The sequence below is a fragment of the Cornus florida genome, unplaced genomic scaffold (genome assembly GCF_030987335.1).
Source record: "Cornus florida cultivar Cherokee Brave unplaced genomic scaffold, ASM3098733v1 CherokeeBrave_3.0.0_Hap2_Chr10, whole genome shotgun sequence".
Taxonomy (NCBI): domain Eukaryota; kingdom Viridiplantae; phylum Streptophyta; class Magnoliopsida; order Cornales; family Cornaceae; genus Cornus; species Cornus florida.
In genome coordinates, this window is record NW_026775580.1 from 108714472 (window position 1) to 108784200 (window position 69729).

Here is a 69729-nt window from a genome sequence, read left to right on the forward strand (position 1 = left end):
TCTTCATAGCTGGAGGGATCTTGCTTTTCTGGGATCATCTCGTAAGACTTTCCTAAGAGTATTAACTTATCAGGTGGCCTGATAACCCTTCCACTACGCCGAGGTTCCAGTATAGTAAGAGGTTTTGGATCTGTGGTATCCGGTGTCTCATTAGGCATAACTGTTATGTCCATTCTTTGATTGATTGGTGTATCTATCAACTCCTCTAAAACAACTCTACTTTGAGAATGGTGATTCATTATATAATCCTCCTCGAGAAAAACAGCATTCGTGCTAACGAATCCTTTTTGCTCCTTAGGATCATAAAATGAATAACCCTTTGTACCCTTTGGGTAGCCCACAAAAAGACAAACATCTGATCTTGGTCCGATCTTTTCAAGCTTTACTCTCCGCACATGTGCATGACACCCCTATATATGTAAATGTTGTAAACTGGGCTTACGCTCAGTCCACAATTCCCTAGGAGTGTTAGGAACTACTTTAGATGGAGCTAAGTTCATAATATAAATTGCTGTTTCTAGAGCATATCCCCAAAAGAATACTAGTAGACTTGAATAACTGATCATCAATCTTACCATATCAAGTAAGGTTCTATTCCTTCTTTCAACAACACCATTTTGTTGTGGTGTGCCTGGTGCAGATGTTTGGGATATAATCCCATTTTCTCGTAAATGATCCTCAAATCCACTAGAGAGGTATTCCTCTCCTCGATCTAATCAAAGAGTTTTTAGGCTTTTACCCATCTGCCTTTCACTTTCTGCCTGAAACTCTTTGAATTTATCAAAAGCCTCAGACTTGCGATGCATAAGGTAAACATAGCCATATCTAGAGTACTCATCTGTGAAAGTGATGAAATACTCATATCCTCCTCTAACCCTGATATTCATAGGACCACATACATCTGTATGCACTAACTCTAGTACCTCTTTAGTTCTATGCCCCTTGGCCGTAAATGGTCTTTTGGCCATTTTACCCTCCAAGAAGGAATCACAAACTGGAAATGGTTCAACCACTAAAAAGCCCAAAGGCCCATCCTTAACCAGTCTTTGGATCCTATTTAGATTAATATGACCTAACCGCAAATGTCAAAGATATGTAAAGTTACTTGAAGGAATCTTCATTTTTTTGTGATAAAACACTTGATGTATTAATCATTTCAGTATCATACAAGGAGTGAGGTGTAGGAGTAATTAGATATAGACCGTCCACCAATGTACCATAGCAGACAAACTTTCCATTTTTCTTTTTCAAAACTTTTGAATCAAATAATACTGAAAAACCAGTTTTTGAAAGAGTCGAAATAGAAATCAAGTTTCTTCTACTTTCTGGTACGTAAAGGCAATCTTCCAATAATAAACTCCTACCATTTATTTTTAAAATAACCACTCCCACTGATACTGCTGCTACCTTTGCTTGTGAAGCAAGTTGAATATAAATCTCCCCAACACTTAGCTTTCTGCTTTCCTAGAACCCTTATAATGAATTACAAACATGGTTAGTGGCTCCAGAATCTACACACCAGGTATCTGTAGATTCTGCCACATAACATGTTTTAACAACAAGTGAATGAAAAATATCTTCAGAGTGCTTCTTAGCAAGATATACCAAACAATTCATTTTCTTGTGTCCCTCCTTGCCACAGTGGAAATAATTCCTTTTGGACTTATCCTGCTTATTGCCCATAACCTCGACAACCCCAGCACTAGAATCAATTTCTTTGTGCTCCTGGATGTCATTAGGGCTAAGCTCAGGAGGGCACTCTTGAGTGAGCACAGTCAGAAAATTTCTCTTCCAGTTAACATAGTTCGACCTGGTTAATTTATTGTCCATAAGTAAGGAAACAAGCAGATTGAAAATATTTGGCATCTGAAATATAAATATTCATGCATAAATAAAAGGGCACACATTCAGAAAGAAAAAAAATAAACTTTAGTTTTCATATAGTCTTTCAATAGGCCTCTCTAAACCATTGATGTAATGAAAACATCGGTAATCATAATCCATGTAGGTATTCACTCGTTTCTTTTAGGGGGCAATAAAAACATGCCACTACCAAGAGATCATGTCACTACCTTAATTAGACGGAAACAATTTCCACCATATCCTACTGTCTAGGCATCTCATGCTAAATGAAATATGGCAACCGATTTATCCTTGGCCTCTAAGTGAAAATACCCCCTGAGGTGGAGCGTACTCCCACTTAGTCAAGTGTATACCATTGTCTAGAGGTAGTGCAATTGAATGAGGTCCGTTTCCTACTGGTGATCGTCCCCATCCGCTGGTTCTATCATGCGAGATCTATAACTAGTAAGCAATGAAACAAATACCCTCCAGATGAGCACCCAAGATTGGTGGTGAGGTACTTGTTACACCCTACAATAGATCGACAATGGAAGGCTATGGAATTTAAAATTAAATCCGCTCCCACTTGATTGTTTTAAAAATAGAGAGTTTTCTTTAAATTTTATACATCTCATGTATAATAACATCATGTTAAATTATTAATTTTAATCTAAACAATATTGGAATCTATATATTTATATATTAGGCCCAATGAGCCTAAACCATTTGGGTCAAACTAGCTCAACTTCTTAAGCTTGATTATGGAATAATCCTACATTTTTCACAAAATTTAATTAAAAATAAAATTTTTTAATTTTCAGAAAATCATATTTTAAAATTATTTTGGAAAGTACTAATTTTCTTAAAACAACCCAAATAAAAAAAAAAAATCCAATTTTATTTAGTTTAAAATTAACGAAAACAAAACTAGAGCAATTTATCTCATGATCACCTTGTGCTTCCAAATTCCTCCATTAGAAGCCTTTGACTCTTATCTTGTTTGAATCATTTCTTGAACTCTTTAAGAACTTCAAACCTAAATTTAATAAATATAGTACAAGTCTTTGTCCTATACCCAATTTAGGACTTACAAAAATTCTAAACAAGATAAAATAAAATAAACTTATTCGGCTTGGGAAAACTAATCCTTATTAGATCAGCCATTTAAAACGCCGCCTCTAATTAATTAATTACATCACATATAATTAAATAATAAATTAAAAATTCAACCGGGCCATGAGAGAGATTAAATAATTAATCTGCACCTGCAATCAAACTTTAATATGCATTTCTATGTATATATTCAAAAAAAAAAAAATTATAATCAGATTGATTGCATTTGAGAAGCAACCATGGATGGTTGAGACGTACAAAATTGTAATACCCCTAATTTTAAAAGGATGGTCTCGGTATTTATTTATTTATTTTAATTGTATTGTTAATTATTTAATTGATAATTTGACTAATTGCTTATGTGTTTAATTGAATTAGGTATTACTTGATTATTTGATTATGTGTCTATATATTATTTGTATTTGTCTATGTGTTAATTATTTAATTGGATTATGTGCTTAAATGGTGTTTTGATTGATTATAAATTAAATGTTTTATTTTCTTTTATTTTTTTATTTTATTTTTCTTTTATGGTTATGGTTAGTAGTAATGGGTCAACCAATTGGGTTCTATGGACTACTTGGATAAAAGGTTGGATGTGTATAGATTATTACCCATGGATAATTGTGTATGTATATATATAGATATATATTATATACATATATAAAAAAAGAAAGTAATTTATTAATTACTTTTATGGTAACTTGGGTAGTAATATTTAATCTGATGTATATGTTTTATATTTAAATAATAAAAATATGCATAGATTTAATACGAGTTATGTTTTAAGTTACTTTATAATGTTATGGTAACTTAAATAATATTGGATAATCCATTAATAAATAATGGAATGTGTATAATTTATTTATTTAATAAACATATACATAAATTATATACGTAACATATTTTACTTACCTTTTTAATATATATAAAAGGGAAAGTAATTTATTAATTACTTTTATGGTAACTTGAGTAGTAATATTTAATCTGATATATATGTTTTATATTTAAATAATAAAAATATACATAGATTTGATACGTGTTATGTTTTAAGTTACTTTATAATATTATGGTAACTTAAGTATTATTGGATAATCCATTAATAAATAATGGAATGTGTATAATTTATTTATTTAATAAACATATACATAAATTATATACATAACATATTTTACTTACCTTTTTAATATATATAAAAGGGAAAATAATTTATTAATTACTTTTATGGTAACTTGGGTAGTAATATTTAATCTGATATATATGTTTTATATTTAAATAATAAAAATATACATAGATTTGATACGTGTTATGTTTTAAGTTATTTTATAACATTATGATAACTTAAGTATTATTGGATAATCCATTAATAAATAATGAGATGCGTATAATTTATTTATTTAATAAAGATATACATAAATTATATACATAACATATTTTACTTACCTTTTTAATATTTTAATATATATATACTTTTTAAGTTGACTTGAATTGGGAAAAGGATTAAGGTTATTTTATTTAGCCTATAAATATATAGTTATAGGTTGTAAAAGGGAGTTACAAATATTCACGTGATATATTCTAGAGAGTAAAAGGGGGTTACAAATATTCACGTGATATATTCTAGAGAGAGAGAGTTAGAGAGGGAAGGAGGAAAATGAAGGAAGTAGGAAAAAAACCCTGTAGAGAGAAGATCAATGAAGAAGAAGTTTAACTTTCGATCCAAAAGTTTAAAGCAAGTTTTTCTTCTATCTCTTTCCCTTTGATTCGTGTTTCTGTACATGCCTAGGAAATTCTAGGATTTATTAAACACATAAAATTAAATAATTATGCATATTTAATTGGGTTAGAACATAGGTTTTATGAAATTAGTTCATATCTGTTATTGTGTTATGAATTGATAAAATGCATGATTTTGATTTGATTTCTTGTGTGAATTTTTACATGTTTAAATTATGTATTTTTCATATCTGTGGAATGATGGAATGTAGAAACATGCCTAGGATTTCTGAACATTAAATAGGGACTAGGTTTGGGTTTTAATAAATTTAAATAGACTCAATCATAATGATACTTGCTATTTGAATGTTTTAAACAAACGAATGGATTTAATCTTTTAAAATGTTTTAACAATTGAGATAAAATGTGTAAGATGAATTGGATATGGAGAATACTTATTTAACGGTATAATAAAATATCATCATATATAAGATTCAGTTTGTGTAGGACATATGATATAGGAAGCTTAAATAAATAATAAGTCATTATAACTTGATATCATATTATCATAGTTATTTCTGGAATGTTTGATGTATTTCCTTAATTTTTACATCAATTGTTGGATTATGTGGTTTAATGCACCGGTATGGGACGGTGGCATTCTAGGGACGGATTAACTTATCAGTTAAGTCCTACCTATTTTATATAAGGGAATGAATTAACTAAAATGTTAAGTCCTACTTATATTGAAGTCAGGTCAGCTGAATAAGTTGAATGACTTATGGAGGATTAATTTATTATAGAAGGGAATGGATTAACTAAAATGTTAAGTCCTACTTATATTCAAGTCAAGTCAGCTGAACAAGTTTAATGACTTATGAAGGAGTAATTTATACTAGATAGGATGGTTACTGGATTATATATATATGTGTATGGTGCCATGATATGAGTTTGAGTCTCAAGATCAGTGGTTAGGGCGCGTATATCGCTAGGGATGTGTAGCTAGACATAGTGTAGTTGTGAACCCTGGTAGGTCTAGGTACTCATGCCCACTATATGTGCGTTTTGCATGTTGCTTACTATTCAGGTTGAGACAACCCTATAGTCTAGTGAGTTTCCTTTAGTGTGTGTGTATATATATATACGGACTACTAGTTACTGTTGGATTGACTAGGATGTATAAGTGTATCGGATCTCTGCTTGGACTGTAGTAGAGTAGAACTTGTTTGTGGGCCTGACCCACCATTATTTTTCAAGTGTTCATCAGGAGTAAAGGTTGTTCGTGCTGAGCGGAGATCAGTCTACTTTATTCTTCCGATGCTACATAGAAGTTCCTTTATGATTCAGTTTCCTGATTTAGATAGTTATTGCTGTCATTTGTTTAGTTTGGATTTTCTAGGGGTCCACATAGTATGGATTCCCGAGTTGTATTTTGGAGGATCAGTTATATCAGAAGAGTTTATTAATTAATGGAAATATATTCTGAGATTTATTATTAGATTATCATTTTAGTTTCTTGTCAGTATTTCATTTATTCTTCTTTATTCTTTTGTACTCTGTGTTCGTTTATTATCAATTTGTTTTGATATCCTCGAGTATTCGGGCGTGGGCCTGGCCAACCTGCATTCGGAAATCCAGGGGTATCACAAAAATAAAATACTAAATATATGTGAAACTAATTCCACTGGTTGTGTTCAAACTTCAAATAAATAGAATACTATCAATATAATATATTATATATATTAAAGGCATCAACACAAATTACAATGGTGTTAGTGGTAACTGGTAACAAGTACAACCACACACAAATATAGATGCTCATGTGATTTTAATCACCCACTCTCATGGGTGTTATCCACTGTGTTACTGGTGGTTGTCAATGAGATATATATATATATATATATATATATATATATATATATATATATATATGATCAATTTATTAAAATCCCTCTATATGAACAACTTGGACGTGATTTTAAAAGCAATTAAATAATTACCTTCTTTATCACGAGTCACTGTGTTCATCCAGTGCATAAAACATTAAGCCCATCACTGTGATCCGATTTTATTTATTATTTTATTTTTATTCACTGTGATCTGATTTCTATCTCATAGATTAACAGATCAAACAAATAAAATAACAATAATAAATAAAATACATATTCATAAAACAGACAAAAAATAATTCATGAATATAAATCTATATAATCATAGATAATAATCAGATATTCATATCATCATCATGGCTTGATGAAAAGCACGTGGGTTGCTCTGATACCAATTGAAGGCACAACGGAAACATTTAAAAATTTTCAGGAGCGTAACCACGTGATTTTTCAACAAATCAATAAATACTGTAAATGGATCTCATACCTTTGGACGATTAAATAATCGTCGTATTCGAAAACAATATTTACTTTCTTCTTTGGCCTTAAAAACTAATGAGTCTTCACCTCTATGACCCCAATATAGGTTTGTTGAACCCTAACTTTCTCTCTCACTCTCTGTATTCTGGATAGTGTACGATACAATCTTTCGTATCGTTATCTCACTTAATCGGTTAAAAAGTCTGGGCCTAGAGATGAGGATCCAAGAGGGCTTCCTTATCCTAGCTCCAATTGGATAGAGTTATCTCATAACTCTATCCTATCCAATTAATTACAATAAGCACCACAAATAGTATTGTAATTGCACTCTAGGATTTAGAAATTATGACAAGGCCCTGTGTACTAAATAATTACATATAAGCCCCTCTACCACCGAATATCCATAAGTAGCCCCAAGAAAATATATATTGTCCCACCTAAGGCTTACTTATATTTTATATTCCTTGAGTAACCAACTTAATCTTTATGATCACTAAATAAAATTCTTTTAGAAAGGATTTTTCAAAATAAATATTTTTCAAAATAAATAATAGAAAAATAATTTAGTAAATATTTTACTAAAATGTCCTGGCCAAGTTCCAGTGATCACATTTATTAAATTGCATCAAAGGGATATTCTAACTCTTATAAAGAGTGTGGATTCCATGTTGAGTATTTTGTATTCCCAGAGCTCCAACATTAGCCACCCAAGATACCGTGGTATTGACCTTAAAAAGATCTCACACATTGGTAAGTTAAAGTGACTAGTACTAAAACTTGAGTTCACTAAGTCACTCAGGATTTAGAGCTTATGAATTTAGTAGATAAGAAACACACTAGAATAATGACAGTACATTGTATGGTGTGATCTTAAGGTGATCCAATTCAATGTACTAACATACTACCTTAGAGTCAACTACCTCAACAGTCGAGACAAACTATCTTATCTTATAGAGGTCAAGTGTGTTACAGTCTTACAGATAAAAGTGCCCAACTTTTATCACTGACTGTGAACAATGCCAAGGTGCAAGAAACCAGTGAGCCCAAATCTCCTGCGTGTAAATCTCATTTACACACTTAAATCACCTATAATGCACCTTGAGGACTATAATGCATCTCATACAATTATATGTAAAGCTCAATGCATGAATATCATATTTATTAATAAAATATCGAATAAATAATAAATAATTAGCTTGTAGGGCATATGATCCCAGCAGGAACACGATAGGTGTGTGTATATATACATATATATATGTATGTATATATGTATGTATATTCAAGTATAACGTATCTTCGATGCCACTAATTACATTGGCTATTGTAATGATTAGGTGATAAGTGTAGTACACGCATATTAAACATAGTAAAATAATTAACTTCAAATTTATAATGTGTGATACGGATTTGAAAGGATTTAAGTATTATTCTACTGTCATTTTTGGTCTTCTTTTTTCTTTAAATAAAGAGTAGATCTACGCATCACGATGGAAAAAAATAAAATAATAAAATAAAATTTCTTAATGCGAATCTCGAACAATAAAATGGTGCCTAGGTCTCACCACATCCCTTTGTCATTTTGACCAAATTCCTCGTATCATTTTGAGGGAAAATTACTAGATGATTTTGATTTATTGACACTTGATGAATCAATGGATTGAAAAAAATGATCTAATAAAAATATATTAAATTATTAATATATTACAAAGAAATCTCAACATTTATTTTTATTGAATTAATCTGTTTTGACCCAAGGACATCCAAATAATAAATGGCTCAAAGAGAGTAAAAGAAGAGTCATAACATGGATAAAAATTATTACATGGTGTCAGGATCATGCGACTCAAGTCAATCACAGAAAACAAAAATTTTACGTTAATTCTATTTCACTTTTCACTTATTTATCAATAGGTGATTAAACATGATCTATCTATGGTCTCAAATCATGTAATAATTTTTCCAAATTATTTGCATTCTACAATGTGCATTTTTTTTTTTTTTCCCTTTAACAATTCACTTTACTTATTTTTGTTTGAGAGAAAATTACCACTTAGTCCTATTTTGAACCTTAAAAACAAATAAGTCATATTTTAATTAAGACAAAGAAGCCTTACTTTTAAATTTTATTTTTAACAAAGTTTTATGAAATATAAAAGGTTAAGTGCAAAAAAATGTCTCATAATATACAAAATGTGCAATTACTCCTATTGTTCGGAAAATCCCCCTACTTTTTTCAATTTGTGCAAATAAGGACAAATCATAATTTTGGTAATAAAATTACTAAATTAACCTTACTTTATCATTAGAAAAAAAAAAAATCCCCAGATTATATAATAACAAAATTAACCTTAAATTCATATGTTCCTTCTCATATCATAACAATACTCCATATATCCATAAAATAAATCCACTACTTAACTATGCACCCACCAGCCTTATCTTTTATTCCATATTTGTAAATAAACCCAACTATTTAGTAAGAAATGACATGTTGTATTTATGCTCAAAGTTAAAACTTGAAGAAAGAATGTGTAACTGTAAAAATTTACAGATCAAAACTAAACAAGTCTACACAAATGAAAATACTCATAAAATTGACCTAAACTTCCTAATATTGCTTTGACGTGACCTCATCTGAATACAAGAAGTAATTTTCTATCTAATTTTTCCTCTATTTTTTGTATATCCTTTTTTTATTTTTATTTTATTTTTTTATTAATGATTTCTGTCTATTTATACTGAAATTTGTAACTTGGTTCTTAATTTTTTTCTCCTTATCTTCTTCAAGAGATTGGAATTAGATTGCTTATTTTTTGGAACGGATCAAGCAATGTTTTCAGGTTGTGTTTTGTGGCTCTATGTTGTTACTATGAAATTTCCCGAGACTTGCTAATTCCAAGTGCTCTTTTTACTTAATATCAACAACACACAAATTTTAGAGAGATATATTATATTTTCTTATAGAAGGAGAGTTATAGGAATAGGAGCAAAATATATGGAAGTTGTAGAATTAGAAAAGAATATTTGAAAGAAAGATCATGTTTATATATATATTGAAATAAGTAATATTCTAAAAAAATTAAAATTAAAAATGACGTACAGATGCCAGAATCTCACTTGACATATCAAATAAAATAGAGTATCATAAAAATATATATATAAAAAAAAATGATATTTTCTTGGAAAAAAATTTGTTAAACGACAACATAGAAATATTTTAGAGAGAGAAAAAAAATATTAGAGAGAAGATTTTCTTGGAGAGGTCTTCAAGTATATCGAAATAAACCCATTCACTATTCAAATATATACAAAATTGGTAGTGACATTCTTGTTACACAAAAATGGTACTTTTGGATTTTCATAAAAAAATGACATCACCAACAGCTGTTTTTCATAAGATTTATTTAATATGAACAATTTGCTTAAAAGATAAATAATACATGGAGTTATATACACTTTTTTTTTTTTTTTAATATGAATATTTTTTACATATTTTTTACATAGCGATAGGGGTTTTTCGCACTTAACCCAAATATAAAAATACTTCTTTTACACTATTGAATGGGTTGTTTGGTTTATGGTATATATTTGTCTCACGCTTTTCTTTCTTTCTTTCTTCTTATACTTCTTCTTCTGTTTTTTTTTTTTTTTTTTTTGGCCCTTTTGGAAGATGATCAAGGACAGTGTGATGTACCCACTTTCGTTTTGAATTATTTCACCTTTACAGACAATATTATTTGAATTGTAATTTACTAATTAGCATACACACACACACATACATTCTTGGTTTTTTTTTTTTTTTCCTTTTCTTCTACTTCTTCTTCTTCTCACTATTTTTTTAAATTTTATTTTATTTCATCAAACTTATTGTGGTAAAGTATTAAAAAAAATAGTGCCGTTTAGGCTTTGCCAGGCGAAAAAAAAAAAAAAAAAAAAAAATGTATTAAAAAGGACAAGAAATTACAATACATTTACAAAACATATAATTCCCCCGAAGATTCTCCTTGTCACAAGTTCTTGTCTGCACTTGTGTTTTAATTTGTCCAAATCCGTTTTTTTTTTTTTTTTTTTTTGAATGTACAGTTTAAAAATGTAAATTTACATTTTTTTTTTCTTCCCCTGTGAGGCAAAACTACAGGGTGACTCTGTAACTGTTCCATTATTTTGACTCTGTAACCAGTGGCATAACCAGGAATTTGCTCTAGTGGGGACAATCTTTAATAGCAATAATATATATAGATATATATATATATATATATATATATATATATAATTTGAACCAAAATAATATATATAAAAATTAAAATATTGATTCATAATATTTTTATTAATAATATCATTGTTAACAGTACTAAATATGTCTTTCTCAATATACACAACCATCATATCATTCATCCATTGGTCTTCCATTCAATTGCGTTGTTGAATTTTCAAAATATTCATGACACAATAATCGTAAATTTAGATGATAAAAAAAATATATCAGATTACCTGTCTCCACACTGCGTATTTGTTTGGATTTTGTGAATTTTTGAAATGTTGAAGACTCATCGAAAGAAAAATGTTGAAGAATAGAAAAAACGCATTTGTTTGTGGTAGAGTCAAAAGTGTTATATCTTATATTTTTGGAGAAAGTGGGAAAGAATATAATATTTTGAGAAAGTGAAAAAAAATATTATATTTTTTGGAAAGATTATATTCCCTTTTTTTTTTTTTTTTTTTAATAATGGTCATTTGGTTATATATATAACATATATATGTGCACTGGGGGCAATTATACAAATATAAAATATTTCCATATAAAATTTAAAAAAATCAAAAGCTCAGTGGGGGCAGCTGCCCCACTGGTCCCTTGAAGCTAAGCCACTGTGTGTAACTGTGTGTGTATAGTATATATAAGTGTTTTTCTTAGTTTCTTTAACTAACAAAATTCAAATCAGTCGATGCATAACTATTTCATTGTTTCACTCCAAATTAGTTTTGCTTGTGCAATAGTTTCATAAATTTGACAATTGTTTTATATATGTGATATTTGTTTTATATATTAAAAAAAATAAAATAAAATAATAATGGAAAGAATGAATGAGTTTCATACACGATTGCTCTAAGTAATAATAACAATATTGGGAAAAAAAAAATCATATTTGAAAATAGATCTCAAAAGTTGGAATTCTTTATCCTACTAAATTTGTATAGGACTCAATTATTTTTAATGTGTGCATTATTTAGTAGCCTAATTAGTAGTACGCTCAACTTTTCAAGCAGGGTATGCATGTTCAAATCTCCTCCCTAATATGGTTAGTAATTTTTAATGTGCAAAAATAGAACTAGGTTGTAACCATCCCTAATTTGCTTAGTAAATTTTCTTCTAATTTACTTCATTTGTTATTATTTTTCTATATATTCAAATATTCAATGCTACTCTGAGAAATTGTCTGCGTTTTAGAGTAGATATAGTTGGGCTTTGTGTGAGAAAGATGTTGTTTACTATTAAGACTCCTTATTGGGCCTAAATTGGCTGGATGTATCACGGGTCAGTCATTTTGGGCTATTCCTACATAGCAATGTCCAAATAATGAGTCATTGCTCTGGAAATTGGAATCGATCTAATTCACAGTGGTGTCAGGCCTCATCGTTGGGTAATATAATTATTTTTTAAATATATATATATATATATATATATATATATATATCCTTCAATGCTCCCACTGCTACGTGTGACCTTGTGCTTGCATGCATGTGACAGCGGTGTTACATTTGATTTTGTACATTGATAAAAATAAAAATAATAGGCAACTCAAAATCAAAAGAAAAATAAGATAAGGGTAAGAGATTTATCTTATCCAAAATCTCTATGGAATCATAAAAAAATATCTGGTTACCATATGTAACCAAAGTTACCATTCTTGTAAGAAAGGAACGATATCATCTTGAATCAGGGAGAATCTCGCTTCTATAAAAGAAATGATCATTCAACCTAAAAAGGTACGCCGTAAATTTCATATGTAATCCTTATCGGATATTTAATCGTCCAGTACTAACTTCTCTTGTCTTACGAGATTCGTCACGGGCTCCGGAGCGTGGAGATTTTTGGCATCAACATCCATGACACGTGTATCCTAAGAAAACCTCACACAATCTCTGTACATGTGTGTGTGTATATATATAGGTTGATGTTGATGACAGAGAAACAGGAGAGAGAGGATGGAAGCAAACAAAGAAACAAAGGAGGAGGTGAGAAAAGAAGAAGAGATGGAGAAGAAAGAGCATTATGCAGCTGATCCGATCCCCAAGGCTAGGGAGGTGATTCGTGAAGCTATAAAAAAAATGGTCTACGACGACGGTGGGGTGAAACACCCTGATGATGTTCTTGCTTTCTCTCGATCTGTCAATAACATCGACTCCTCGCTTGAGTGACCCCACTCAATTCATGTGTGTGTTTGTGTGTGTGTGTTCTTATGAATTCATACTAGTTTTAACTTTGAACTGTTGTTACTGGGTTAATTAGTGTCCAGAGACGATAATAAAAGTCTCATTTATCATTTTATTTACTTCTATTTTTTATTCAATTTGGAGCATATATGACGAAACTATTGGAAAAGTATCAAAAACCCTACTTTCGGTTAGACAAGGCCTCAGTGGGTCGGCCTTGTCCCACGGTCCCACCAACCCCAAAGGGCCACAACCCTTGCATACAAAATTTTTTTGTGATTTTTTTTTTTGAAAGAATATTAATTTTACAGATTAATTAAAGTTTGATCAAGATTCATTTTATTTAAATAAAATGGGATTCAATTATCATTATCCAGCTGTTCAATGTCATCATTGAAATTCGAGCAATCACGTGAATGGGTCATAACATGCACAAAGTGTGATAAAGATGAGTCCCGGTATAAAAGATATAATATTCCATCAAATTCAATATTTTAGGATTTGATTTGTTCTTTATTCGATAGGACCCCGAAAAGAAAACGGAAAAATAAGAAGGAAAACTTTTCCATTCCTTTCCTTTGCTAGGAGTGGCGGGATCCTTGTTTGATCTTTATCTTTATCTTCCCCCTTCTTAGATTAGTACGGGGCACATATATCAAAAGCTCAGTGTGCAATTTGAATGAAATAGATTTTTCAAATTCAAATTAGTAATTGAAGTTACACAAAATTGGGGCCAGAAATATAAAATACAACCCTAATCTAATAGGTCTCCTTTCAGTTCATATATTTCATGTAGTAAAATGAAATTATAAAGTGTAGATCCATTAAGTAATAAATATCATGGTTGATGTTCATCATGAAATTAAAAGATACCATTTTAAAGTAGCTTGCCCAATTAGTTTGTTTTTTTTGTTTTTTGTTTTTTTGCATGCAGTTATTGTTGTTGTATGATTTTCCATTAAAAATGGACTCAAAATGCTTCTCCTCTTCCAAAAAGTGTCTAGTTTTTCTTTTTAACTATTTTAAAATAATTGTCCCAATTTATAATTTAATGTACTATTGTTTAAATTTTCTTAAATTATCTTTATTGACTTGAAATTATAAAAGGATATATTTAAAAATTCATTTTTAAAAAGTTAGGATCTGTTTCATTTGTCATTCAAAAAATAATTTTAAATTTTTCAGAGAATTGAAATTCAAAAAATTTACAAAAATTATGTTCAATTCAATTTAGTTATAAATAATTTATTTTACCAGAATTATTTTTTATAATTTTTTAAAAATATTTTTTTGTATTTTAAATTCTTAAAAATTAGTTTTTCAGTAATTGTATTATGAATTATTTCGAGAATGATTTTTCAAGAACAAATCAAGGGAACTCCAATAAATCTTTCAAATTAAAAGGGATATATATTTATTATTGGAGGAGGAGGTAGTAACATTTATGACTGGTGTTGACTTAAAAGTATTTATTTATGTACAAGAATTTAATTATGAGTCAATTTATTTAATTTGTTCCAAAAAAATTGGAAAAGCTAGTGGGCATTGTTATAGTTAATGTGTTACCATGTGTATATTAAAGGGGGAAAGTGCGAAAAGTTCTCCTGAGCTATTGAAAAATTAACAATTAACTCTCTAAATTACAAAAATTACAACTAAGAACTATACATTTTTGTTGCAGATAGCCCATCTAGCAATACTCCGGTCAGTGAATTGAACATGTGATAATCACGTGACACAATATAATTTTAAAGATCATAACGCCCTTATGAGCATAAAAGACACAAATGCCCCTGACCATTACACGGTTACACCCAAATCCTCAACACCCAAACACACAGCCTTGTGACTTGTTTATCATCAATACACACAGATATATATATATATATATATATATATAATCATTATTCATCTTCTTCTCTATGTTCTTTCTGTTACGTGTTCATCCCATAGGAAAAATCACGCATTGATGAAAGCAAAAAAGAAATATTAACCTAAAATCCCCAAACATTCGGTATGAATCTCAGGAAATGCATCAACGACTGAGTCCGTTCTTCATCGGTAGCGTCGGTGTAGTGTATGTTGTAGGAGAACACTCTACAACGAATTCTCATACCTCTCAATCGTCAATACACACCATTATATATACACACCCTTATATATAATATACACACCCAAAATCCTTAGAACCCTAACCCAATTTCAGGAAAATACTAAATAATCTCCCAAATCAATTTCATACCTCTCAATCGGTCTTAATATCATAATTGATTCCTGCAATATTTGCATCAATGATATCTAATTTACACCTCAATCACAATAAAAATATATATATATATATATATATATGTTCAATTATTCATGCAAGAAAAGAATACAGAGACATATGTATGCGTGATATATATAGATATCCGCTGCAATAATAAAGGTCCTATGACAATAGATCCACCATTGGCGGGCACGACGTCGACCTTGGTCAGATTCCTTATTTCCTCTTTGTAGGTTTTGTATCTCTGTGGCCACTGTGAACCCATTTAGAAGGAACCACACATGCATAACCTTATCACAATTTTACAAACCAAAACAACTCAATATCCATATCCGTCTTCATCGCAATCGCCATTGCCATTGTGAACCCATTTGTGGCACAATCGAAATCAACTTCTCAAGCATTCTCGCCGTCCCCACTGATGTCACCATCACCACCTTCCCCACAACTACACCGGCGGAATCACTCCCATGGAAAAACCAAGTCTTCTATTATGTGGCACTCCTGGGCGTCTTCTCTTTCATCTTCTCTCTGGAATTGTTATGAACCCGAAGGAATGAGGTTTTTATTTATTTTTTATTTTTTCATTTTCTGGTTTGTTAATTTGCTTGACTTGTTTGATGCAAAAAGAATATTACAATATTAGTTGTCAAATTTTTATTGGTCCATGAGATTGCACTTTCCACGTCATCTTCCATCTCATCCATTTAAGTTTATAGCTATTGAAACTACGCCGTTTTAGGAAGCTTAAATATGTCTTTTGATTTTTTCGTGACCGAGTGTCCTTAACTGTAACCAAATCAAAGTTCAAAAGGTTTTTTTTTTTAATTTAGAGAGTTAATTACAAAACCCTAATAACTCGGGTGTTTTTTTTTTATTATTTTTTTTATTTTATTCTTTTGGCACTTTTCCCTGTATTAAATGACATTTGTTGGGTTTTCAAATTTTCTCACCAACACAAAACTTGATGGGAAATGTGGGAATAAGTTACCCACGTGCCATTGACAAATTCAGACGACAAAGACAGGTGTAACCACCGACACCTGTTATTGGGACAAACTACTGTACATTGTCGCAGAAATCAAGCTAAGTATTTTTTTGCTCATATATATATCTATATACACTATAATATTATAAATGTATAAAAAAAGATAATATTTTGCTACTCATGATCTTCACTTTACAAATCTCTTATATGTTCTACTTAAAAATATATATATATATATCAATTTTAATAACAAAATTAATAAAAAAATAAAAAAAATTGAATAGATCATTTTAATTAGATAAAAATCTTTTTTCTTTTCTCTTTTCTAATAAGATTTATTCACCACACCTTATAAGGAAATACGGAATGAATTTCTAACTCTGGAATTGATTATTGTCTTTCTTCTTGAATCGCTTTCTTCCCCAACAACCAATTATGAACCAAAGGCACAGAAAATCCACTGGCATTAATAGCAGACCTACCTGCTCTGATATTGAAATCTTATTGTTATCCAACTGAAACATACAGGTGTGTGTGACTATGTGTATATTTATTTATGTATGCATATGTCTCTGTACTATTTAAACTTGTCAGGGTTTAAAGCTGCATAACTGGTGATTCAGTTATCTTGGATCAATATAGTGATGACTCAGTTAGCATGATAAGTTCAAGATGCAAGATAATTTTTAGTTTAAAATGATTCAGAATTAAAAAAAAATATACAGTTTTCAGTCTCATGGGCAACGCCGAAGAAAGGGAACTGATCCAAAGTTGAGAAAAAACAGTATTTTCAATTAAAAACTAGTAGGATTTGATGCTTGGCCCTTAGCTGCCATTAGCTACTGAAGGCCCCTTCCAGCCTGCTTGACCGAGACAGGTGGTCAGTCAATTTCTCATTGGCAATAGGTTTTATCTATCCATGTTTCCCCACAATACAAAATTTCTCCACGCCCCTGCACCATTGTCAGTACTGTAGGTTGGGATGAAAGAGAGAAAAGAGAGTGATTTTTTACTTGTCAATCCGACTTTCTTCTCCTTTACTGATTTTGTTATTCAAATTGGCGCATTAATCTTTTATTGAAACGTATAAAAGGTGAGTAGGGTGAAGTTACTCCTTAAATGTTCCAATAACAGCATACTACATCAATTTTAATAATCACGTAACCCACGGTTTCCTGTATTTTCTTGAATCAATAACTGAATAACTTTTTTTATTAAAGTTAATGTGCTATGTTATTATTGAAATACATAAGGAGTGAGTAGGATGAAACTACTCACCGGTGAGTAATTAAGTATTATCCTAAAAAAATTACAACAAACAAGTTGAGGTTATCCTGCATTGAGATTATTACACAATTAATTTGAAGGGAAATTTTATGCATTAAAATCTCTCATAAAAATAAATGTGCTGAATAGATTAACAGCGTATTTAAATCCCTCCCCCTTTTTCTCTCTAAACATCAATCGGCTATGAACTACTTTGTTTTAATTTTTTCGTTTCTCTCTGCTAATATGTCAAGCTACCTAAAATTATAAAGTGAGATTTGAACTCAAAAACTTACCTGTTTAGAAGCCATGTTAATAATTATCTGCGCACTTAAATGTTTAAGTTGCTAGTATGTGTGTTTGTATATATGATTGTTGAGAAACTATACTAAGAGTAGGAGAAAAGATATTCAAATCATTAGAAAACTCATCAATGGTATATCTAATTTGTACTTGGAATGAAGAAAAAGCTGAGATACATTACACTTATTTACCTGAAAGAAAAAATAAATAAATAAAAATGAAGAAGAAGAAGAAGAAGATACACACGTGGTCTCTTAATAATATATAAGAGAACAGACCAAACGTTTGGCGCAGGAAGTACAGAAGAACTTTCTCTTGGTCTTGCAGCAAATTGGTAGACATAAAAACCTCCATTGTGTCTCTACATCCACTGCCTCCACTTTCCCTTCACAGTATGGACATGCCCCTGTTGCTTCCTGTCTTCCTATCTCTCTCTCCTCTCCCAAACACATTCTATCTCTCTCTCTCTCAGAGCTGATTTTCTGAGCTGAGGTAGTTGCGTGTTGTATGCTGTGGTTTCTCCCACAATTCTCTCAATGGTCCATTTATTTTTCTATTTTGAGCAACCTAATAAATACTGTACTGTATACCTCACCGTGCTCTTGTCACATCAATTAGCACAATTATATATATATATATATATATATATATATATATACAAGTAATTTGTATAGAAATAAAGCAATTAACACCATTTATTTAATATTTGAAGTCATGGTTCACAGTCGTGATATCACGACAGTATTAATTGTAGTTATGATCGCAGTGTAATAGATTCGGATTAATATTAGTGTAAACGGATCGACTCAAGAAGGTGTGCATCCTTAAAAATTGATTACAAATCGGAACGAATCAGTTGAAGTATAGAGAAAATCAATTTTTTATCAAATTATTTCGTATTAGTAACTTCTTCTCTTATAATTTTATGACGTGTCATTTTGGGACAACTAGTTGCAAGTTAGCCCCCAATCCAAACAAACCAATTTTAATAAAGATAATACCATGTGGGGTGTATTGGTAATTTCACTCATTACATAAGAATGTACTGTGTTGAGCCGCCTCCACGTCGTCCACGAGGTCTTTACCTCCCCTAGTACAAACCACACCCTGATGATTACTGAACTGATAAGTGACATCTAATAAAAAAGAAGAGTGTTCTCAATATTGCCGGCTTGTTCATGTCTTTTGTTGTACATTATTATTGTATCTCATTCAAACAATTCAATTTGTTAACTCAAAATATGAATAAAAAATATCATGCAAATCAAGTCATATATATTCAAACAATTCAATTTGTGAACTCAAAATATGAATAAAAAATATCATGCATATATATATATATATATATATATATACACACACATATATGTATATGCAATTAATGTTGAACTTGAACTTCTAACGAATTTCTACAAGTTCTTGCCTAACATATGCAACCAAGAATTAAAATCATATGTCATACATTGACTAATAAGTCTCAAAGATAGCCCTAAAATATATATTTAAAAAAAAATTTGTTGTCTTTTTAATTAAATTACTACTATCAGTCTATCAAATAACACCTGAAAAAAAAATAATAATAAAAAAAAAAAAAAAAACTTGTTTGTCAAAGCCGTTGTTTTTCTTCCCAAAATTCAAAGCCGTTGCATAAGTTTCAATACCCAAAATTCATAGGATTCCTAGATGTGACATATATTTACACTCATTAATTAGTTAAACAAGAATCACGTAATTGTTTTTCTTTTCTGTTTTTATTTAAAATAAAAATATCGAAAACTCTCCTTCCCTTTAGAGAGAAGAGGTTATATCAAAGGGGACAATGGTTCGGTGGTAAGAATTGTTAAATAACCACTTGCCTAAGTCAACAAAACTTCAAATGAAAAAAAAAAAAATTGTTGCATTGATCTTCTTTGAAGTTACAATCATCTCTCTCTTGGTCGTTGGTGAAAAATGAAGGGTCGATGAATAAGGAATGCATCTCAATGGCCATTCAACAATGGACCATTAGGAATCTACGAATTTGGGGTGATATGATCTTGCTACTTCAAAAAGAGATATTGCACCATTTATCACGTTAGGTAACATGATATATCTACTTTAAAAGGTAAAGTTTTGATTTTCTTGTGTAAGTTGGTCAATAGTCACTAAAAAATAATTTAAAAAAATATAAAAAGAAAAGTGAAAGAAAAAAAAAAGAAAAGTGGTCCTAATGAACCTTTGAAGGTACAATAATTTTCCTGACATTATTAATTCATGTGATGGAGATTTAATTATTGCATATAGGTTAATCCAATGGCCCACTAAAAGGAACAACATTTTTTATATAATCTTTCCTTTCCGACAGTATAATGATTTCCCTTTAATCTGCATTATTGTCATTCAGCCTACATTATTATTAATTACTATTTTTTTTACAAATTCAATCATTCTCTTGCAAAGTAAGTTAATTTTCAAGTGAAGACGTGGACATCTTTAGTATTTTTATTTATTGAAGATATCTCTTAATTTAATCTCTCTCTTTTTTTTTCTTTTCTTTTTTTTCTTTTTTTATCTCAAAAGAGGATTACTATTCAATCTGAAATAATAACATTAATTCTGAATATAACTTCCCTACTTTATTAATATATATATATATATATATATATAAATTGTTGGATACAGTTTAGGCCTTAATAAGTAATAGCATTCAGTTTGCATGTGCATTTTTGGAACTAAAGTTATCAACTATTGTCAGCTTAACATATATATCTAAGATCGATCTCTCTCTCTCTCTCTCTCTCTCTCTCGGTTAACGCTTTGTTTGGAATCAATTATTTTAGGATTTGGAAAAGGAATCAAAATTAAAAAAGGAATTGGAATTAAAAAAGGAATTCCATTTCTATGTTTGGAACCAATTGAATTTGAGGTTGGATTTAAAAGGGAATTTGGAATAAAAATAATATTATACCATTTTTGCCCTTATTTAAATGATAAATAAAATATTTATTTTATTGTCAAATATGCTCCAAAAGTTACATCAAATAGACAAACAAAAAGAACGACTAAATGATATAACTTAAATATAAAATTTACTTATTTAACAGATCACGTAAAAAAAAAAGAGCAATTATTTTTTAATTAAAAAACTAACTTATTAAACATCACCAACATACTTAAAAAAAATCATTAAAGTAAAATAACGTTGGTAAACAGTTATATGAGAGAGTAATATGGGGTTAGTTAAATACCGTTAGAGATAGAAATATGCTAGTATATATTTAATAGGATAGGGTTAAATGGGAAGAAGACGGTTGGAGATTGAAATAGGTTAAGTAGATATTGTACAAGGTTAATTAAGATAATATCGTATTTATATTCCAAATCCCGTTAAATCCTGTCGTTTTAGATAGGATTTGAAACACATCAAAAACAGTATTTGAAATCCCATAACTTTAAAATCCCATTAACAATCCAATGATTCCAAACAGTGTAAATCCTATTTCTAAATCCAAATCCCATAAAATCCAGCATTCCAAACACAGCGTAAGTTATATTATAAAATAAAAGAACTGTACAAACGTAAAAAATAAAAAAATAAAAATAAAAAAGGCCTATAGCCAAACCCAGCCCACAAAAGAAAGTAATACAAGGCAAAACAACTACCAAAGTAAGGCAAACAATAGCCCATCCCAATCCATAATTCCAAGGCCCATGCCCAAACCAAAATTCGAACAAAAAAGACAAAGATAACCGTCAATTCTGCAAACAATCCGGAAGCGTAACCAGCAACGGCAAACAAGCCCTAGGCTTGGAGCTTAATCCGGCCGCCTCAGCGGAGGGCGACAACAGGACGGAGGGAGATGCCAGTCATGGAGAATACGTTGACTAGCAGCAAAGTTTCGAAAAATCCCTAAACTGAGTATGGAAGTAACATTATTACAAACCTTTGATTGGATTGCATTTTGGGATAAATTGGATCCTCGGAAGATGCGGGCATTTCTTTCTTCCCAAATGTGATAAACCAAGGCAAAGAAACAGAGCTTTCGCAGCAAGTTCAGAGGGGTCGATGAGGACCATTGAGTGCTAAAGACTAAAATTAAGTTCACCCAGGGGAGAATAGCAGCGTGGATGCGACATTTTATCTTGAAGAAGCTCCAAATGGGGGTAGTGAAAGAACAAGAGAAGAACAAATGTGAATGATAGATTCAGGGCTAGCATTGCAAAGGGGACAAGAGTTGTGATGGCGAGCCATGGATCTACTGTCAAGAGTTGAGAACCGTTCTTGCACTACTAACCAGAGGTTAAATTTCATTCTTGGGATTGCAGGAGAGTACCAAAAAGGTTGTACCATGGAACCTGAGGAGAAGATGGAGATAAGTAGGCTGAAGTGTGTTTAAGACTAAATTTACCTAAAAGGGATATGGACCATAGCAATTTATCATTTTCCATGCTGGATGGGGCTGGCAGGTGAAGCAATTCTGAAATCACTAAAGACAAAGAAAGTGGAAATGACCAAGAATTGTTAGATATGAAGCAGCTAACTGTAGTTGCAGTATCATATCCCACATCAAAGAGTAATTGTGATGGAAATCTAAGGCTTATGGGACCTCCAGGAAGCCAGTTATCAAACCAAAGGTTTATAAATGAGCCATTGCAAATCTGGTGCTTGATAATGAACCTAGTAGGATGTCTCAATTGTAGGAGTCTTCTCCAACTCCATGAACAAGAGTGAGGGATATCCAAAGACCATAAGTTCCTGCCTATAATAAGGTAAACCTTGCACCATTTAATCCAAATTCTGTCACTATTATTTGTCAATAAATCCCACATATATCTTATGATAACTGCATTGTTTGAGGAGACCAAATTAGGGATATTCAACCCTCCTTCCTCCTAGGACCTGTATATTGACATCCAAGCAATTTTTGCACCTGTTGATTTCATTTCTATTCCAAACCATAAAAAGGACATGAAAATTCTGTTAAGCTCATCAATAACCCCTTTAAGAAAAATGAAAATACTTGACCAATACACCTGGGTGGAGACCAAGATAGACTTTATGAGCTGTAATCTTCCTGCATATGATAAGGATCTAGAGGTCCGGTGAGTAATTCTATGTGTAATTCTTTCGATGAGAGGCCTGTAGTCAGAAAATCTAAGGCACTTGGAGATCAAAGGAACTCCTAAGTGCCTAATAGGGAGGGAACCAGAGCTTATTCATAGCAAATCTGTGATTGCAGATTCAGTGGAAGGATCCACTCCAGATAAGAAAACAGTGCTTTTGTTGAAGTTGATAGATAGACCAGACATAGTACAAAAATAGTCCATTGCAGATTTAAGAATGGAAACTGAGGTTATGTCACCATGGCAGAAGAGAAAAAGGCCATCTGCAAAGGAAATATGTGTAATGCCTAGGTCTTTACATCTCCAATAGTACTTGAACCTTGGAGCCTTAGAGACAAAGTTTTGCACAATAGAGGTAAAAGCTTATATGATTATGACAAATAAGAAAGGAGATATAGGATCACCTTGCCTCAGACCTTTCTAGCCTTTGAAAAAACCATGGAACTCACCATTAATGGCCACTGTAAAAGAAGGGGAAGAGATACAGGCATGAATGAACTTGATAAAGTTACTTGGGAACTTGAGGAGGGAGAGACAGTTGATGGTAAAGTCCCAAGTGACTGAATTAAAGTCCTTTCTAAGGTCAATCTTGATGGCATACCTTGGAGGAGGGCAATCCCTGTGGTAACCTCTAAGTAATTCATAAGTGAGCAAGACTGAATTAATGATTTTCCTGCCTTTGACAAAGGCTGTTTGGGTTTGATCAATGATGTGGGGGAGAACAAGCTGTAATTTCTTTGTAAGGAGCTTTGCAATACACTTGTAGATGGTATTACAGCAGGAAATGGGTCTGTAATCATTGAGGTATGAAGGGTTTTGGCATTTTGGGACAAGGGAGATGTAGGTGCAGTTTGCTTCACTTAGGAGTTTTCTACATCTGAAGAATACAGAAATAGCTTTAATTGTTGATCTACCTACAATGGGCCATGTTTTATGGAAAAACATAGCATTATAGCCATCTGGCCCAGGGGTTTTGTCCTTGTTCAGTAACATCATGCAATTTTGAATTTCATAGTATGATGGGATTGAGTCCAAAATGTTGTGAAAATGGATAGGGACAGCCTTGGTGATAAATATTGAGAGTTTAGTCTGGGAATAGGTGATAGGTGGAGCTGTGCTAAATAAAATCTGAAAATGTGATAAAATCTCCTCTTTAATAGCCTCTGTATCATTTATTTGAACACCATCAGCATTGGACAGGTTGAGAATCTTTTCCTTGTTGGCTCTAGAGACAATAAACTTGTGGAAGTAAGATAAGTTACTGTCAAGTTTGAGCCAAACCATTCTGGATTTCTGCCTAAACTTGTTTTCCTGTACTCCTGCAAGCTTCATGCACTCCTTTGTGAGAGAGAGGTTCAGTGATCTGAGATGAATGTCATTGGGATTATGATCAAGGTCAAGTTGGCATTTGTCAAGTTCCCATTTTACTACCTGCATCTTTGAAACCACTTCAGAGAAATCATTTCTACATTTGGACTTAAGGATGTGTTTGAGTTTTTTTAGCCTCTGAATAACTTAAAACATAGCAGTACCTGCAATATAATGGCTCCAGGTGCATTGGACAGAGGGAAGAAATTGGGGATGAGTACACCATGCATTGAAGAACCTGAAAGGTAAACACTTTTTGGGAGAGTTAGTATGGGGCTGTGGTCAGACACTCTAGGGGGAAGGAATGTGCATTCAGAGCTAGGAAGTATAGCATTCCAGTGATAATTGATGAGGGCTCTATCAAGTTTTTTTGCAATGCAAGCATTACCCAAGCTCCTATTGTTCCATGTGAAGAGAATCCCACTGAATCTGAGATCCTCAAGCTCAGCTTGTTGGAGACATTCACATAAATCATTGATTGCTGGACATTCTCTAGTGGAACCACCATTTTTCTCACCAGATTTAGAGATGATGTTAAAATCTCCCATCAAAATCCAAGGGTTATTGCAAACAAGTGTGGAATGGCTTATGATATCATTCCAAAGGGAGAGTCTTTCCACAGCATAATTAGAAGCATAGACAAATGAGGTATAAAAAGTGATATTCTGCCCAATGATAGTGATATAACAATGTATAGACTGCCTAGTAGTGCTAATGACATTGAGATTAATGGTGTTAGGGTTCCACATAACCCAGATTCTGCCAAGCTGGGAGAAGGAGTAATTGTGGATCAAAGGCCAGTGAGCTGCAATTCTACTATGGACAACAGCAATATTAGTGGGGGAGATCTTGGTCTCAATGATTGAGACAATATCTAACCTTTTCTTAGAAATCAGTTTCCTTATTTCAGACTGTTTAGATGGCATATTATACCCTCTTATGTTCCATGCTAGGATGGAAATCATTTAAAAAGGAATGAGGGAGAGTTTCTAGGATACCTGAGATCCTTGGGAGGATCATGGGGTATCATAACTGGGCTGCAGCTTTGATATCTTCTGGCTAACTTATTTATACTTCTGACTATACATTTCTTACTAAGAGAGGTGGAGAGAAAGTGGGGATAAGCACGACACTCTTTTGGGACCGAGCTAATATGCAATGGATCATTAACTGGTGGGGAGGGTTGTGTGGATTAGATTTTAGATGAGGAGGGTTGGTTTGGATTAGGACTGTTATGGTTTAAATAACATAGTCTCTTGCAACATAGAGGGGAGGGGTTGACCTCCTTACAGGCCTGTAGAAGCTAAGAACCTGATGGGATATGAAACTTTGGAGAGGACTTGCTAACAGGAGTTTTCGAGGATGAGGTGTAGTGTGGTGGAGAAGATGAACATGATGGAGAGACATGTGAAGATGGTGGAGTGGATTCATGGGTAAAGTTAAGAAGGAGGAGAAGTGGTTGGTGGTTTCTATAACAGTGGTCTTCTTGGGAGAGGCTTCACCTCTAGCGATCTATCTTCTTTTCTTTCTAATGGTAATCCAATCATTGGACTGATAGTTTATGCTGGCCTATTGTCCTTTAAAGAAGTGTGATCAGTGACATTCATGGGACAAAAAATTTCAGTGTGGTTAAACTTATTGCATTTACTACAGATTTTGGGAAGCCACTGGTATTCAATGGTGATTCTCTCTATGTTATTATCATCCACCATAAGATGGACCTCATTAAGGAGGGGTTTTATGAGGTCAATCTCAACACAAATTCTGACAAACTTTAGTTTGATTCTCTTTTCAGTGGCTTTGTTTGCATATAGGAGAACCCCTACTGAGCTTGTAATATGGCTGAGGCCTGTTGCAGTCCAATAATTGAAAGGAATATTGAAGAATTTAACCCATGTTGGGATCATTGAGCTGTTGCTTGGTTAAGATGGGGATTGTGTGTTCCATTTCTTCAGGTAGAAGGGATGGCCAGCAATGGACCATGGGCCATTTGATAAGACATTTTCAGCCTCATGTGTGGTATAAAATCTGAAGATATATGAACCATTTTCACCAATGATCGTATCAGTGAGACCATAAGTGTTCCAGATTTTGGCTGTTGAGGATTGGACTACTTTAAAGGGAACCCTTTTGTGAGTTGATAATCCAATGAGGTGATTTGCTTCCCAAAACTTCCTACCCTCGAGAACAACTTTCTTTGGAGGTTTAATGATGGGTTTACTGTGGTTAAAAGATGGCTGAAGGTATTCAAAATTCATTTTGCAAGGGCTGTTGGGGATAACGTCAGTCCATTTTCTAGCAGCAGTTGGATTATCAGTTGTTTGTTGTGGTAATGGTGGTGGTGGTGTAGTAGTTGGTATGATAGTTGTATAATGGGCAAAAGGTGGTAGAAGTGGTTATTGTCCAGTGCGTTTTATGTTAATCCTTGGTAGGTCAACTGGTGGTGGTGGTAATAGACCAGTGGTAACAGCTATAAGGTCATTGATGTGCTGGGCTAAAGCTGACAGAGGTAGTGGATTGACAGGTGGAGTATTGGGTGAATTTGGTTGGAAGCCTGAAATGGGTTGTAGGTCTATGTGTGGGGTTAGGTTTGGTTGAAAGTGATTTGAGTTCTTTCCTATTTTGGTAATGTTTAAGTTGGTTGGTTATGAAGTATGCAGAGGTGATGTCACAATAGCAGTTGATGTAAAATTCAAATTTGAATTTGAATTTGAATTCTGACATGGTCCTCTTGTGGTGGTTTGGTTTTCTCTGTCGGAGGAGGAGGTGGTGACCATGGTGGTTGCTGGTGGAGCTTATTGTTGTTGTTGGTTCTGTAATTTGCACTCAGCAAGCTCAGCTCTTAGCTCAAATATTATCTTTTTGAGCCTACTGTGCATTTCCTGAGCCCTCCCAAGGTTTTCATCATTCCATTCAAGTTGTTCCTGAAGCCTATCAATTTGATGGACTGGAGAGCTGTCTAAAAAGGGGTTAAAGTTCCTTGGTAGGTGAGACTTTGTTGTAGAAGTAGGAGTGGCTTGTTTCTGTGGAATAACAGTTGGTTGTGGGATGGTTTGCTTATGAGGAATGGCAGATGGTTATGGGGTTTTGTTGTTGGGTGAGTCCTGTGTAAGTATCCTTATGGGGTTGACTGTGGAAGGAGGGAAGTGGACATGGGGTTGGCTAGAGAGTGAGGAAGGAATTGGGGGGTGGTAGATATGTGTGAGTAGTGCTGTGATTTGTGGCTTCTTTAAGGTGTACTTTGGTGTTGGAGTTTTTTGCTTGGGGGTAGTTTTTTGTTGTTGAATGTTAATTGGTTTTGGGTGAGGGATTTGCTTGGTTATTGGTGTTTGTAAGTGGTTTGGAATAGATGGTTGTTGATTTACATGGAGAGATGGAAGTTTAAGGTGGTTGGCAGTGGGTTTTTGGTGAGGTGTTTTAGCTGTGGTGGGAGAAACACAAAAAAAATTTGAAAGCTTGTCTAGTTGAGGTACATTGGTGCTGGGATGTGTTGTTGTGAATGGTGGTTTGAGATGGTTCTATATGGGGTTAGACATAGAAGGAGGTTTCTGGTAATTAGTAGACGGTTGGTGGTATGGTGGGTTGAGTGTTGAGCTGTGGTGGTGAGGGGGAGGGGGTTAGAGAGCATTCTTCTTCTTCTTCATGGTTGTAGCTTTTGGATTAACATATCTAAGATGGAATAAAAGAAAATGAAGAGAAATATATATACATGCAGACTTTAATTTATTCATGTGCATAAATTAACAGAGGGGGTTTGTTGCCCCGAAAAAAAAAAAGCACAAAAAGAAGGTATTTTGCAACTTTTTTAAAATCAAAGAGGGTTTAGTGCAGTTGGGCCTATTTTTTAGGGATAAAAAAATTGTTACAAATTATTTGATAAACACACCATAATTAAATTATTTCAAAGTTTTGAAATAACAAGCATTCCTTGTATATGATTACTGAGCCACGGAATATATATATATATATATATATATATATATATATATATATATATATAAAGGAAAATGAGCACTTTTCCATTTAGGAAAAAAAAAATGAGCACTTTTCTATTTTTTTTTTAATTTATTGATCTAACAAAAAAGGGAAAGAAGAGAAAAGAAAATAAAATAATGGTAATTGGCTGTTTAATGCAGGCGAAGTGAAAGGCGGGAACGTAAAACAGACAAAATCTAAAATATTTGGGTTTGTCTCAAATTAAAGAATTAAGGCCGACTTCATAAGAGATGTGGACTATTATCTTAGGTTTGAATTCCTCTTTCCCGTAACCCTTATAACTCCTACTCCTACTCCTACTCCTACTCTCTCTCCCACTCCCAAAATACATGTCCTGCGTAGAGAATTCAACTTTTTATATTAGTGTAATTTTAATAATCAGGAATGTTATAAAAAATAATATATTTAATTTTGAAATAAGACATGTTATTTTTTTGATACATTTCAAAATGAAAATATTGACAAGTATTTTGAACGGTGGGAGCAATTATTAACTCTCAAAATATTCATTGTCTGGTCAAAAAAATAATAAGAATAATAAAGAATTAAGGCTGACTTCATAATTGGCTGCTTCTTTTGTTCACACCTAGGAAATCACTAAAACGTGAAAATCATGCTAAATGAATACAACCCACAAATAACAATTTTACCCTAGTTACGTAACAGCTGTTAACAATTTACAAAAATGACGCGTTCCCACTGATCGACCTCACACATAGTCTCTCTTTTGGACGCGTTTATCTAAGTGCATGCACATCGTAGCCTCATTGTGTAACAGAACACGTTCAATGCAATTCGTGTATTAAATTGCCATACAAGTCAAAAATTTAGACCTACCTTTCATAATTCAATCAATCTTTTCATTCCTATAAATTACTATTCTAATTATTCCTACAACATCTACTTAATTACTGAAAAATAAAAAATAAATAAATAAAAAATTGTGTTACAATATATTAGGTCTCTATTTAAAAGAGAAAAAATATATATATATTAGATACTTGATAATCTTTTTTATTAAATTTGACACGTGTGCTTAACAACACCCCTAAATATTTACCAAATTAAATAAAATAATAAATTATGACACTCTACACACCATATTACACTAAAAACTTACTCTACTATTATTTCAGGCTTGTATTCACATGGGTTTCAAATGGTATCTCTCGACTCTCTATTCAATGCCTAACGTTTTGATTACTGAATTGATTAGTAGGGTAAGGACCAACAGGTAACTGAGTATATATATATAAGTTGAAAAGATCTGTGGAGAAAGTTTGTTGAGATAATTTGAAATTAAAAATTGTGATTAGGATTTAAAAGAGTTTAGCTACCATTCTATTTTCAATATTTTATTATTTTATTTTTTTAAAAATGATTTTAATGTTCAAAAGAAACTTCACGCCTTGACAACGTAAAGTTTTATATTTTAAAATAGTTTTAGTATGTAGATAATTTAGTAATTTATAATCTCTCTTGACATTTCCTTTAAGTCCAACACACGTTTTTCAATAATATTGCATCTGAATGAATTAATTAGAAGGAGAAGAAAGAAGACCAATCTCGTGTTGTTTAAAAAATGAGAAGCATAAACGAAAAATGCACTTTTAACGATTTTTATTAAAAGCAAAATTATATACACATTTAAGAGCACAAAATATCCCCAAAAAACAGTATTAAAAAAAAAAGCTCATGATAAAATTCCAAGGCAAGAATTTAATCCACTTAGATTGCCAAAAACACACACACATATCATCATCATTTACAAAGAATGAATGAACATTAAAATGTAATTCCAATGAAAAAATAACCCACTAAATTAAACCTCGATCATATACAGAGACATTTAAATTTCTTCAGTACATATATGACTTATAATATGAACCAAAAAAAAAAGAGTCCAAAATAGACCTTCAAGCTCAACGAATAGGCCATTTGAGGGGGGAATATAGTAATTAAGAGTAGAGTACCAAACGTTTGGCACAAAGAGTACATAAAAACTTCCTCTTGATCATAAAACAGAGTGTGAATCGAAAGAAAAATCTCCATTGGGTTTCAACATCCACAGCTTGCACCTTCCCTCCACAGTATGGACACGCCCCAGGAGCTTGCTGTCTCCCCAACTCTCTCTCCTCTGCATCAAACACACGCAACGCCATATACATTTCCTTCCTTCCTTCCTTGTACTATTACTTTCTCTCTCTATATCTCTCTCACTCTGTATATATTTGTGTTTGTCTGTGTGTGTCATATATATATATTTATATATATGGTTTGTTGGGGTTTTGGGTTACGTGGATTTGAGACGTGTTGATTTTGTGCTGAATATGTTAGTCTGTTGCTAGGCCTTGAAAACGACTTTATTGATAAGATTTTACCAGGGTTGTAATAAACAAGACAAGTGTAGTCGGCGTACGCCCAATGTTTTGGAATAGATAATAAACAGGCTTCCGTCTAACTTACGCGGTCGGCGCATCGGCCCTCATACTCTACTAATTTGCGCACATGAAATTACAATTTATCGTTTCTTTTCGGGGATTGGATAATACTCTCATCCATTCCGACAGCGCCACTCATTACCGACTTTGTTGGAAACGAATTTAAATGATTTAAGTTAGGTTTTGAGAAGACATTTCACATTAAAACAGTATAATATTATTGGTTTTACTTTAGGACAAATACTCATCACTGGTTTCAAAAAATAAAAATACACTTTATTTTTAAATTTTTGTGTAAGATTGTACCTAATATTAGAAGGTGTTGTTGTAATTTATTTTAAAATTTTAATAAAATTATGACACCGGCTACTTTTGTTTTTTTCTTTTCCCTAACTTCAAATTCTTTGGAGCATTACATTTTGTTTTACTTTTTTTTTTTTTTTTTTTTTTTTTCTAACTTTAAATTTTTTGGCGTATAACATTAACACATTGAATGTTACGGTAACACACCTAATTAATCGGTTGTCTCACAACACTTCTTTGCAAGACACCGACTTCTCAATTATAATTAAGTTTTTATTTTCTAAAAAAGAATAAATAGATAAAATATCAGAGTTTTAAAAGGATATGGTAGAAAAGTGGAGAAAAACTTAAGAGTAAATCTTTTAATGTTCACCACTTAAGTATGAATTAAATATATCGAAGGATGAATTAAATTATAGGGCCACTTTTAATCCATACTATTGGGCTTTTGTGTTGCTAAGGAATTTTGAGTCCGCAAGTGGCTCTTTGAGATCTGACTCATATCAGTAGGGATATTTAATTTAAACAGTTAACCTCTTAAGTGGAGTGACTCATACCTTTTATATATATCAATTAATATGGGACTTTGTTGGAGACAAATTTAAATGATATAAGTTAGGTTTTGAGAAGACATTTCACACTAAAATCGTATAATATTGGTTTTACTTTATACTCATCACTAATTTAAAAAATAAAAATACACTTTATCTTTGAATTTCCGTGTGAGATTGTACCTAATCTCTCATGTGGTGTCATTTTAATTTATTTTTAAATTTCAATAAAATTATGACACCCGATGCTCTTGTTTTCTTTTTGAGTTAACTTCAGTTACACCCCCTAAGATATGTCCTACTTTCAAGGAGACCCCCTCACATTTACAAAATTTCAATCAGACCCCCTACTTTTTCTGACACACATTTGTCTCCCCTCTTAGTCAACGATCAAAGTTGGTCAGAGATACTTTTTGCCGACGTCAGCAAAAAATGAGCTTTTAATGCCCAGATTGCCCCTAAACGGTTCTGTTTGTTTACAAACATTAACGGTTATGTTTGGCTTCAGGTTATAAGGCAATTAAAATGCCCAGATTGCCCACAAAGTCCATGTTAATGCCCAAATTGCCCCTCAACTCCAACGGTCATGTTTGGCTTCTATAAATAGGAGATAGACACAATGTTTTTTTGCACTTCCTCTCTTATATTCTCCTATGTAAAGTGCCTCTCTTCCTCTCTTATATTCTCCTATGTAAAGTGATATCTCAATCAAGCGTAAATAGTCGTGAAGGTCGAGGCAAAGGCTATATACAGTATAGGAACAAGATTTGTCGTTGTGGGGATTTTGCTATAGTGAAGGTTACAGAAAATGACAAAAATCGCAACAAAGGAAGGCTATATTATACTTGTGAAAATGAAACATGCAGTTTTTAGGAATGGTGTAACCCTATAGATGGTTCTGTTGGTGCTGCTGTTGTTGGTGCTGCTGAGGAGTATTCACCTGCAAATCAACTTTGGCTTGAGGTTGTTACTGAATTGAGGTTGCAGAGACAAGCTATAGGTTCAAGGTTACAAGTTGTTGAAACAACTATTTTGTATTTTAAGATAGTTGTATTTGCTTGCTTCTTGTTATTTATTTTTGCTATTTATTTGAAATAAAATTATGCAATGAATATTGACCTATATTGAGTACAAGCATCATCAATCTATTATCATTGCACATGCATATACAACCACAAATAAAGCATCATCTATTACTGAGAAACCACAAAAAAAAAAAAAAAAAAAAAAAAAAAAAAAAAACAAACAAACAAACATAACCATTGTCAACCATAAGTTACAAGTTTCAAACAAAGTAGGTCATAAAAAAATCCTCACTGTTGTATGGTGAATAAAACCCAAAGGAGCCTCCAACTGCTAGTTACCCTTTCTAAAACCAACTCACTGTTGTGTTTCTTTCCTTGGTACTGCTGCTTTTGTTACTCTTTTTGTAATTGAATATTAGGATTAGAATACTAATGCAACAATAAATTAATATGTATAAGGATAAATATTAGGTAATTTATTGCTTATCCATGGTGGAGGATTAACACCAATACCACTCTCACTTAGCTGTCTTCCATCTCTGATGCCACTCTGGTTTGGCTGTCTTCCAACTCTGCTACCACTCACATTTTGTTGAGAACCACCACCAATGCCACTCACATTTGGTTGAGAAGCTCCTCTTGCACGTACATTTCTTCCACCTCTAGCACTTACATTTCTTCCACCTCTCCGAGCAATTTGGGATTGGAAAAAATTTAAACAAAAAAAATTAGCTAAGGACTTATAAGTAAGGATTAAAAAATTAGCTAAGGACTTATAAGTAAGTATTGGGTAATCATAGAATTAAAAAATTGTTATAGTGAACATAAGTAAGGACTTATACTTGTTGTGTAACACCAGAAGTTCCTGCTCCTTCTGATCCTTGAGTTTGGACCTTATGTTTTCTTAAATTAACAATTAGAAGGTATATAAATCAGTAATAAAAGAAATTTATCAAAACATAGCAAGTTTAAAATTGACTGAAACACTCACTGCTGTTGTTTGAGCTCTTCCTCTTGCACTTGCAGCCCTCCCTCTTGCTACTGCAGCTCTTTCTCTTGCTGTTTGAGCTCTCTGGCAAGTTCTCCTATTATGACCAGTTTGTAGGCAATACTTACATGTCACAATTGATGATCTTTTAGGTACTCCTCTTGCACTTGCAGGGGCAGGTTCACCTTGTTCGCTTCTTCTATTTTTTCTTGGTCTACCAGGTAATCTTCTTAGTTTAGGAGGGTATAAGTCAATTGATGGAGTTTTTGGCCACATCTTCTCATCCATCAAAGGATGAATCATCCTACTGTGGGCAAGTAGATATGTATCCTTGCTGTAACAAGGATCACAAAAATGCTTAGGGTCCTGCCTATTCCATGAAATAGCACCAATTGCATGCCTGCAAGGTATCCCTGATATCTGTCATGCTCTACATGAGCAAGTCCTCAAGTTTAAATTAACCACACTTACTCCCACCACTTCATGAACTTCAAACTCCTCCCTCCCAGCAGGACAAACTCTACACCCTCTTGATTCTTGAATGGATTTGTTTAATTTTTTCAAGGCATTTGGTGTCAAATTTCCCTTCCAAGCTAAAGCTTTCTGATACCTTTTCTGGATTCTCACCATTAATTTAATCCTAATCCACTCAAGCATATTCAAGATTGGCTTAGACCTATAATGACCAACCCAGTTGTTGAAGGATTCAGTCAAATTATTTGTGATATGGTCACTCTTTGATGTCTCACCATACCCCACCCTAGACCATATTTCCAAAGGCCTGTCCATTAGCCAATCATGAGTTTCTGTACAAATCCCATTCATGTGATTCATTGCATCATTAAATTCAAGTTCATTATATGATCTTGCAGCTTTCCAGAAAAAAAATTTCAACAACCTAGAATTATCCTTCCTAAAACTGTTAAATAAGTGCTTACAACAAATCATATGGCTTGCCTCAGGAAATAAGTTAGAAATTGCAACCTCAATACCCTGAAATGCAAAATAAAATAAATTACAAGTAATTATGAACAATTTAATAATGAACTATGTAATACTGAACAGTTAAAGAAAAAAATTATACCTTTTGCATATCAGACATAATTGTCCAATGTCTGGCATGTGCATCTGCACCAAGAATATCCTTCAAATTATCTAAGAAAAAAGTTCATGTCTCCTTCCTTTCACTTTCTACCACAGCATAGGCAATGGGGAATAGACCATTATTGTCATCCAAGGCCACAGCTGACAAAAGCACTCTATCATGTCGGCCCTTTAAAAAACAGCCATCTAACCCAATGAATGGCCTACAGCCTTTTATAAACCCAGACCTCAAAACATCAAAAGCAATGAAAATCCTTCTGAATCTATTCACTCCATTGAATTCAGCATCATAATAATCAAGTGTGACCAAACTGCCAGGGTTTGTCCTCATAATTTCATTCCTATAGGAGGGCAGCAAACTGTATGACTTCCCATGGTTACCCTTAAACACATCCAATGCCTTTTTTTTTGCCCTATAGCATTGTTGTTTCTTTGCCCTAATGCCATATTTTTCATGCAGTGCAGTTCTCAGACTTTCAACTGCCATTTGTGGGTTTTGCTTGAGTTTCTTAAAAAACTTCTTTGCAATCCATATAGAATTGGCTAATGGATTTTTATCACCCCTCACACAAGAATGATTGTCATTGTATGTTTTTATCATGTAAGTCTTACAAGGCAGTGGGGAGGCATGGATCCTCCATGGACAACCTTTGGCTTTGCAAACACAAGTTACCCTTGAACTCTCATTTTTTATCTTTCTAATTTGAAACCCTTCTTGGATTGTATAATATGTCAACACCTCTCTAAAATGTTTCACATTTTCAAACAATAAATATTGTTCTAGTTTTATAGGTTGTCCTTTAACCTTTACATATTCCTTCCCTTTAATATTTTTATCCCAATCCTTGCTCTTTGATCTATTTCTCTTTGGATATTCCACACCAATCTCTACACTTGAATCAGAATGTGCTTCATCATTTAACTCATAATCTGACGGGCCACCCTCACAATCCACATTGTAGTCTTCATCATTGTAGTCTTCATCATTGTCTTGAAACCCTACATACTTATCATCTGAGCTATCACTGTTAGTTTCAACATAATCAGTATCACCTTCTGCCATCCAATCTTGATTCTCTTTCCTAAAATCATACACATCATCTTTCTCCACATCACTATCCTCTTCCTCATTGTTTTCATCACCCACTTCCTCATCACTATCCTCTTCCTCTCCCTCACTATTTTCAGCATCCACTCCATAATCCATATCCTCATAAGGGTCATCCATATCAGTTGATATATTTAAGGGTTCAACTTCTTTTATCTCAACATACACATTAATGTTAATTCTTTCACTATTTAAGTATAACATGTCCAACAAATCAGCTTCATTCTCAACCAACATCTTAGAATAAGAACCACTACAAGAAATTTGGTTTTAGGGACAGTCCATTCTGTCCCTAAAAGCCCTAAGACCTTCCCTAATGATCGAATTCGACCGTCCCTAATAGTTGTGTCCCAATAGATTTTTAGGGACGGAAAAAATTGTCCGTCCCTAAAAAAGTCAACCTTTAGGGACAAACTAACTGTCCCAAAAGGACCGTCCCCCTTTAACTTATTAGGGACGGATTTACTGTCCCAAATAAGACTGTCCCCCTTTGATTTATTAGGTACGGGCTTACTGTCTCAAATAGGACCGTCCCCTTTGATTTATTAGGGACGGTATTTACTGTCCCTAATAGTTAATATATTAAGGACGGACAAGTCTGTCCCTAATACAATTTTTATTGTCCCTAATAGGATTTTATTATTATTATTATTATTATTATTATTAAATTTGTGACATTTATAAACTATCCATAATACTTTATTATTATTATTATTATTATTATTTCTCTGTTGGATTTGTGTTCTAGAGAAACTACTAAACTACATCCACCTTATATATCAAAATATCGGAACTAAAAAGTACATACATCCACAATATCATTCTAGAAAGAAAAAAATAGATTATCACCACAATACAGTGCTAACAAACGAGCTCTTAATCTCATGAAGAAGCTACAAATTCTCCAATTTTGTAAACAAGAACTAAAAGTATCTACTAGCTGCTTTAACATCAAATGGTTCCAAACATCCTCAAAAGTTAAAACATCATTTTAAACTGAATGCAATCATGAAATGTTATTGCTGCTGCTCAAGGAGCTGTTGTTGCTACTCAAGTAGCTTCTGAATTATATCCAACTTCTCCTCCAAACCAAAGGTGCTTCCAATGCTTAGCGGATATATTCTGGACCGGAATCATATCACAAAGGATAAACTGAGCTGAGCTCTCTATCTCCAGTACATCAGAGCAACACATACATAAAACATTAACCATCAACAAACATCATTTTCCTTATGACATGTGAATAACGAGGTGATGCTGTTGCATAAATAATTTCATCATTTACTAGAAATGCTTTATTAACCATTAGCCTTAACATGATAATGAAGGACGAACTAGTTGTGAGGAAATAAACTTACCGAAACCGATGAGTAAACATTCTTAAGCTGTTTAGTTATAGAAGTGCACGCATCAGATAAGCTGCGCCTTGTAGCAAACATCATATCAGGAAGTTTCCAACCCTAAAACAAGAAACAAGTGCACAAACCATTATATTAGCTAACTGCAAAGGAAAGAGTTATAAGAAGGAAAAACAGTAAATATATATATATATATATATATATATATATATATATATTTTATGTACCTATAAAATACCAAGTAACAAATGAGAACACAATGTTACTAGCTGCACCTAGGCCTGTCAAACAACCCTCTAAACTCTAAGATTGGCCCAAACAAAGTCTTGAAGTCAAGAACTAGTTCAATGATCTCTTTTTCTTTTTCTTTTTTTTTTTCCTTTTTCTTTTCGTTTTTTGTCTGGCAAATAATACAATTACCTTTTTGGCAGAGAGCTAACAACTGAAAGATAATTCAATACCACTAAAACCTGCACCAATTCTTGAGCCCTGAAGCAAAGCTTAGTTCCCTATTTAATAGCATTGTAGTATAGAAACTCTAGAGCAATCTCACTTCCCTGCTCACACCCAAAGGTCCTGAGCCTTAACAATCCTTTATTTCTCTACTCTCCATTTTTATCCCGTCTCTTCCTCACATCTCTATAAACCTTCAGAAACCCTCATATTTCTCTTTCACGTTGATGTTTGCATAATGTAAGATAATATGATTTGGCTACAAGTTTTTCCTTTTACAAATGCTACCATATTTTTCCTATGCTGCTAGTGTAGTCGGCTTCACTATCAGTACACTCAAAAGTCCTAGTAGTGGTTTTAAATCAGCACATACAAGTCCTAGTACTACAGTAGCAGCATGATAATCAGTAACAAGACTCGTAATCTTACAAAGTACCGCTACCAAAACTAAAGTGACAATGCAAATATCATTTCTACTACTACTGGTTCAGTAATTAGCAGTGACAAAGTTCTACTAATAGTACTACTCTTCATAAAAATAACAGTGGCAGAATCAACTATAAGATAGATAACTTACGCTTTCTGAAAATTTTGGGCTGGGAATCCCTGCAGCTAAAGATCTGAACAGCGGGGTTACTTAAAGAGGGGAACTAAATTCTATATGTGAGAAGGCAGAAAAAACTTGGTCAATGGTTTTAGATCAACAAATAAAAAATTTCTGTAGGATCCTAGCAAACACATGATGAAAAAATAAATCCTTATTATATAATAAAAGATAATTACCTTGATTTGTGGTTTCACTAGAGAGAATTCTGCTTTCACATTCATTGACACCAACTCTCTCTCCTGTGGGAATGGATTGTAACTCGACTCCAATGTCCTGATGCAGTGGACATTCACCAAAATTAATTTGCTCTCCTATGTGAATGGATTGTTCAACTCCAATATCCTGATGCAGGGCACACAACTCATGTTGACTTTGTTCTATTCTATCACCTGTCGTATTAGACAGGAGAGTTGATCCTGTACTGTACTCAGAACTGCATGGGGACTCATGTGAAGCAGGTTGCCTATGATAAACATCAATCAATTGAAATCTTATAAAGGCACAATAAGGAATACAAAAAAACAAATTGAAACACTTTTAAAAGATAATTTGACACTTCATCAGGTGCTTCGGTTTCTGCAACTTCAACATGTGTTTCTCCGGTGCTGGCAAAATTTCAACCAAAAATCACGAAAAACCATAAATAAATAAATAAAAGTATAAATAAGCAAGTACTAATCAATTTTTAATTTTAATATAGATTCTGATTGTGCATGTAAGAAGCAAATTTTGTTTTCTTTTCCTTTCCGACATAATTTGCCAACTTACAAAAATATTTTAATATAAATGAGCAAGTACTAATCAAGTACTTTCTGACATGCAGGATGAGACAACAATGTGACAAACATATTAACAGGATTCACAAGAATACTACAAAAATCAGTAATAACTACCAATGAATTTAACATATTATCTTACACCAATATACTTAATCTAAAATCAAAAGCATGAAAGGCAAACCAAATCTTGCCTCCACCACTGTCAAAAGGCTATTATCCTATTACCTAGTGCGAGCCCTACTAGCGTCGGGTGCTACTAAGGAATATAAAGAAGACCTAACCTTTAACATTATTTTGTATTTTCATTTTTTTTTTTCAAAGCATTGTTTTGTATAGATTAACCGTTGTAGACTCAAACTCAAGTCCTCTCACTTTGATTCCACCCCTCTAAAATACGAAGTTTATAACCACATATAAATTGCTCAGATATTGAAGCAACCCATATTTGATTTCTTTTAATTTCAAATCTCGATGACAAAAAAATGGCATCTAGCCAGCACCAATGACATTGTAATAAAAAATATAAAATGAACTCTGAAATTGACAAAAAATAAAAAAATAAAAAAAAAAGTAATTTCACCTCTTTTTATATAATTCTGTTGGTAGTTCCGCATCGAGAGAGTATCATTTTATAATTTTTTTATTTTTTAGCCCTCAACAAATTGGAATATTATTATTTTTTTTTTTTTGTTTTTAAAAGTATCTACCCAAGGAACATAGGTTATTTCCAAAAAGACTATCTAGCAAACAATTTTATTTTTTTTATTTTTTCACTATTTTTCTCTGTTTCCTAAACAAGCAAACAGAGAATAAAGATGGTATGAATTGATTTCCTTTATTCTCCTTGACTCAAGAAAATAATACCTAGAACAACCCACGCATCAAATCTCATACATCTACACCATATCAAAATAATTTATAAAAATAACACCTAGAACAACCCACACATCTGCACTTTCATACACACATATGCTCATACATGAAAAATAATATCTAAAATACCCAAACTCTGCCACACATCTACAACATAAGATCTCATACACCAACACCATACCAAAGTAGATTAAAAAAAAGAAAATTAAGGACCAAAATCAATAAACTAAAATACTCTCAGAGTGTGTGCTTGTGTGTGATATAAATATGTAAATATATATATATATATATATATATAGATAAATAAATACCTGGTAAAGGATTGCCTCTGAGTGAGAGATTGAAGCGAGTGAGAGTGAGATATTGGGGCTTCAATCGAAAGGGAAAAAAAAAAAGAAGCGAAATTGGACTTCGATCTGATATCCTTTTTGCAACATAATAATGAACTTTAAATTTCAACACTGAGACAAATTAAGAATTCCATTGTAAATCCCTAATACTCAAATGGAAACTCAGAAAATTTTCAAAACAATCCGTGCTAACATTCATCTAACACGTAAAATTATATAAAAAAATTCTAACTTCCAACCAAAGAAACCAACATGAATCCCAAGAAACTCTACCTGAGATGTGAGATGACCATCGGAGAGACCGATCAATGAATCAGATCTCACTTCTGAGTTGACCCGACGGGTGGGGCACCGAGTAGACTCTCTTGCTGCAACTAGAGCTCATAGAGCTGCTGTTCACGGTCCATCTCAATGATGAGTAGCAAGAAGAGGATGAGGTACGTCGTGCCGACGATCCAAGCGGCCTTTCCGGTGCTCTTCACCGGGAGTTTGGTCACGTAGGCTGCGTCCGCCGTCGCTCGTTTGTTGTGGTGTACAATCAGCGACCGCGAGACGGCGGTCGAAACCCTAGATACGATCATTTCGCCATCGCAGGTGAGAGAGAATCGTTTGCCCCCTGAGGTGCCATGAGAGAGAGTGTGTGTGTGTGTGTGTGTGTGTTAGGGCTAGATATTCGACTTGAAAGAGAGCAGAGATGTATATACTTAATAGTCAAAAACTACGTCGTTTATGAAGGTAGCATTTACTAGTAGCGAATCATGGATGGTAAATTTACCGTCCCCAAAAGCCTTTTCAAATTTTTTTTATTACAAAAAATTCACATTACCATGGCGCCATATTTCCCGTGAGCAGATTTATTTGGGAGAATTTTTTTTGGGCTTTAGAGACGGACCTATGAACTGTCCCCAAAAAGTAGTGTCTTTAAGGATAGTTTACCGTCCCAAAAGGCTATTTCTGATAATTTTTTTTATTAAAAAAATTATAATTTCACTAAATACGGCGCTAAATTTTGGCGCCACAGGCTTATTTCATTCTTTTGGTCTTTTAGGAATGGAAAGGGTAAGACTGTCCCCAAAAGGGGTCTTTTAGGGACGGAACTTTTAGGACTGTCCCTAAAAGAGATATCATTAGGGACAGTTTTTTTATTGTCCCTAAAGGACGATCATCAATACCCTTAATTCTTGTAGTGAACCAGGAACATCACAGTATATAGAATAAGTAAACCCCAAACCCCCAGGATAATCCTCAAGAACAGCTCTACTTATGTCTTCCAGGAAATCATACAAACCATACTTATCAGGGTCTACATGATTAATAGTTCTACATTTTGACTTGTAGTGCACGTGAAAATTATGATAAATATCTCCCATCACTGTCAATAATTCAAATAACAAGAAATATAAAAATAAATGGCATAAATAAGGCACTGGTCAATTGAAACAAAGAAATTACAGATAAATTGAACAAATTCATGCATTTTCAAATTACAGACATTTTAACATAAATTAAACAAATTCATGCATTTTTAAATTAAACCCCCAAATTGAACAATTTACAGACAAATTGAAAAAAAAAATCAAGATCCTAAATTTACAGACAATCGAACAATTCAACAAACCCAACAAAGAAACTCAAAAACTAACCCTAAATCCCCAAATCAAGATCCTAAATTACAGATATAAAACTAACAAACCCTAAACCCCCAAACCAAAACAACCGAACAAAGAAACAGTAAAAAAGAAACCCATTTTTCCAAACCCGAAACCCCCTATCAACTAAAACCAAAATCAATTTTTAGAAAGACAAAATCCATACCTCTAAATCACGATTTTTTCTCAACAGCTTCAAATCAAACAAATGTTTCCCCTTCGAACCTTCAACTATCTGCAAATATGTTGTTTGATCAAGCGTATTCGGTGTACGTATGAACCAAAATCGATGTCTTCACATACGAACCTAGGGTTATATCTCTCTGTTATCTCCTCTCTTTACCTCTCTATCTAGGGTTAGTCGACAAAATGAAATTTCCAAAACCTAAGTTTGGGTTAACGAAGTAAAGTGGATTGAAGTGTTTGGCCACTGTGATTACAAGGTGTTTGGTTCACAAGATAAAGCAAAATTGGGTTAAAGTTATACAAACTTTGGTTTGGTTAAGTGTAAAGAGGAAAACGACAAAAGAGCAATTTAGTCATTTCATTCACTTATTATATTTTGCCAGCCGACAATGTGTGACAGGGGGTCTGACTGAAATTTTGCAAACGTTGGGGGTCTCCTTGAAGTTAGGACATACCTCAGGGGGTGTAACTGAAGTTAACCATTTCTCTTCTTCCCTAACTTTAAATTCTTTGGAGTATAACGTTAACTCATTGAATATTACGTTAACACACTTGACTAGTCAGGTGTCTAGCAAAGAGTTGAGACACATCACCTGCTATTGTGATAGGTTCCACCTCTTTGTGAGACACGACTTCTCAATTATAGTCAAATATTTTATTTTCTAAAAAAGAATAAATAGATAAAATGTAAAAGTTTTAAAAGGATATCGTAGGAAAGTGGAGAAAAACTTCAGAGTATAATTTTTTTTAATGTTCACCACTTACACTAGATCAAAAATTAGGTCAGATTATACCCACATATTATATACATTTTAACTCTCATTTAAATCCGACGTGGGACACTAGTAATATTAGGATTCCTCCTTTGATTAAAAAAGGTAGGGTAGGAAAGTGGAGAAAAACTTAAGAATATAATTTTTTAATGTTAAATTAAATGATAGGGGCCCCTGTTAACACATACTGTTAGGCCTTTCTGTCCCTAAGGAATTTGAGTTCACATGTGACTCTTTGAGATTTGACTCTGTTATAAGTGTTGGTTAAAAAATATTTAACCGAAATAATTAACCTATAAAGTGGAGTGGAGTGACTCTTACCTTACATAAGTAACAAATTTTTATTTTATTTTATTTTTTTCTTTCTTTAATCAATATTGGAATCGTTCTGACTGCCCACCGGTTTAACACCAACACAAACAATTTAATGACTTCTCTGTTGGTTAATGACTTGATTTAATCATATGGTTTTCCATCCGGAGATCCGATCGAATCTTGTTCAATGAACCAAGGTACTGAATTTCCTTCATTTTTTATTTTAATTTCATATCTACAGAGTAGTAGGTTTTTGTCAGGTTATTATTGTACCATCTTTCACGAGATTTGAAAATTAGGGCTCTACAAACAAACGTAGTTCAAATCCAAAAAGCAGAGCAAAGTTAGGGTTTTTTTTCTGTGTTTTTTTTTTTTTTTTGCCTGTCGTGTAACTTAAGAATTTGACGGGAAAGATTATTTGACTGGCTGTTTGGTTTTTAAGAAACTGAAAAAATGAATACGAAACATTTAGGCTGAATAAAGTTAAATAGTTGTTTTCAATGAGGAAGAACAGTGCAATAGATGCTATGTATTTGCTGTTTAAGTTTCATTTTCATGTTTGGCCCAAGTGATGCTGCAATTACCAGATGGTCCAGATGCAATTAATAACATCATGTTTCAGCCCTCTCTTTGAATAATTAACATTTGAAGATGAAAGAAATTTGTTCCCCTCTTTCTCTCTCTAGAATTCTTACACCTCCACCCAAAAAGATCCCCCTCCTTTCCATTCCTTATCCTATTTATAGATATTTACAAGATATTTACAAGATATTGACTGATTGCTGGATCTAGGCCTATTCCTCCATAAGTCCTGGTCACCTTTGATGGGCTTACTCGCGTTCGGCCCATATGGCAGTGTCTTTATATGGGCCGACCCAGCTGTACGGACTGAATGTAGTGTTTGCAAGTCGGATCCGGCCCATGTCGTCCGGGGCCTCCTCAACTGCCCCCATAATTGCCCCTTATTTAATAAGGGGTAATTATTGATGGCGTCTCATCATGATGTTGACGGCTCGAGATAACCACGTGGGGGAACTGACGGTCAGATCCAGAATCAATGTTCCGGGGCTCGAGGAATTTCTCGCCTTCTCGAGGCTTCGGCCCTCGGGCCCCCTCGCCTTTATAATGCTCTAGAATTCCACTTCACGTCCTTTTACCGTCTCCATCATCAGTCAAGTCTCTCTCTTTCTAGAACAGTGCTAAGCTTTTTCTGGTGAAATCCTTCAAGAGTCATTCTTCCAGCGATCTTGCAGTCCTCCGAGGTTAGTTTCGTTCTTTTTTACTTTCGGCAGGCTTCCATTTACCCCCTTTTAGATTCTTCAAGCACTTCCATCATGGTTGTAGATCTGGATGTTCTTCGTATGAGACTTAGACTTCCTGACAACATCGAAGTTAGGGTTTGCCCTCAGGACGTTAACATTATGACCGGCGCCGGCCTCCTGCCCGGCGAAGTCTTATTCACGAACCTTCAATTGAATGTTGTTAGGTTCCCTCTGCACCCTTTCTTTAGTTATGTCTTCAATAGATTGGGGATATCCCCTCTGCAGGTCAACCCCAACTTCTTTAGAATCATATCTGTTATGCTCTTGTTGATGCGTGACAGAAATCTGGACTTTGACCTCATAGACCTTCTTCTGTGCTATAAGGTCAGTAAGATCCGTACTAACGAACCCTTCTACCACCTCTACCCGTTCGAGAAGATGTCCATATGTACGGACACAATAAAATCTGAGAAGGGTTGGAGGGATAGCATCGTGGGCATTAGTGGGGCTTGGTCTTCGCCGGCTGCAGAGGGTTACCCAATCCCGAGCGCCTTTGGTGTCTGTTCTGTCTCCTCCTATAAGAAATTCAAATCTCATAAACATGATTGCCCCTGCGAAACATGCGTTCCTCGTTTTTACACTTTCTTATGCCGTTCCTTAGGAATACCTTGTGATGACTTGAGCTATAGTGTTTGCAGGGATAGGAGTAACTACTTGAAGAAATACGTTCTGAACGATATTCCTTCCTGCTCAGATCTCCTCACTTCAGACAACCTCTTAGCGCTCTCATCACTCGGCTACAACATGAGCAGACTTCAGATTCCTTCTTTTGGCAGGAAGAAAAATACTCCCCCAGCCACTCCTGCTGCTGGGGCGACCTCCTCTCCAGCGTCAGCCTCTTCCTCAGCCACCATCTCTGACACTGTCCCGAGCACAGTGGCTATTAACTCTGTTGCCAGCGCCCCTGCTGCCAACCAGAGCGCGTCTCCCCAAGCTACCATAGCTCCTGCTGCTGCGGGGGGCGGTCGGGACAAAGAACGAGGCAAAAAGGCCTCATCCTGACAGTGAAGTCGATCCTGAGGAGGAGCCTCTCATTAGAAGGACCCGGGTCTCTGGGCCGGGTGCTCTCTTGCACCGAGCGATCAGAGCTCCTGCTCCCTCTGGGCCTGCTGCAGCTGGTGGCTCCGCTTCTGCTTCAGGCCCCCCTTCTATCCCCACCTTACCGCCATGGGCCCCTCGGTACACCCGAACGGATGGGACGTTCGTGAAACCGAACGAGACCATACTGAAGGATGGCCAGACCGCCATGGCCTACTACAGGAGCATGTGGACTCCGAAGGACCTTGAGGCGGCAAAGGGCCTATCCCAGAAGGATGTGTTCAGCCACTTTCCCCAATCTGCTATGGAGGTGACTTTTATTTTCCAACTCATGAATTCTCTCATATTATTTGGTCTTGCCTTCGCCCGACCTGACTATTGGCTTAACCATTTTTAATGTGCACCTATGCAGACATTGTTCGGAATGATGGCCATGCAGAAGCAGGTGGAGATGGGGAACGCCAGGGCCCGTAAGTTTTCTGACAGCCTGGAGGTGGCTAATAAAGAAAACGACCTCCTCGCCATGAAGAATACCGAGGTACTGGCTCGGCTTGACAAAATCGAACAAGAGAGAGATGTCCTGAAGAAGGAGAATGATTCCCTTCAGGATGAGAAGGACGCCCTCCAGCTTGAAAAGAGCGTCTGGCAGACTGAGCGTGAATCAATTAGAGAAGAAAAGGCAGAACTCCAGCGCCTTCTGGCTGACGAACAGTCTGCTCGGATGACTTTCGAGAAAAGAGCTTTGGACGAGCGTACCGCTCTGATCGATGCGATCAGCAGAGTGAGTGGTGGGATGCTGGCTCTTCACGCTCGGTTCTCAAGGGTCGGTGCTCTTAGGTATGCTCAAGGATTCCGGGAAGGTTTCGCCGACCGGGTTCCGGATGAGGGACAGACCAGCTCCACTCCGGATGAGGTCGACAAGGATCTGGGGATCGAACCTCTGGGGGTCTATGTCGACCCAGAACCCACCGAAGCGGAGCGCATATTCAATGAGTGCCAGGACATTGTTTCCTCAAGGATCATCACAGCTCCTCCTACCGCTCTGCCTCTGACCACTCCTCAATCGTCAACCGTGGTACCTTCCATAGCCACTGCTGACGCTGAGCCCCAGCCGAACGATTCAGTTATCCACCTTGATTCCCCACCTCGTGAAGGTGAGACGGCTGATGGGGCCGAGGAGGCGAGTCGGCACGACCAGGATGCTGTTGGTACTGAGGCGTCTAGCTAGGGCTCCTTTGGACTCTTCCATTCCATATCTTTTTTGTAATGATGGACATCTCTCTTTTATAAACTCAATGCTCGATATTAATGAAACGACAGAACTCTTTTTCCCTATGTGTTGTGCTCTATTCAACTTATTTTCAATACATACATATCTTTTCTCTCTTTTTCTTTTATATTAGCTTTGCCGTGTGTTTGTTTATGGCAAGTGCCTGGCGCTCGGCTAGAATGCCACTTGCCACTTGGCTTTAAATTTTTAGTAAGTGTCTGGCGTTCGGCTCATGGTGCCAGCTGCCACTTATCTTGCTTAAGTGCCTGGCGCTCGGCTAGAATGCCACTTGCCACTTGGCTTTAAGTTTTTAGCAAGTGTCTGGCATTCGGCTTATAGTGCCAGCTGCCACTTATCTTACTTAAGTGCCTGGCACTCGGCTAGAATGCCACTTGCCACAGACGGCACCAATTGAAGATGCAAGAAATTCGTTCCCCTCTTTCTCTCTCTAGAATTCTTACACCTCCACCCAAAAAGATCCCCCTCCTTTCCATTCCTTATCCTATTTATAGATATTTACAAGATATTTACAAGATATTTACTGATTGCTGGATCTGGGCCTATTCCTCCATAAGTCCTGGTCACCTTTGATGGGCTTACTCGCGTTCGGCCCATATGGCAGTGTCTTTATATGGGCCGACCCAGCTGTACGGACTGAATGTAGTGTTTGCAAGTCGGATCCGGCCCATGTCGTCCGGGGCCTCCTCAACATTCCATTAAGTAATAGCTCCAAACATTTAAATCTTGCATTATTGTTTAGGCTTGGACTTTTTTACCGTCTTTCTAACTTAGGTCATGTATAGCATCATCATATTGTTCATTTTGGAGATTTTGTATTCACTGTTTTCAAAATATACGAATTTGTGTACTTTTCTTCTATGTCTAAAACATTCACATCTACATATTTAGAAGATGTTCACCCATATAACTATCAATAACCTTTCCCTGGTGATGTAATGAAATACAGCCAACTAACTGATCACTTTAAGGCGAATAACTAATAGCATACGCTAATAGCTAATAGCTAATAGCTAATAGCATAATTTGATTAAGGAAAATTATGTATTTACGAGTATAGTGAGTGAGATACATGTGGACGGTGGGGGCTCACAAGTTATCTTCCTCACTCGACAATTTTAGCATAACTCTTAGATTAATAATGCCTTTTTTATAAAATTAATTTTGTAAATGACTTTTAAAATATACACACACAAAATGAGAGAGGGAAATACTAGGCCAATAAACAAGAGGAATAGCCCATCATGATCAAAAGATTCAAAACCTAAGACAGAAGGAAATATTTTAAAAGACTCAAATCCCCTGCTGTGAGTTACCCTGCAGTCCCCTGTTGTGAACTGATGAAAGGCCTTAGTTTGGCCACGTGTGCTTCAGTTTGTAATATATCTATGGGCTCCAATAAATGGTGCAAAACGCATTATTCCGTTAAATCTGCCTTCCGTTAAACATCCATCTCTCGGCATCTCTGAAAAAGCCCAAAAGAGCCGGCTCTACAAATTAATTGAGCCGTCTCCAAAAAATTGGGTTGAGCCATCTCCACATTTCTTCTTGAGCAGGTTATCTATTATTTTTTTTTTCTTTTATTTTTATTTATTTTTGCTTGGCAAGGAGCCGGCTCTAAAAATTCGGATCACAGGAACTCTGATCACCTTCACCATCAAAATAAGCTATTGACACAGTTCTGTAAAACTAATTTCACACCTCTGTAAAACTAATTTGACACCTAAATTTAACATTTTTTAATTCTTTCATTTGTCATCTGTTAGTGTAAATTATGATATTTTTCTACTTGAAATTGACATTGGTTAAGCATTCTAGCATATTTGAAATGTTGGATAATTGTAGGATTTTTTTCTATAATCTTCAATAACCATTCTAGTGAATGTAAAATCTTACATAATTATTTTTTTTTAACTGAGTTGGCTTCATTAGGTACCAATTTGTTATCTAAATATTTTTTCTTCTCATGTATGCGGCAATTACACATTTCACAGGTTATTATGTAACATTTATGAGAAAAAATACATTGTGAAGTTTAATAAGTAGGGACACTGATTACTTTCACCATCAAAATAAGTTATTTACACAGTTCTACTAAACTAATTTCACACCTCTGCAAAACTAATATCACACCTAAATTTAACATTTTTTAATTCTTTCATTTGTCATCCGTTAGTGTAAATTATGATTTTTTTTTACTTGAAATTGACATTGGTTAAGCATTCTAGCGTATTTGAAATCTAGCGTAATTGTAAGATTTTCTTCAATAATCTTCAATAACCATTCTAGTGAATGTAAAATCTTCCATAATTGTTTTTTTTTTTAACCGAGTTGGCTTCATTACGTACCAATGTGTTATCCAAATATTTTGTCTTCTCATGTACGCGGCAATTACACATTTCACAGGTTATTATGTCACATTTCTGAGAAAAAATATATTGTGAAGTTTAATAAGTATGGACACTGATCACCTTCACCATCAAAATAACTATTCACACAGTTCTACAAAACTAATTTCACACCTCTGCAAAACTAATTTCACACCTAAATTTAACATTTTTTAATTCTTTTATTTGTCATCCGTTAGCGTAAATTATAATATTTATTTACTTAAAATTGACATTGGTTAAGCATTATAGTGCATTTGAAATATTGGATAATTGTAGGATTTTCTTCTATAATTTTCAATAACCATTCTAGTGAATGTAAAATTTTCCATGATTATTTTTTTTTAACTTAGTTGGCTTCATTAGGTACCAATGTGTTATCCAAATATTTTGTCTTCTCATGTATGCGGCAATTACGCATTTCACAAGTTATTATGTGATATTTATGAGGAAAAAAATATTGTGAAGTTTAATAAGTAAGGACACTGATCACATTCACCATCAAAATAAGCTATTCACACAGTTCTGCAAAACTAATTTCACACCTCTGCAAAACTAATTTCAAACCTAAATTTAACATTTTTTAATTCTTTCATTTGTCATCTGTTAGTGTAAATTATGATTTTTTTTTTTTACTTGAAATTGACATTGGTTAAGCATTCTAGCGTATTTAAAATCTTCGATAATTGTAAGATTTTCTTCTATAATCTTCATAACCATTCTAGTGAATGTAAAATCTTGCATAATTGTTTTTTTTTTTAACTGAATTGGCTTCATTAGGTACCAATGTGTTATCCAAATATTTTGTCTTCTCATGTATGCGGCAATTACACATTTCACAAGTTATTATGTCACATTTCTGAGAAAAAATACATTGTGAAGTTTAACAAGTAGTGACACTGATCACCTTCACCATTAAAATAAACTATTTACACAGCTCTGCAAAACTAATTTCACACCTAAATTTAACATTTTTTAATTCTTTCATTTGTCATCCGTTAGTGTAAATTATGAATTTTTTTTTCTTGAAATTGACATTAGTTAAGCATTCTAGCGTATTTGAAATCTTGGTTAATTGTAGAATTTTCTTCTATAATCTTCAATAACCATTGTAGTAAATGTAAAATCTTCCATAATTGTTTTTTTTTAACTGAGTTGGCTACATTAGATACCAATGTATTATCCAAATATTCTGTCTTCTCATGTATGCAGCAATTACACATTTCACAGGTTATTATGTCACATTTATGAGAAAAAATACATTGTGAAGTTTAATAAGTAGGGACACTGATCACCTTCACCATCAAAATAAGCTATTCACACAGTTCTGTAAAACTAATTTCACACCTCTGCAAAACTAATTTCACACCTAAATTTAACATTTTTTAATTCTTTCATTTGTCATCCGTTAGTGTAAATTATGATTCTTTTTACATGAAATTGGCATTAGTTAAGCATTCTAGCGTATTTGAAATCTTGGATAATTATAGGATTTTCTTCTATAATCTTCAATAACCATTCTAGTGAATGTAAAATCTTCCATAATTGTTTTTTTTTTAACTGAGTTGGCTTCATTAGATACCAATGTGTTATCCAAATATTTTGTCTTCTCATGTATGCTGCAATTACACATTTCACAGGTTATTATGTCACATTTATGAGAAAAAATACATTGTGAAGTTTAATAAGTAGGGACACTGATCACCTTCACCATCAAAATAAGCTATTCACACAGTTCTGCAAAACTAATTTCACACCTCTGCAAAACTAATTTCACACCTAAATTTAACATTTTTTAATTCTTTCATTTGTCATCCGTTAGTGTAAATTATGATTCTTTTTACTTGAAATTGGCATTAGTTAAACATTCTAGCGTATTTGAAATCTTGGATAATTATAGGACTTTTTTCTATAATCTTCAATAACCATTCTAGTGAATGTAAAATCTTCCATAATTGTTTTTTTTTTTAACTGAGTTGGCTTCATTAGATACCAATGTGTTATCCAAATATTTTGTCTTCTCATGTATGCGGCAATTAAACATTTCACAGGTTATTATGTCACATTTATGAGAAAAAATACATTGTGAAGTTTAATAAGTAAGGACACTGATCACCTTCACCATCAAAATAAGCTATTCACACAGTTCTGTAAAACTAATTTCACACCTCTGCAAAACTAATTTCACACCTAAATTTAACATTTTTTAATTCTTTCATTTGTTATCCGTTAGTGTAAATTATAATTTTTTTTACTTGAAATTGACATTAGTTAAGCATTCTAGCGTATTTGAAATCTTGATTAATTGTAAGATTTTCTTCTATAATCTTCAATAACCATTCTAGTGAATGTAAAATCTTCCATAATTGTTTTTTTTTTAACTGAGTTGGCTTCATTAGATACCAATGTGTTATCCAAATATTTTGTCTTCTCATGTATGCGGCAATTACACATTTCACATGTTATTATGTCATATTTATGAGAAAAAATACATTGTGAAGTTTAATAAGTAGGGACACTGATCACCTTCACCATCAAAATAAGCTATTCACACAGTTCTAACAAACTAATTTCACACCTTTGCCAAACTAATTTCACACCTAAATTTAACAGCTCTTGGGATTTAATGGAGCCGGCTCTTGAAGTTCAATGGAGCCGGCTCTAAGTTGTTGAGCCGGCTCTTTGAGTTGGCAGCCGGCTCGTAATAAATATGGAGCCGGCTCTCAGAATTTTTAGAGCCGCTCCTTGCGAAGCAAAAAATAAATAAAAATAAAAGAAAAAAAAATAATGGACAGCCGGCTCAAGAAGAAATGTGGAGACGACTCAACCAAATTTTTTGGAGACGGCTCAATTAATTTGTAGAGCCGGCTCTTTTGGGCTTTTTCAGAGATGCCGAGAGATGGATGTTTAACGGAAGGCAGATTTAACGGAATAATGCGTTTTGCACCATTTTAGTGGAGACAAACTAAAGCACACGTGGCCAAACTAAGGCCTTTCATCAGCTCACAGCAGGGGACTACAAGGTAACTCACAGCAGGGGACTGCAAGGTAACTCACAGCAGGGGATTTGAGCCCTATTTTAAAAGGGTAACTTTATGTTGAGAGTCTTGAGACAGAGTCGGCTTTCTGAATCGCGTAAATAATTAGCCCATTCAAAATACTTGGCCCATTAGCAGGACTTATTTTTATGAAACCCCACTACGGGCTAATGCCCCGAGTCCACAACGAACAATTCCTGTAAAATTGCAAAGCCCATTCAGAAAACTTTAGCCCATTTCCAACCTTTACTTAAATGGAACCCATAACCATGGCATGAGAATAGAGTAGTATGAGAAAGAAGCCTTGGTGTTTTATATACTGAGCCAATCACACCGAACGGCCGTGATCTATCACACATGTAAAGATACCAACTCTTTATGGTGTTATCACAAATTCAAGTCCGATCATCATTGAAAGACTGAACTAAGCATAGTACAAATGGTTCTCTAATCATGATTTGATTGAAGTCATCAAATGGTTTGAAATAATTTAATACATAATAATAGTACTTTTTGTGTGTGTGTGTGTGTGTGTTACTGTGTGTAGGTCATATGGCAATGATGGTTTTGCCCATCATTCCCCTATCATAGACTGGGCTTTTCTTAATATGGTAGCACAATTGAGGACCCTTTTAAAGCAGTGCAAATGTTCTCACACTTTCACTATCATATCTTAAATTAATTTATACAAACATACACACAAAGTCACAAACATGAAATAATTTTAGTCTTGTATCATAGGAAGACAAACCCCCCACATCCGCCGCTTGATGTAATAATATCACATGTTTTTTGTTGGGCCCTAACAAGTCAAAGTAATGATACCATACACATATAAACAAACAAACTTGAACTTAAAAGTGTCATTGGCTTGTAGTGGTGAAAGAGTTGTGTGATTTGTATTTGTCAAGAGGACCAATTGAACATATGATTACTCTTTTCTTGGTTATAATGACCAATATATTTATATATATGAATGGTCACTGATTGGAGTCAAAAGAGTAGATAGATCAAAGATGAACATTATGAGGGATAACATTTTTAAGAAAAAGGTCCTAGAGAAACTTTTGTGGGTAGTGAGTTCCACATCCTCCCTATATTGATGCTGTATAATATAGCTTGATTATAACTTTATCATATCTATATTTAGGTTCTTATCTTAATCATGAGTCCTGCAATGATTCAAATGTTAATTGTAGTTAATTATAGCCAATTTGGGGATCAAACTTCTTCTTTCCCTTAACATTTTATATACAACTTTTTGTACTGTAAATGATTATCGACTGAAAATATTTGCAATTGAAAGGCCATATAGTTCAATTAGAATAACCACCTTTCATTTCTGAGGTTTGGTGTGAAAAATATGTGAAAATTTTATATCTAAACAATTAAATGAAGAAAACAACTTTACTTGGATGGCTAATAAGAAAAGATATCTGCAGATATTAAAGCATTCTTAAAGAAAAGTGATCATCAACTGCTAATCTGCTAATTAACTTTTAGCACAATTTTGACTATTATTGTACTCAAATCCACATTCTATGAACCCAACCTTTTTAGTCTCGTAAACGAAAGATTATTAGATGGTCCGATGGTCCGAAACCACGTGGTTTGACCAATCACAAGTTTCCACGTAACAAAAAATTAAATAATATTATCAGGGACGGAGCTACTGAAGGGCTAATCTGGGGAGAAAAAAAAATAGTATTATTGTAGATCAGTTCACAGCTCGGTTCATATACAATACTACTTTTCCTCTTAGTTCAAACCATATACAATACTACTCTTCCTCTTAACCCAATCAACTTTGCAATCCTGACTCCGCCCCTAAATATGATCACATTTGATTGCATGGCTTCCCCCTTAATATTATCATATTTGATTGCATGACATATTGTGATTGATTGAAACCACGTAGTTCCAAATCATCTAATAATTTTTCAACAAGAGTTTTGCCTTTAATTTCCAAAAATGGAAACTAGAAACTACCTTTTAATTTATCACCACCTTTTGTCATCTACACTTGAAAATCTGCTTGCATTTTGTTCTTATTTAGGGGAAAAACAACATTATAGAGTTTATTGTCAAGTAACATGAAAAATAACACAAGACCAGCAGAGAGAAAGCAATTTAAGCAAATACTGCCCCCAAAAATTGAAGGAAAAAAAGGACATTCTATTAAGAACATAAGAAGTTACACAAGTACATTTTGGTCATTTTCCATTTCGTAGAAAGATGTTCTTTTACATGTGAATCCCCCCCTAACCCATGAACTGAAATTGGATCTTCTTGGGTAGACTTGAACCCATGAACCCATTCCCCAAACTACTCTCTCCTTTCCCTCCAAAACAGAGCCTCACACTCATATTTTCCTTCCCGCCAATTTTGACTGTTTGTAAGCTCGTTTGAAAAACATTTTCCAACCACTTTTCAAACAAGCTGTTGAGAAAACACCCAGACCCAAATAAAACTTCCTCTAACAGCATCTCTTCAACTGTGAAGCTTCCCAAATTTTTACTCCCAAACACCTCCTCAAAACACCCTTTGATCTTGAACAAGAACATCTCTCTCATCTGGCCATCTCGAGTCGAATTCCAATCGAAGATGAAGCGATTGTTTATCAATTCAAGGAACCCAACTGGATTCTGGAGATCATTTCCGGTTTCGCGAGTTAAATCACTTGAAATGGGGCTAAGATCTCCGGGTTTGCTTCCGTCTTCCTCATCCTCGTCGGCTCTGATGTTCAGATCAAGGGTGTTGGAACTCAGCTGCCTTGTGAATTCTTTCTTGCTGTTCCCATTCTCGACAGCAATGAACGAAGAGTGTTCCTTTTCGTTCATTCTCGGACTCTTGGCTTTGTTTGGCAATTCCCATTCAGCTTTCCTCTTGTGATCAAAGCTGGATGTCCCCGAATTTGGAATTGTTTCATTGAGCTGCAATTTCATCTGGATTACAGAATTCGAACTTTTGTTGTCATCTTCATAACTTGTAGGCTCACCCTTTGTTAGAATGAATATTGTTTGGCCAAAATCTCCTTCCCTTTTACTTGATTCTCCAAATTTTCCAGTTTCGAATCCATCAGCAAGAAATTTTATGAACTGTGCATCAGCAAAATCAACATCCTCCACTAGAACGACAAGTTTTTCGTGATTTCTGAAGGCTCTCTCGAGGACTTCAGAGCTAGGACTCATTCTGTGATCTCCATTTCTCATGTTTATGCAGAAAAGAGAATCAACTGAACCAAACATTGATTCCGCGATTGCACGTGCCAATCTTCTTTTTCCTACGATATCATTCCCCTCAATCAGTAACCAACTCTCCTTCTTGATTGATTTGGAGTCAATCAAAGCTTTCACTATTGAAGGGATGAGTTCTGCTTGCCATGGCACATTTTCTTGTACAAACTTGCACATTTCCTCATGATCTCTTGATTGTGCCAATTTTCCGGCATCAGAGAATAGAGAATTGCCAAGTGCAAGAGTGATCTTGACTTCTTTCCCTTCTGTGTTCTTAAGCGAATCAAGGCTTGGTTCCACTGGTTGGTGCTTGTGGTTCCCATTACTGAAACTGAACTCAATGTGACACGATTGTTGACGTCTGAAGCGAGGAAGAGAACTGGCACTTTGGCTGGGCTTCAAAGCTGAATCCGCGAATGAAATTGAATTGGAGTAGGGGGAGATGCTGCTCTGATTAGGCCACCACGGGTACGATGAAGCATAAGAGTAGCCCTTTCCAATTAATCCTTGATTGTTGAACAAAGAGGAATTTGGATGGTTATGAGTGTGCCTTCCCTGATGAAGGCTTTGGCACAATCTGTTCCATTTCCTCTTCAACTCAAATAAATAATCCTGAAATAAAGAGAGCATAAGTAAGAATTTCAATGTATAAATTGTTATAAAAATTATCTATAAATTGCTAGGATAATTTTGCTCAGATATATAAATGCTGGTTTTATATAGATCTTCTTACCTTTTGGCGTGGTTCGGCGCCATGTGATTGCAGCCAACAAGGCAAATGGGTTGAACCTTTGTCCACTTCCTTGGTGTTGCAAGAGCTTAGGTAATATGAAGAAGGCTTCTGCTGGCCTGACTTGAACAACCCAGCTTCTTTTTCATAATTGGAGGAGCATTCTGCACAGCAAGTGAGCTTATCTTCTTCCTCCTTGCTGATAAATGGCTTTGTTTCCAGCTCTTGAGATGGGTTATGTGGGAAGATTATCCTTGAATCATGCACACTGCAATAGATGAATACAATGAATATAAATTAGTGGAAATATGAAATTTATATGGTGGTAATGTTTCCAATAAATGCCATCATATTTAATAACTCAAAACAGTATCAATATAAAGTCTAATAGGCCATTAAGTGATGTAAAATATATATATAAATTTATTTTTCAAATTGACAAAAACCCCACTAAGCCAATCCTCTCAAGCTAAGTCCATCACTAAATGGTTAGAAATAAATAGTTTTGCTGGAAATTGAAGACGACACTACTAAGTACTAACAGAAGGTTTATGAATATCTCTTATGTCATTTGGAATGCTTTAAACATTATAAAAAAAAATAAAAACTAAAAAATTAGCATCATCGCTAAACATTTGATAATTATTTCCTGCTTAATTGTCTTTATTAGAATAAAGAAATAACAGCTATCAGTATCTGCATCCAGACAAAAAAACAAGGAGGAAACAAGAGAAACAGTGATTTACATGTGTCTTACAAGCCTTACTTTTTCACAGTGGAGACCAGGAAAGTTTAGCAACAGACAAGGACACAAAATAAAGCTTCAATGACTAGCCCAAAATGGTGTATGTGCTTATCAATACATGGAATACATAATTATGGATATAGATATACAGTAAAAACAAAAAACAAAAAAAACAAAACAAAATTAAAATTATTGGTTGACTCACCTTGTAGCATGAAGACTCAAACCAAGACCACCAGAAGGAACAGAAACAGCTTGAAGAGCCCATTGAATCTCAAGAGGGGGTTGCTTCATCTGGCACTTCATGTAAGTCTGATAATTTGCAGTTGCCATTAACCAAACATTTGTAGTGCTTGAGCTGCTGCTATACTCACAAAGCAACCTTCCCAACTCTGCAACCAAATGATCAATTGGACTATAACCAGAGACTTCTCCATTTGAACACCCTCCCTCTACCTCACAAGCACTTGGTTCAAGTGTCCATTTCAAGTCTCCTGTGTAGATAATCACTCCCACACCTCCTAATGCAAAAGAATCCACCTTCCTTTTCAGGTCTAATAGGTTCTGCTCAACTACTTCCCTCTTCATCATCCTCAAAGGAGATGAGAACTGAAACTTGACAAAACGGACTGATTTCAGCTCCTCAGGAACTTCTTTTCTCTCTATTTTACTCATCAGCTCAGCAACAAGGCCTTCAGTGATGGACACAGAGTCTCCAACTATCACTGTGTTTTTTCTCTTCTTCCTCGACAAGACCTCCAAAACCAACTTGATATCTTCCTTGAGAGAAGCTGAATCTGTGATGGGGTTGGTTGAAATCTTCTTTTGAGGGGAAAAGATTAAAGGGTTTTGGTCAGAAGTGTAAGTCAGGAATTGGGAATGCCAGAAATTGGTTGGATTGGGGGTTTCAGTGGGAGAAGGAGAGCAAGGAGAGGAATAAACCCCACCAGAGCTACTATTATAACACTGAAACACAGAAGAAGCAGAAGAGTCCTCAAGGTTGTTCTTGACAGCAGTGCTAGAGAAACCAGCTTCTTTCATAACCCTGCTAACACTAGGATCATCTAAGATAGACAAAATGAGCTGCTCAATCTCTACCTTAATAGCCAAAAGAGGCTGTTGTTGTTGCTGCTCTATGCAGCCTCTCCTCTGGTGTGCTTGTGCTCTCTTGAGTGCTGCAATCAGAGCATTGGAGAGAGAGGACTGACCATGGAGGAGTGGACCAGGTGTTGTTGGGAGCCTATTGAGAGCCACATTGAAGCAGAGCTCAAGAGCTCTGCACTGCAGAGGATGAGAAGTTTGGTGTGGCTGAGATTTGAGACAAGCCCTTCTCAAGAGACTAGCTCTTGAGCTCAGCAAAGTTGTGGCCACATGGAGAGGAGTGACCTGTGCATGGCCTCTCCTCCTAGCCAACGCTAGAGAGTGCTTCAATACTGAAGCAGCCTCTGTTGTGAGGGTCTGTGGCAATGTACAAGCCCCTGCACGCATCACTTAGCCAACACCCACCCCCCAAACCCCCCCTTTGTTACTACAACACTTATCTTCTTCAACACCTTTGCTTTTGATTTCTTCTCTATATCCCACTCTCTCTCTTTTCACACCACCCCCACCACTATGTGTTAAATGTGAGCTCAGCTCTTGATGTTATGAAGAAACTGGTTTGTTTTCTGATCTTAAGTAGGTGGGTGAAGTTTTGAGGGAGAGGGAGAGAGAGAGAGAGAGAGAGAGAAGAGAGATTGGAAGTGCTTTGGGAAAACTAGACTAGACCATACCACCTTTATATATACAACAATTGTTATGGAGGTTCTTAACCTTTTGCTTTTTATTACTGGTGGTGGTGACTATATATTTTTGCTTTTTATTGCTACTTACAGTTAAACTACATCAGACCTTTATCATCCATAGCTCCTACACAACCTACTGCGGTATAAATATCACTAGCCTCTTTGCATTTGTTTGGACTTGCCAATTCATATAACAAAACTCATTTATTATTTACCAGTACTAAAACATAATTTATGCAACTATTTACACAAAGTTGCTATTATGGTATTAGAAGGTCATTTTCACACTTTAAAACCTGCACTTAACTACTGCTACATTATTGTGTTTGGAACACATCTAAGTTCACATTCAAGTTGTCAGATTGGGTACCCCAAACATAGCATATAAATTTATTCCAAGAAAATGAAAAAGGAGGTTTCAATTTACGGTTCTTTCTATATATCTATGTCAATAAATGTAGTGAAAACAATTAGTGAAATTTATTCAGTACATGATTCAAATGCTGTTAATATTGTGTATACTTTGCTGCAGAGTTGTTTTTATGCAAAATGATGGGTTCACTACACCAAAAAAAAAAAAAAAAAAGTGGGGTCCACAAGTGGGACCCACAATTCAAAAATTACACTAGTGATGAAGAGAGATCAAGTCTGCTTTATTTTCCACATCAGCCTTTGAATGGACAGACAAAGCCAGCAGAAATTCAAATAAAGTACTAAAGGGAAAAGGTGGAAAGAAGGGCAGAGTGTGATGAGAGATAAAAAGGAAAGGTGGAATTTCTTTACCTTTTTCATGTTTATCATTTGTTCTTTGTATATAAATACATATAAGGGTTTGTTACCAAGATTGATTAAAAGGAGAGAGACCCTTCACGCCAATCCTCGTAGCACCATTTTATTCCCAAGTACCCAAAAAGCAACCCTCTGTCTGCTATCCTACATAGCATTATTGGCTCTTTTTCAGCCCCTCTTTCTCTCTCCTCTTTCTCTCTCTATACACCCTGCAATTACCTTTTGTCTTAATCCCATCTCATATTCCCAACTACCCAATTAATTTCTTTTTTATTTTTGGTTACCCAAAAAAGAAATAAAATCAGAAATTTATTGCTTAGATGGACCCCTTAATCCCATCTCATATTCCCAACTACCCAATTAGTTTCGTATTTTTTTTGGTTACCCAAAAAAGAAATGAAATCAGAAATTTATTGCTTAGATGGACCGTATAGGTGTTCACATTTTACTAAGATAAGTGTCAATGGTTTGGTTACTCATGTTTGAAAACCAAAACCATTGTCTAGGATGATTGTTGAAATCCATTTGTATTTCTCCTTTTTCCTTACAATATTTCTGTTTTCTTTGTTTTGATATTTGCAGACAATACTTGTATCTTTATTGATTAAGGTTGTTAAATTTCAAAGATGACACCAATCAAAGAAAAATTAATGAAAAAAATGTGTCATGCTATGTCCTATTTTCGCTTAAGATGATGTCATCTTGCCTGGTTATACTGAATTGAATCCATTGAGATGACTTATGTCTCTTTTAGCCAGCACTAGGAGTCCTTTTATCCATCAAAACTTCATAATTTTAGTTTTCTATTCACAATTTAACTCTTGGAGGGTATTCAACTCAATAAATAAATAAATAAAATAAAATAAAATACACCGAGTGTATGTAGTTTAAAATTTTAACAAAGAGAAAGCAGAATATTCCATGGAGATAAAACTCATTTCCATGTGTTATTCCGAATAGACAGTTTTAGAGTCTTGAGAAATTGTATTATTGTAGCGTTGGTTCATTTCAAAAAGTCCCCTTCAAAGGATTGAGCTTTGTGTGTGTGTGAGAGAGAGAGAGAGAGATTTGAAATTATAATACTGTTGATTTGAAATAATACTGTTGATTTGCAATTATAATCAATCAAATTAGTCCATTGCTGATCACTTGATTAAAAATGATAGCAAACGTGTGCATAATTTAGAAGAAAAAGATAATTAGTGGATTAAAGGTTCAAACCTACATACTGATCCAAATTAAAAGAGCAACAATGATGATAAAGCCTTGTACATGATGGTAAAATCATTATAAGCTTATAGCTGGGTGCAACAGGTTTGATCCAAAAGTGGTGTTGCATACCCATTTAGATTCAATGTGGAATACCACTAACACTCTCTCTCATTTGAACTCACAACGTTCTTGTCGACTCTGCTACTTGGGGTGACAACCGGACTCATTCGAATCGGAGGCTTGGTGTGACACCGGATCAAGTAATGGGTATGGCTCTGATACTAACTGTAACGGGTGAACGCTCGTCCACTGATCCAAAAGTTTAAGTTATTGAATAGTGCTGCATATCCACCTATTTATACCCATTTTACTTCTTATTTAGATCCGATGTGAGACATCGCTTGTACATGAAAAAAGGATTTACAACAAAAATGGGAAAAAGTAGAAGAAAAGTAAAAGGGATGGCTTCAAACAAGAAGCATTACCATTGCCCTTCCAAGAATAGCATCTACACAGTGGTTAAAAGTTGGAATTTAAAGGTAGTGTCTCCAAGTTTGCGTTAAAAGGAGCCAAAAGGAAGAAGAATGGTTAAGCCACTAGCAGAGAGAGACTAGGTAAAGTGGTTGAGTTGAAAGTGTTGCCAAAGGACAGTCAAATCTTCAACTGGCTTAAAGCTACCTTGTGGGCTTATAATTTTATCTTCATTTCTATTTTTCTTTTTCTTTTTTTTGAAGTTTGAGAAGTTGACAAGGGTTGTTAATTAATTAAATTTGTACCATTAAATATATTAAATTTATGAATATATAAGATTATCATCTTGCTGGAAACTCGACTTCTCAACTTGGGCTACTGTTGTTCCGAAATTTCTTGTAAATTTTGTTGTTTTAACTTATATATAAATGTCTAATACATGCTTATATAAGAAAATGGTAAATTACGCACACTAAACTTTCCTGAAATTTGAACAAATTACATATGAATAAAGCGTTCAACCTATATTACTTTGATCTCCTACAAGATTTGGTGTCTGCCCTCAAAGACCCCTAATCAAACGTCATGATTGTTTTAGGGTATGATTTTGCTATCTTTTTAGGGTTTGTTAATGGCTTTTATTGTCTTATGCGTTTTGTTTTTAGCTAAAACAAAAACAGTGTTCTTGTTATAGGAGTGTTTTGAAAAAAAATCGGAAGTCGTTTGGGAATAATGTTTTACTGTGGAAATGTTAGAAATAAAAATATAAACAGTTATAGTTTTGGACCATGAACAATTGTCAAAACAAAAAAAAAATTAACTTTTTGATGTTTTGATTTTGAGCACTATTCACAAATTATTTTAGCACTGTGTAAAATAAAATAAGGTCGTACCAAACATATTTTTTTAACCAAAATCAACACTGTAGGAGTCCAAAAACAAAAATAGCATAAACAAAACGCGAGCCAATCGGAGCCTTAGGGTTTGATTTTGCCTATAAATTACTCTGTATGAAGTTTTAGCAGTACCAAACAAATTAAGGAAGTAGAATGTGTTTTGCAGTGAACACATGTAGTATTAATTAGTAAAACAATTAATGACTTTTGGTTAAGCATGGATTAAAACAGGGTGTAATGCAAAAATTCTAACTTTTCAGCTGCATATAATTTGTTAAACAATGACTATTAACTTTTGCAGTCAAAGGTCATAGATATCGTCTAGGTCACCTCATGCAAAACTTTAAGATCAGAATCTAATAAATACCCTTTTAATCACTCTTGTCATTTACTGCACATCTTATGATTGAAAGCTTCATGTGAGGTATGATTTTGCTTACCGTAAAAGATAAAAAGCTGAAAAGAGTTTGAAAAAAAAAATTGTGATGATAAATTTTGTTAATGATCTGGGCACCCTTGAAATAAAAGATGGACAGGTCCAATTTCTTTATAAAGCATATATATATATATAAATATATATATGTATATATATATGTATATATCAATGTTGAGTGTGGGGTAATTGATGCCTCTTTGTTAGAGAGAATGTGGATTTTTACTAAAAGGGAGGGGGGTGCCCAAATCATTGGAACATTATATTTTCAAAGATTGATTAAAGGTGAGGGAATGAATAATAAGGTTCCTCTACTTAGAAGAAAAGTATCACTTTTATGGGGATTAATTGATGATGAGGTTGTGACAATTTACTTTGTGAAGTGAATAAATGTGCCATCTTTCGGAGTCCAATGATTTTGTTTGCTTGTTTGATAACAAATATTCAACAAAGCATCAAAGGGATTAATAACAAAACTACCAAATTTTGGGACATTTTAGGCCCACTGTGGAAAAGAGATGAACCATGTAACATGATTTAACCATAATAGTAAATCTTGTTCCATAAGGTTCACATGATGATCAAATGGACTCTGTTTTCTTTATTTTGTTTTCACTTCATTGCTTGCTTTCATGCTACATTGTAATGAGTTCATTTTGTTTTAAGTTGATTGTGCATGAAAGTGGCTACTTTATTAAAAAAAAACCTAATATTGCATATTGTGTTTGTCGCTAGTCTTTTATTCTGAAAAGTTTGGATAAACGAGATATACATTGAGTAATGCACTTTAAATATGACGGTATGGTAGTAAAATAACATTGAAACCCTTCTCATTTCTTTTTGAAAAAGAGTAAAAAAAAAAAATTATATGATTTCACCGACTTTAACTCAATAAGGACTTAAACCCTAAGTGTACATTAGAAATGCGAAAGTATCTATAGGTTATAATCTTGATAAAAAATGAGAGGATAAACTTTTTTTTATATAAAAAAAATGTCTATTCTATCCCTTCCCCTTTTTCCCATCCACCTTTTTTTTTTTTTTTTTTTACCTCTCTTCCAAAATTTTCATTCCTAGCTTCTATCAAACAAATTATAACAAAATGATTACAAAACTTTAATTGTCATATCTTTTTAGTTGGGTTGAACTTACTCTACTGAGAAGATAAAATATCTTCTTTTTTTTCAAAAAAAGAAAGGAAATCAAACCATTATGAACAAATTAATGAATAATGATAAGATTGAAACCCAACACATGATCCTTGGAGGACATAATTTCTTCATGAGGCCACAGAAATTAACTTGATAAACAATTAAAGTGTATTTTTGCTTACACATTGATTTAATTACGTTCTCAGAATTAGGAGTGGGCAAATAATTCGTGAATCCGATTCGATTCGATCCGATCAGTACATCCAGGATCGGATCGAATTGTTACAACCACAGATCGGTGACGGATTCAAAAAAATCGAATCCATAATTTACGGATCGGATCACGGATTGGGCTTTTAAAAATTCGATCCGATCCAGGAGATATATATGTATAGAAATCCGATCCGACCCATAACATAGTACCAAGACATAAATTAGAATCAATAAAATATTGAACAAGTACGTATTGGTGACAAAAAAAACATTTATTCAATATACTAAAGCACAAATATTTCGAGATCAAATCATGAAAAATAACGAACAACACAGGGATTTAAATGGTTTGAAAGAACCCTGTATGTTATACATGATAAGCAAAATAAATAAATTTCTTTTATCTTAGAAAATAAATTCACACACCCACTTTAAAAGATTTGAACCCTTAATTGTAATTTGGAAGAAGAAAAAGTCACTATTAAAAAATATAAAAAGATACCCAAATGAATCCCAATTTTCACATGAAAGATGCTTCCATGCATAATGATATTAATATTGATTTTACTCTCTGCCGGGCTATGAAGTACGGACACAGACACGGGACACGGGTACGATACGACACGGATACGGTAACACAGCAAATTTCAAAAAAATAGAACACAGACACGGCGGGGATACGCCTATAAAATTTTATATATATATATATTCAAAATATAATTACTAGAAACTTACACATTCATTTTCCTAATAACAAACAGGTATATATAAATACAAAATTACAAATAAAACAATAACAAATAACATGACCTATTTTAATAATTTTATCTATGTTATAAGAAAAATATATACTTTCAGTCTTTCACCAAGTCTTATTCATGTAACTTAAAAAAAAAAAAAAAAAAAGTCTTGTTCATGTAGAGAGATAATTGAAGAAGAGGAGAGACTGAGAAAGGAAGTGAGAGAAAATAAATTTTTTGTGTAATACTCTGTTGTCTGTAGTTGTTTTTTTATTTTTTCAAAATTTTACTTTTAAACTTTTAAAATTAGTAAATTACATTAGGTACCACATTTATCTCTAAAAAAAATTACAAAATATACCCCGCCATGTCCCCCGCGTGTCCATCCCGTGTCCTCCGCGTGTCCGAACCGTGTCCAATAAAAAATAATTTCTGGACACTTCACAGAAGTGTCAGAAACGGGTGTCGGTGTCCGAAAAGTGTCCGACACTGGTACGGGACCCCTGAGAGGAGTGTCCGTGCTTCGTAGCTGCTAGGTTGTGTTTTAACTACTTGGAATTGAAGTCTTAAAATTGATATCCATGAAATTAGAAAAAAATTGAACTAAATTTGAATTAAATTAAATTTGTTTTTCAACACATTACATTGCTAAAATAAAGTAAATGTAAATGCTTAAAATAAATATAACGGTGTTAAAAATTGATACAATACCATTACAACACCAAATTTTACCATATTCAGACTACATTTAGTTTTCAACATATTATATATATTTTTCTACACGTTATATATGTTTTTCAGCAAATTATACATTAAAACTTAAGTTGTTGGATAGTATTGCAAACTCACTTATTTATATCAATCACTCCTTTATTCGGACCCGGTGTGAAACATATTTTGATTATTTTCCCTTCTAAGTTGACCACACATTTGTATACTATATCAGTTGAACATATATATATATATATATATATATATATATATATATATATATATATTGCATTAATTGAGAAATAATTGAAGAGAAACAATTAAGGAAGCGTGAATTGGAGCCTTGATTTGATGATATAGGTACACTGATAACATGGGATTAATTGAGAGAGTGATTAAAGAAGGTAGTAGGGTAGGGTAGGGTAGGGGTCAGCACTGGAAAGCAAAGAAGAAAGTAAAAGGAAACAGAAAAAAGAAGAGGGCATGAAAGTAATGGTAGTATGTACGTAGCTTTCTCTCTTTTCTTTCTTCTTCATTTCAATTTCAATTTCATGCAAAACGATGGATGACACATACCTACATACACCCCACCTCTTTCTTCATCATTACTGTCATTCTCTTTGTTCCCAGATCCCAATAAATACACGTATCAACCCACCACTTTCTCTCTATATATATCTATATCTACATATATAAATATATATATATATATATATATATATATGCTGGATAATGCTGCAGAATAATTCTACAGTGAGTCGTTCTAACCGCAAAGTCATGTTCTCCATCTTTCTATTGAGAATATGTCCTTGTAGCTTTTCAATTCAACAGGTGCGTGTATATATAACATTTTTTTTCTTATATATATATAACATACTCTTTAATTGGCAAAAAAATTTATTGAGGTGTTCAATGGTGAAGCCAGAATTTGTTGAGAACCCATTGTAGGCTGTAGCACCAATTTTTTTTTTTTTTTTTTTTTGTGCCTGAATGGCTAACAAGATCAGAAGAAAATAAATAACTATTTTTATCTGGCTTTTTACTCTTAAAATAAATATTTTAACAATGAGGAAATTTATGGCATAAGATGAAAATGATCTTACTAATATAATATTTCATTAATGAAGACCTGGGTATAAGATGTGAGTAAATAGAAGAGGTAGAAACCATAATAAAGTTACAAAAAGTGCAGAAAGTAAATTTAAACTAAGATAATAAGCAAAGTACATGAAATAAAATTCAAAGTACAAGTGATGTTTAGATTTGCGTAGACAACGCTTTTATGTTCTTCAGGTTGTTCTATATATATATATATATATCGTTTTTTTTTTTGAAGACTGTCCTTTTAAACAAGATGGGTATGGGATAAAAGGTCAATCTTGTGTCGATAATAAGAACAATGATATATTTTCTAAATTATCATAATAGATATCCAATAATAAATATGCGTATACCATATTAGTGTCATGTATCACAGAATCTTTCTCAAGAGGTGTCGTTCTCATGCTCTGAGCACGTTCCTGCTCTCACGCTCTGCGCGTGTTTTCGCTCAAATTCTCACTGCTTATAACTTAATTCTGCCGTTCTCCCGCTCCCGCTTTATATGACTTAATCCACGTCCTCCTAATTAGAAAAGTGTAACATTTTTCTAAAATAGTAAAATATAGTGTAGTGGTGATTTACTATAATGACCAAAAGCATAACATGATTTCATTTAAAATATTCTTTCTTTTCCCTCCTTAAATTGGAAATCAAATGTAAATGGCACCAACCATGAGCTCTCTCTCCCAGAACGAAATTTGGTAACAATCAACTCCTTCCTTCGGTGATGGTCAATGTTAGTCAAAGATAGAAAATGATAATGTCATAGTAAATGTTTAAATTTCAATATTGTCCTCTTTTTTCAAGGCATATTTAGTAAAATGAAATGTTTTCCATATGGCATTTTAGTAAATATATCACACCAACCGTTAAATCTGTTAAAGGAATGTCACTTGATAAGGGAGGTAAGTGTGTATTTTCAAATCATTGACGATATTTATGTAATTTTGTCAAATTTTAAGAAAGTCAGTGTAATTTACGCATATTTTAAGCAAATTAAATTGACATGATGCCATTATTAGGATAGCAAATTGGACCAGTTGGTTTATGTCTTTCTTGGGCCAAGTCATATTTTGTTAGATTGGGGGCCTAGTAGATAGTTTGAGAATTGAGACCAAAGAATTATGAGGTTGTGAGGTGGCTTGACCTGTACTATTCTAGTATTATGCCCACCCCAAAGCGTCCACTCTTTTATATTGATATATATAGAACTATAGTGTGTCGTGTATATATGTGTGTGTGTGTGTGTGTGTGTATGGGGTACATGCCCCATTTGTTTTTAACTCTCTTCTTATACAAAAATGATATCACTATATTGATCAACAAAAGTTTGGCAAATGGTAGAATTTGACTTTTATCAATTTTGAACATGCCAAAATTACTTTCGTATGTAACAAGTCAAGTGCAACTTTTATTATCAAAGTATTTACTGATAACAAACAGTCCCTGATTAGCATGCTTGGTTGGCATTTAAAGAATGGATGGGACATCTTACCATGACACTCACTGTATATAAAGTATTAAAAAAAAAAACGTCATTACACATGAATATTGATTTTTTAAGAAAAATATATATATATTTGAAATGAATGAAAAGGGCTGCTCACAATTGCGACTAACATGATCGTGAAATCTATGTAATAATGTGAGTTCCACTAAGATTGGTTTTTTACAATTACTACAAAATCAAATAGCATAACATAGCATAATTAATATTTTCAACCTCAAATGACTGGGGCACAACCAATTAGATCAAATAACAAAGTGACTAAGGGTTAAATATACAAAAATAGGAAACATCGGAAAATTATATTGCCACTCAAGGAAAAACTTGGAGCACTCCTTGTGAATAGTGAAACTATTATTATTATTATCATCATTATTATTATTCCACTCAAAGATATCAACCATAGGTCTGTTGATATCTTGAAATTTTCATTGTTCCTTTTAGACTAGTGAAGTCCCTAACTAATAAGTTTTTCAACTTTCTACATGAGATTTAACTGCATGCATTTTCTTTACTGATATAACTTTGTGAACCCTTCAATTCCCTAAATATCCTATTATAAATGGTACAAACTGGTAGGAGTAGTATTTTAGAAAAGATAAGTTAGCTAAGATCGAATATTGATTGAACAAAAGGCCAAAATAAATAAAAATAAATAAATAAATAAATGAGTGTCATGTATATTCCCTTTTTAGCACTTACATTCTCTTCTTTATTGGTGTCAGTACTTGTAACACACAGATTGTCACCTTTGTCTGGTTGCAGTACAGAGAGCTGATGAATGATGGAATTGAAAGGAAAAAAAAAAAACTGAGTTTTATAATTGACGGACAAAAGCTTGCCCCTCCCTCCACCTATTCAGTGATTCAGCCAAAATTGCCAGAGATGTAGCGTTCAACTTGTACTATGCATATATACTTAACTGTCTATGTTTTATATATATATATATATATATATATATGTGAATTGTACATATATCAATTAACACTGCCAAATACCTCCAATGTATATATGTATACATATACACATATATGTACCCTTGTCCTGTGTCTGGTACAGGGTTCTGAACTGGCTGCTTAGCCTGCCTGAGTTAGTGCTGGAACTAGAATAGACTCCTCATATACATATACATATACATACAAATAGTGCCAAGGCCACTACGGTTGTGAAGCATGCCATCAGCCATCTCTGTGTCATTTTGTACAATGTGTACGTAGCTTTTCCTAGTTTAAAATTTGGGGTACTCTATCAATGGATCAATAATATTTACACAAAATTTTTGCATTATTTTATAATGATTTAGTGTTAA

General features: G+C 33.9%; 3 protein-coding genes across 3 annotated transcripts; all 3 read right to left on the bottom strand.

The window, feature by feature from the left end:
• Positions 1–23494: 23494 nt before the first annotated feature.
• Positions 23495–25695, bottom strand: LOC132278365 (uncharacterized). Its single transcript, XM_059780159.1, has 3 exons — positions 24934–25695; positions 23851–24832; positions 23495–23664 (listed from the first exon to the last, which is right to left on the bottom strand). The coding sequence occupies exons 1-3, from the start codon at positions 25693–25695 to the stop codon at positions 23495–23497; spliced, it is 1914 nt and encodes a 637-aa protein (XP_059636142.1).
• Positions 25696–35241: 9546 nt separating this feature from the next.
• LOC132278368 (uncharacterized) lies at positions 35242–36522 on the bottom strand. The gene has a single exon (XM_059780160.1). It carries the CDS (start codon positions 36520–36522, stop codon positions 35242–35244), a length of 1281 nt encoding a protein of 426 aa, XP_059636143.1.
• Positions 36523–54855: 18333 nt separating this feature from the next.
• LOC132276941 (protein SMAX1-LIKE 4-like) lies at positions 54856–59168 on the bottom strand. The gene is made up of 3 exons (XM_059778591.1): positions 57618–59168; positions 56671–56935; positions 54856–56549 (listed from the first exon to the last, which is right to left on the bottom strand). The coding sequence occupies exons 1-3, from the start codon at positions 58898–58900 to the stop codon at positions 54963–54965; spliced, it is 3135 nt and encodes a 1044-aa protein (XP_059634574.1). The 5' UTR covers positions 58901–59168; the 3' UTR covers positions 54856–54962.
• Positions 59169–69729: the final 10561 nt, after the last annotated feature.

Bases quoted from the DNA above. Each gene is read 5' to 3' on its own strand.
- LOC132278365 (XM_059780159.1), bottom strand. From the start codon at position 25,695: ATGCCATCTAAACAGTCTGAAATAAGGAAACTGATTTCTAAGAAAAGG. The intron at 24,833-24,933 runs GTACTGCTATGT...TCAAAGATGCAG, and splicing joins CTGGAGCCATTATATTGCAG to GTAGTAAAATGGGAACTTGA. The intron at 23,665-23,850 runs GTGAGTTCCATG...TTTCCTTTGCAG, and splicing joins TTTTACAGTGGCCATTAATG to ATGGCCTTTTTCTCTTCTGC.
- LOC132278368 (XM_059780160.1), bottom strand. From the start codon at position 36,522: ATGTTGGTTGAGAATGAAGCTGATTTGTTGGACATGTTATACTTAAAT.
- LOC132276941 (XM_059778591.1), bottom strand. From the start codon at position 58,900: ATGCGTGCAGGGGCTTGTACATTGCCACAGACCCTCACAACAGAGGCT. The intron at 56,936-57,617 runs GTGAGTCAACCA...CATCTATTGCAG, and splicing joins TTGAGTCTTCATGCTACAAG to TGTGCATGATTCAAGGATAA. The intron at 56,550-56,670 runs GTAAGAAGATCT...TCTTTATTTCAG, and splicing joins GCGCCGAACCACGCCAAAAG to GATTATTTATTTGAGTTGAA.